At 37.4% G+C, this 72,089-nt stretch overlaps 1 long non-coding RNA gene across 1 annotated transcript; it reads right to left on the reverse strand.

Moving 5' to 3' along the window:
- Positions 1-1,785: 1,785 nt before the first annotated feature.
- LOC309630718 lies at positions 1,786-36,506 on the reverse strand. The gene is made up of 2 exons (XR_014245903.1): positions 27,242-36,506; positions 1,786-24,015 (listed from the first exon to the last, which is right to left on the reverse strand). It is a non-coding gene; the product is annotated as an uncharacterized lncRNA (long non-coding RNA).
- Between the last annotated feature and the right edge of the window lie 35,583 nt (positions 36,507-72,089).

The following is a 72,089-nucleotide window of genomic DNA, read 5'->3' on the forward strand; positions in this document are numbered from 1 at the left end:
GTCATCACCACTGCATACAGGACAAGATCGTGGCCACCACCCCGTCTGTGCCTCCAGCACCATGGCTTCTCCTGTAGTGCTGCCAGATACCTCCAGGCTGGACCATGAAAAGGCTCTATTAGAAAATCGTTCAATATATAAGAGCCAAAGAAATGGAGCTCCATTTAACAAAGTTAGCCATAGTCTTAGTGGAGCTTTCAAACCTTCACTGGTAGATGGAAGAATTAGGTAATTCTAAGTTTTAAATTTGGAGACATGGGCCATGTGAATGAGGAGAGCAAACCTCTCAAAGATTTGGACATAGTGACTATAAAAAAGGACTCAGCAAGTATTACTATTATGGGGGGAAAATCCTGTTCATGTAAAGGCCCCACACCTCAGACTTAGCTGAGATCTCTGGTCAGTAACTAACCCAAGTCAGCAGCAGGCTTAGTGCCTCTCTAGTGCATAAGTACATTTTAACCCTGGGAAGATCTAATCTTCTAAGGAAACATTTAGGGGAATCAAATGGATAGTATTAGCCCTTTCGTGTTAAGATGGATTCTGTGCAATTCAGCATGTTAAATATTTGTATCAAAGATAATATGCTGTGATAGAGTAATTCAAATTAAAACCTGTTTAATTAGGTAATTTATTTGGTTGAAATTTTCAGTGGAAATTTACTATGACATTGAAGCATGCATGTTCATTTAAGAATCACTATCTTGAGAAAGAGAATTGTTCCAATCCCGGGATGAGGCAGAACTTTGTGGTGTGATGTGATCAAGAGCCCCTTCTGGGAGATACTTATTAACCTACATGGTTAAATGCTTGAACAATTTTCTGATAGACATTAATTAGCTCAACAACCTCTTCTCACAACAGCTCAGCTGACTTCAGCCTGGTGAAATGCCTCAGGCCCTTAATCACTGTTTATCCAGTCTTGCTGTCTCCTTAACAAGAATCTTAAAAATCCAGTCTAAAATGATTCTCTAATCATTTCTTCCTGCTGCAAAATGCCTGTACTAAGTTGCAGTCTTTGAATTTCTTAGAAAGCCTTTCCCTTGCAGCAAAACTTAGACCCAGGCTCTGAATCAATTTGTCTGAGAAGTTACTTTAATATTTATGTTCAATTCATTAGATTGTAAAATTTACCATAGTATTTGATTTTTCTCTCAAAAAGTAGTGCCTAAAAAGAAAATCAGCAATGTTAAATTTATAAATTTAGTTAAAATTGTTTCAACGAACATGATGAATCAAATTTATAAATAAGACCAAAGAGTTACCACAGACTCCTTTAAAAACTGTTAGCCAAAAATTCGTTGATTAATAAATGAAATAATAAGATTCATAATTTGAAGTTAAAATTTAAAGATGGGTTAGTTTTGGGGATTTGGATTTTTAATAATTAAATATTAATTCTTTTTAAAAAGATTGTCTTCTGAATAATCTTTTCTGTACACAAAGGCCTCCTTCAAAGGCATTGAAAATACTCATATTGATTCCACCAAAACTTGCATAATGAGGGATTCCACAAGGAGCTTGGATCCTGAGAAGCCAAAGTAATAATTAATGACTGTGATGAGAGGTGTTTTCTGTTTTTTGTTTTTTTGGTTTTTTTTAAGGATGCTGTCATGGTTCTTTTAAATGCTACTGAAAGCTTACCATTAGCCTTTTTCAACTATTCCCCCAAATGGAATCATGAAGCAAATCCTTTCTTAAAATTGGTACTTAAATCTCTCCTTTTCTCGCGAGGTCCTCCAAGGAGAAATTCACATAATCAGCTTTATGTCTCAGTTCTATGACTTTTTGTTTTGTTTTGTTTGGGTTTGGTTTTATTTCTTATGTTCACTCTTTCCCACATGTATGGAGTAGAAGTACAAGTTTGAAAACAAATGCACACAATGTACTGTATCTTCAATTTGAATGTCTGATAGAATTAAACTGTACATCCCACAAAGACATTTTTGTTTTTCATCTCCTCACCATGATGTTCCTAGAATTTACAACATTGTAGTCACCCAATAAATATTATACTTGAGTGACTGAATGACATGGAGCAAATTATTAAAAGACGCCCTTAATCGCTTCCATCTTCCTTCTTGCTCTACCTTACTTTCACCCTCACCTGGTTCAGTACATCATTTCCCTCCCTGTAGTTCACCTTAGAGACAAGTGGTACCTAAATTTACTCCTGGGATAAGTATTGGCCTGTAGGGTTAGATGATTTCCTCCAGTTCTAAGGGCAAAGCTGACCTCAGATAGGTCTCAGGACAAAGCTGGAGAGCTTTGAAGCCAGGTTGAGTCGCTGAGTCAGAGGACGAGGTTTCGCATTTAGAGAGATGGGGATGTAGGAGAACGTAGAGTTATGGGTTGGGAGTAAGTATCTGCAGATTGAAGTCTGCAGATTCAAGAATTCTAAAGGATTTGGTTTGAGGTCACCTGAGGCCAGAAGAAATAGGCAGGGGAAAGGGATAAACCTTTTAATTTAATGGAATTCTTGGAATCTGGAACAAAGAAATTGCACATCCACACAAATGCATCACTGATGCACAATGGTTGATACTAGGTATGTGCTGTCTGCCTTCTGCGCTGGTATTAAAACAGCATCCCGCCTGCTGGGCACTTTCTGGAAAGCAGGTATGGATGGACTCTGGGAAGAAGACAGCCATCTGTAGTTTAATTCCCTCCTGGATCCCACCGCATTTCCTCTCCCAATAACAAGAACAAAGAAAATAAGATGTAGCATATTTTGATGAATATTGTAATGTGCTTTGAAATCACATACTGGGGGGTGTGGTGATGAAGGAATCAAACAAATGCACTATGGAGGTTAAAAAGACCAAATCAATACAATGAAAAAAGCCAAATTTCAGGTTTTTACTGAATAACGATGAATGGTTCTTTATGTGTAATTGAAGCTACATTCACAACTTTTATATGATTAATTTTCTGGAGGGCAATGAAGTAGAGACACCCATTATAATTCTGTTTGAAACATACATTATTAGTCAGAACTGACTACCCTGCTTGTGAGGTCCAGCGCAAAATAAAAAAGTAGGGGGCCCCTTGTTCCCAAACAGGAAAAAAGTGTCATTAGGGTACTGATGTATAAAGATTTCCCTTCTGTGATTTCTCTCTTGACTTGCCACAGTGCTTTGTTTGCTAGTTAAAGTCACTGAAAGTAAAGAAAAATTAAAAATTTAAATTATTAGTATGAATTTTTTAGTTCATCTTTATATTGTGCAAGGCCAGCTTTCTTTGCATATTTTTAGAGCATTTAACTGGTATGTGGAATCGTCAAAATGTCACAATCCCTATTCCATAGCGTGTACATGCATATGTATTGCATTCTTATCAGAATGGTGAGAATGCAGCTCAAAATTAACTCAGCTGTTTTTATAGCACTTCTTGACAAGCACACATTCTACCCAAATTCTCTACCTTTGGTTTACTGGTGAGTCAGGAAGGACCTAGAGGAAAAGGGACTGTGGGTTGCTCCATCTCTAGGTGGTTAGCTAATATAGGGAAGTAACACGAGGAAAAATGAACGTATTAGGATTCCGTGGCCACTTGTGTTTCTTAGAATGCATTGCCTTCTTTATGGATTCAAAACAAGTTCTGGTCTGAACCAAAAGCTCGGTGTCTCCCAGCTGTCAGTGTTTCTGCCTACTCAGTTGCAGACATACCACACTTACTTTGTACTTTCTTTGACTCACACTGAGCTCCCACACATTTTGGGTCCACTGGAATTCTGTGCTCTTGGCACCTTGCAAGTGCTATACTGGAATGGGGCATCCAGAATCCCTGGACACGTACACTGAGTGTTTATCCTCTACCAGATGTGAGCTCCAACGTCTTATCATACTTCACTTACGAAAGACGAGTTCAAAGATAAAATTGAGAATTTCAAGACCACAAAAGCAAAGCTTTAAACCAAACATGGGGCCCTTCTGAGCGCAGGGCCCTGCTCAGATTACACCTTCGTGAAGACAATTCTGTTGTTATATTTAAAAGATAAATTAAACTTTTACTTGAAAGGGAAGCAATAGTAAAGTGTCAAAGCTTGGACAGGTAAGATTCTCAGCACGTTTGCATATGTAATGCTTTTAATGCATGGAGAAATGTACCATAGTCATCAATGAGTAGAGGTGAGGAGGAAAGCAAAGTTTCTGCAGTGGATACAAGCATCTCTCTCTTTACTTTTTCCTTATAATTTTACAGGAAAACTAATAATGATTCTTCATGATATTATTTACAGTTTTATATCAGATTTCTAGAAAAGCAAAGTTTGGGCTGCAGAGTGGCACAGGTGCAGATACTTCTAAATATCTGATTTTGGAATATGGGATTGAAGACAAAAGAGACCCTGATGCAAGAAGAGACTGTGTTTTCAAACAGTTAATTTTTTAGGTGCTTCTCTGGCAGAGGAACTCATTTCTCCTTAGAAACGATGTGATAAATACTGACTGGGTCCTCAGATTAGTCTGAAACAACTATAAACCTGGTGTTGTGCATGGCGTGTAACGTTGACAGTGCAATTTAGTAAACAAAGCCTCGCGTGTGATATTTTTATGAGAAATGCATTTCCAAGACTAGGCACACATTTCCACTCAACTTACCCTGTGTGAGCAGGGGCTTCCCTGAGTCCTATCTTGGTTGGTGGAATTGAAGCCTAAGAGGTTCCTCTGATCCCAAAGAGTGTGTTGGTAGCCATGAGATGGTGAAAAACCTAGGTCGTCTGTGGTACTGGTAACTTGCTAAATTTCTCTGTTTATAGAAGAGAGGGGTTTGTGGAAGGAAGAGAATGATCATCTGCAGATACTTAGGAGAACATGTCTTGAGAACTGCCTTGCAGAATGCTGGATGGACATCCCTTCACTGGATATCCTAAGATGAGTTCCTTCTCCATATGTACCTCTCTCTGGGTAGAAAAAATTAAGGTTTTCATGTTGTTATAGCAATGTAATTTTAAAATCCGTTGCCCTGTGAGTGTTGGAGAAGCTGAAATGTGTTGGTCCTTCAGCATAGTATCTCTCTATAACTTGTTGATAAATCTAGAAATTTTTTAAAGCCTTAGGGGGATAAAAAGCTGACCCAACAACTATATTTCAACAAAACAAGACTATGAAAATTAGAAATGAGAAAGTGATGGGTAAAGGTAATGACCTATCAATGCTCAGAACAATAATGGTAATAATGATGGCTGACATTTATTTAGGGTTTACTCAACTCACATAGGCACCATGATTTATATACATTAATTCATTTAATCCTCATATCAATCCTCTGATATACATATTGTTGTATTCAACATTTAAAAGTGAATTTATAGAGTCACCAAGATGTGAAGTGACTAGACCAAGAAGCTTCTAAGTAGTGAAGGAAAATCCATACTCAGTGAAGGAAAATCCATGTCTGATTCTGGGGCAGTTTGTCTCAACATTATGCTTTATTTTTATGTTCTTATTTTTGACACAGTTACTACATGGTGTATACTCAGACTGTTGATGCTTTGCTGAATATTTAATATGGAATTAAATTTAATATTATTTTAATTCCCAATTTAAATACTACTCAGAAGTGTTAGGCAAGAATCTGTGTTCATTTAAAAATAAAATTTACTGGCATGTTATTAAAAACTATAAAATACTTCATAGCCACAAGATGGAATTAGAGATACTTGGCTACAGTAAAGATTTGGCTTGATCAGAAATGAGAGATTATGCCTTAAAATACTACTTATTTGGGGTTAAAACAATTTATCCCTCTTTTACCATTTTAAAGCTTTTTTATAGATGAAGAAAAAATATTAAATTAGAATTTTTAGTTCCTCTATATCTTATATCATCCAAAGGGTAATGTAAATGAATTTATCAAATGAATGTATTAAATACCATATGAAATTCTTTTTCCTATGTTTCTAAATAGCTTTCATTCTCCGTGCCTCTAAAAAAAAAAGTATATCCAACACCAAGCAAAGTGCTTGATATGTAGTATGTCTCAAAAATGATTTTTATGAGTTAAATAAATTAACCATTGGATACTAATTGTAACACGTAATAACTGCAAGAAAGGAAGGTAATGAAACCTAGATCAAATGCTTTTATCACTACTTGTAGCAAACTAGAAAGGACAAAATAAAAATATCAAATTGATTTCAGCAAGAATCTGAAATGAAGAAAGAGCGATCTGAGCTGCAAACCACATAAAAGTGACTATTTGAAAGGATTAAGATTTAAAAACACAGAGACACAAGATTATGTAATGGAGTGGAAATGAATTCTCTCCGGTTGTAATGGAGAGTGTGGGAAAATGTATGGAGGTTTAGAGTAGCTTAATTCAAAGTGAATATAGTTACGCAGTTGTTTTACTAAGGAAAAATGGGTTTCTCAAAATAAAAGACATCCTTTATAATTACGGTATTAAACACCATTGGGGAGTAAGGATGCTGCTCTTATGTTTCCAGAACACCACAGAGAATTTTTCTTGTCTATGCCAAGGACAGTTATTCTCTCTTCAAACTAAATCAAAAAGATTCACTGCCAGAAAAAGACCTGTTATATGAATATCATAGATTAGACATTGTCTTCTCTAGTGTTTCAAAATGGATTTAATGGGGGTATGTTTTTTTCTTGATATAAAATTTATTTTATTCTAGAGTAAAAATAATTTTCAAATTAGTTACAATTAAGTTATGTATCACTAAGGCTTTTATTTTTAAATTTTCACTAGATGTAAGGGATAGACATGCATATATATCAGTGTCATGTTTCAATATACAAAAATTCATTTTTATCGAAGTTTTCATGTGTTTTATGGATCTCAGGTGCCTTATATACATGCTATTTCTCCATTTTTGTGTTCTTTTATGGTTCATATTTATATTCACAAAAGTAACATTTTATTTATTGCCTTTTATGGAATTTCATTTTTGAATATGTTAGAAAAGACCTAGTTAAAAGACTAGACTAGACTAGAAAGACCTAGTTAAAAAACTACTGTAGGTCTTTTCTTTAACATTTTGGATCTTGCTCTTTTTTGCCACCATCTTTTTCACCTTTCTTCACTACAACAAAATGGCTTTTAGTTAAAAACCAATCTTCTCCCCACCTCTCTCACTTGTCTAGAAAAGCATTTCTTCTCCCGAACACCTAGAATGGTGAAAGTACATTCCTGCTTTTGAAAGATGTTAGCTTCTAAGTCTAGCAATTTCATTGCTATTTGGAAATTAGCTTGGGGTCTTACAGAATGGGGAAGATTATTTTAAAATCTTAATCAAAAGGGCCAGTGAAATAAATCTTTAAAAGAAATAACCCATTCAAAACCAGGAACGTGATTTGAGAATGAAAATTTACTGTAGTATCCTATGGAGTTACACGGAATTACAACCAATCCGGAAGGTTTTCAAAGTACATTAGGAAATGTATGCATTCAATTAAAATAAAACCTTGCAGGAGGTGCATTAGGATATGTTTGCAATTTCTAATAGTATAAGAAAAGAGTCATGCTGGGGTGAGATTCTCAAATTCTATAACCAATAGAGCAAGAATTTCACATCTCCAATCTGTGATTGTGATATTGTAATATAAAAGAAATATATATTTTAGTCTTTGTCCCTGGCTCCTGGCCAGAGTTCCTAAAGCTTTTGTAATTTCTTAAAAGATAGAGGTGTTAGGAGTATCTTTTATTCTACTCTTTGGTCTCTTAAACCCCTTGGAATTTTCTGTGTGATGGGAACATCTCTTGGCAAGCTCCTGGATAACTTCAGGATAGAGGTTGGTCCCAAGAAAGACCAAGCCATGATTAGAAGCTTGGAACTTTCAGCCGCACCCCTCCCCCACCCTCCAGGGAGGGGAAAAAGGCTGGAGATTGAGTTAATAATTGATCATGCCTACATGATGAAGCCTACACAAAAATCTCTTAACTACAGGGATTGGAGAACTTCTGGCTTAGTGAACAGATGCATGTGCCAGGAGGGTGGCAAACACCACCTTCATAGGGACAGAAGCTCCTGTGCTCAGGATACATCTAAACCTCACCTTATGTATCCCATCCTCTGTTATAATAAATCGGTATGTAATTATTTCCCTGAGTTCTGTGAGCCATTATAGCAAACATTCTATTCATTCTATTGAACCCAAGGAGGGTACATCCAGACAATGGAATATTATACAGTACTAATTTCAAGCCATGAAAACTTATGTAAGAAACTTAAGTTCATATTATTAAGTGAAACAAGCCAATTTGAAAAGGCTAAATACTGTATGATTCCCAACTGTATGACATTCTAGAAAAGGCAAAACTGTGGAGAGTGTAAAAAGATCAGTGGTTGCCAGAGGTTGTGGGAGAGGGTATGGATAAGTGGAGAACAGAGGATTTTTAGGGCAGTGAACTCTAACAGACTCTGCATGATAATATAATGGGGATACATGCCGTTATGTATTTTGTCTAAACCCATAGAATGTACAACATCAAGAGTAAACATCATTGAAAAATATGGACTTCAGATGATAACATGTGCCAATGTAGGTTCATCAACTGTAACAAATGTACCACTCTGGTGGGGGATGCTGATAAGCTAAAAGCAGACTCCTAAGATGTATATATATGTGTACATGGTAAGATTCCAAGAAAACCCCTGCAGAACGGAATTTGGAAGGCTAAAGTGCTGAGCAGAGATTTCAACAGCTTCCTGATGCTGAGGAATGAGAAATTGAGTCCATCTAACTTTATTCATTTCCTAGTCTTCTCAGGCTGCTATAGCAAAATACCACCAACTGGATGGCTTAAACAAGGAATTTGTGTTCTCACAGTTCTGGAGGATGGAAATCCATGGTCAGCGTGCTAGCACGATCAGCTTCATGGTGAGGCTTCTCCTTCAGGTCTGCAGACAGCTGCCTTCTCACTGTGTCCTCACATGGCAGAGGGAGAGGAAGTAAGCTCTCTGGTGTCGCTTCTTATAAGGGCCCCACCTTCATGACTTCATCTAAATCTAATTACCTCCCAAAGGCATTATCTCCAAATACCATCACACTGGGGTTAGGGCTTCAACATATAATTTTGGGAGGAAAGAGTTTAGTCCTTAGCAATGGGTATTAGTTTCCTATTGCTACTGTAATAATTGACCACAAACTTAAAACAAGACAAATTTATTATCTTACAGTTCCAGAAGTCAGAGGTCTAAAATGTGTCTCAGTGAGCTAAAACCAAATAGTCAGAAGGGCAGCATTTCTTCCCAGATGTTCCAGGGGAGGGTCCATCTTCTTGTCTTTTCCAGTTTCCAGAGGCTGTCTGTATTCCTTGGCCCATGACCCCCTTCCATCTTCAGAGCCATCAACGGCTGCTCAAATCTTCCTCCCACTTCCATCTCTTTCTTCTACCTCTCTCTTCCACTAATGAGAATTCTTGTCGTTTCATTGGGTTCACACAGATAATTCAGGATATTCTCTCCATACCAAGGTCTGTTGATTGTCAAACTTAATTCCATCTGCAAACTTACTTATCATTTCAATATAACCTAATGTATTCACAGTTTCTGGAAATTAGAGCATGGATATATTTGAGGGGGTATTATTCTACCCACCACAGTGGGTTTGGTAAACAACTCGTTTTATCTTGAGACCTCAGAAGGACTATGCTCTAGGAAAAAAAGGTCAATATTGAAATAGCCCATGCCTACCAAAACCCAAAACAAACTTCAACAAGACCAAGGTGATCCACTAGACCTCTACCTACCTTTCTCAGAAAACAAAGCATTTTTGAAGGAACCACTATAATTTTTACTCACTTGTCTAGCATCTAATCAAAAATATGAAATATACCAAAATACAGAATAACAAAATGGAAATAAAGGAGAATATAAGTAAATAGAAACAGATCCATAGATAATTCATATACTGGAATTTTTAGGCAGAATATTTAAAATAATTAGGGTTATGTCAAGAAGATAGAGAAAATTTGGGCAATTCCAGTAGAGACTCAGAATCCATCAAAATTGCCAAATGGAAATTTGAGAGCAGATAAATATAAGACTGAAACTAACAATTTATTAGATGGCTATAATGAAATTTCATAAACAGCAGGGCAAAGGGCGAGTGAACTGGAAGACATGTCTTCAGAAAGAATACACATTTATGCATGAAGGAAAAATAATATAAGAGGCATTTAGGACCCAACAAAAAAGTCTGACATGCATGTAATAAGAGTTCTACTCTGGAAGGATGAATAGAAGCAATATTTCAATTAAGAAAAGCATTAAGTTAAACCCATAGAAAGTAGAAGGAAGGCAATAAGAGCAAAGGATCTAAGATATAGAAAGCAGGCACACATAGAAAAAAAAATGTTTTTTAAGATCAATGAACTTGTTAAATCTCTAGCAAGACTGATCAAGAAAAAGATAAATTATCCATTTCACATACATTTGCAAAACTAATTACAGGACTTTATATTATTGGTTGACTACTGTAAAATAATTCATCCCAAATCTCAGTGTCTTAAAACTATAATACTTTCTTGTTTCTCATATGTCTGTGGGGTCTGCTGGATTTCAGCTGACTGGGCTGTGCTCAGCCAGGAGGCCATGACAAGTGAGGGCACAGGGGGAAGGTGGCGGGGTGGAGGGGTGGTGGGATGAACTGGGAGATTGGGATTGACATATATACACTAATATGTATAAAATAGATAACTAATAAGAACCTGCTGTATAAAAAATAAATAAAATAAAATTCAAAAATTCAAAAAAAAAAAAAACCAAAACACAAGTGAATGCACAGAGGCAGAAGAATAATTGGGGCCATAATTCAATTTACCACGATTATCTACAACTTTATATGAATAAACTTTATAATGTAGAAGAAATGGACAAATCACTTGAAAAACAAAGGAACTGAATGAGAATAAATAATAAATATGAATATTCCTATACTATTAAATACTTTGAATGGAAAATTAACAAATTTTTTTTCACAAACACAATTCCTGATATAAATAGCTTCACTGGTACATTTTTCAAAAATTTAAAGAAGAAATAACACAAATGTTATATAAACTCTACCAGAAAATAGAATTGGATATAAAACTGCCCAGTTCATTTTTGAGGTTTGCATGGCCTGGATAGTAAAACTGACAAGAACATTGCAAGAAAAATTGCAGGCTAAAATTTCTCTTGAACATAAGCAAAAATCTTAAACAAAATTGTAATAAATCAAATCCAATACTCTTTAAGAGGGATAATATATCATGATCAATATGGTTTCTGTCAGGAATCTTTGCAAGATGAGGCTAGTATTCAAAAATTGATAAATATAGGTCACTACATTAGCAGGATAAAGGAACACACCATATGAGTCTCAATAGACTCGTATTAAAAACCAGCAAACTAGGAATAAAAGGAAACTTCCTCATTCAAATGAAGCGTATCTACCAAAAACCTTCAGCTAACATCATGTTCAATGTGCAAATACTAAACTCTTTCTCCTGAAATTTGCAACCAAGTTGAAGATGCTCAAAAAAAAAAAAAAATGTGGGAACTGACAGGAGACTTCAAGGTAAGGGTGGGAGAAGAGAGAGAAACCTTAGTGGTGACTAGGTTAAACAGGTATTAATACATGTTTTCAAGGAATAATAATGAAAACAGTTCATAATTTGTAATATGGAAAGATGTCACAGATATATTAAATTTTTTAAAAGGTTGTTTGCTTTTTTAAAAAAATGTTCTCTTTTGTCAGTCTACTCACATGTGTTAACTGTTTTTTCTTCAATGATAAAAAATTACTTCTAGTGTTACTTTTGGGATGCAAGAATGGAAATGGATGGGGGTTTCTAATTTTTATTTTGCACTTTTCTGTTAAATGTTTGCATTTTTCTAACCCCATACATACTTTCCTTTTACTGTTACTAGTAATAAAGGTGCTTGTGAAGTGAAATTATTTTCTTTGCTTCTCTATACATATCTATAAAAAACTAACACATTTTATAATAAAAGGAAGGGGGTTGAAAGGAAGATCTGGAATGATCTTTAAGTTGTATCACTGCTTGGACAGTGCTAGAGCTGCAGTAGTAGGGTGCTAAAACTATATATATATATATATATATATATATGCACATAGATATCCATATATCTGTATATCTCACTAAGAAAAAGAAATCAATAGCTTTTTGTTTTGTTTTGATTTTTAGTTTTCATAAAAGGAATTTTATTCAAGGGGTCTTTTACCCCTGAGTCCTTTGAAATCTCTTTCAGAAACCCTGCATTTTGTTCAAATACTGTCAGCCAGAGCTGAGAGTTCTCTGCGTCCAATGTGAATGTTCCTTTTTGATGAGTGAGTAACTGGAAAACTTTGAGAATTTTTTACCAAAAATATTAATTACTTCATCACTGGAAGACTCCTGTATACTTTCATATTCCAGCAAATAGCTTGGTAACTTTACAGGAGCAGGAAATGAATTAAAATCATAAAACATAATAAACATTTCAAATGAGTTCACATCTCTGTGCTCAGCTTGTGGCCATGTGGAACCTTGACAGCTCATGCCAGGAGAAGTGACACCATTCCACCAGCCTCCTGGCTACAAGGCAGGAATGTGGCTGGAATGAAAGACTTCAAGGAGTTGAAAACAAGAGCCTTTGCAGATGGAGAACCAGAGAACCTGGGAAGCACGCAAAGAATGCAGTCCCTTAGCTAAATTACCTAACTGGAAATTACTCACCCAGGAGCTCCATCCTGCTGGGAACTCTTGGTCAATCTGTGAAGAAATTAGCAGTTAAAAAAATCTCCAGGCTGAACATCTTTTATTTTGAAAGCTTTATAGTCACGAAACTAGAGGAAAATGTGGAGTGATCCTTCTAGAATCATAATGAATTTGAGTTTGCTTCTTTGTTTTCCTTTTTAAAACGTCTTAACTACTGTTTTTAATGGCTTTTAGAAAATACTTTTTGAGTCAGAGAGAGTCTGATTCAATCCAAATTGTGCTGCCAGATTAGGTATAAACATTATTAGCTCTGTCTCTTATGACATTTTATGAAGTAAAAAAAAAAAAAAAAAGTATATGTACTTGTTTAAAAGGGAAGCAGAAATAATAGTAAAAACAGAACAGGTAGTCCTCGTATTTCAAAGGCAAGTTCTTCAAAATATATATATGAGTCACTGTTTGAAACTTGAAACAGTTTTTCTCACAGAAGGAATGTGAAATTGCGTGAAGAGAAGGTTCACAGAAGGAATAGTGCTGTGCTATAAACATTACATATTTTAGCATTTGGGAAAATGTATCCTGGGAATCTCAGTCAAGATGTGCAAGTAACAGAAACCAGCTAGTTGGCTGACGATGAGATGGGAACTCATTAAAAGGAAGCAAGGTTATCTCTTGGAACTCAGGAATGTCAACTGGTGGCATGGGAACTAGGACCAGGAACTATCTGTAAAACTGTCATTGCGACACCTCTGGGTCTTATCTCTGCCTCCTGGACTGAGCAGACAGACTTGTGTTGCCCCCTCTGTATACGGCAGGCGGTACATTGTCACCCAGTACTTTGTGAGGCTCATCTACTCCCTTTGAAGAGTCCATACAGGACTGACTGGGCTAGATCTCAGCTCTGATTCCAAATAGCCAGTGATTGGCCAGATTTGGGTCAGGTGTCCACCCCAAATCCAGTGGGGTATATGTTTATTACCCAGGTAGCTGGCAGCCTCTGTACCTGTGAGCGTGGCTAGTCATGTGATGTGCCATCTGAGGACTGAAGGATGACAGAGAGATTGTGAAAAGATGACCAAGATTCTTACAGATTATGCCTTTAGGAAAAAAATATGTTAAGACAGTGAGGACAAAGGGTGCTAAAGCAGAATGAAAATATTGGGAGATTGGGATTGACGTATATATACTAATATGTATAAAGTAGACAACTAATAAGAACCTGCTGTATAGGGGCTTCCCTGGTGGCGCAGTGGTTGAGAATCTGCCTGCCAATGCAGGGGACACGGGTTCGAGCCCTGGTCTGGGAAGATCCCACATGCCGCGGAGCAACTAGGCCCGTGAGCCACAATTACTGAGCCTGCGCGTCTGGAGCCTGTGCTCCGCAACAAGAGAGGCCGCAATAATGAGAGGCCCGCGCACCGCGATGAGGAGTGGCCCCCGCTTGCCGCAACTAGAGAAAGCCCTCGCACAGAAACGAAGACCCAACACAGCCATAAATAAATAAATAAATAAAATAAATAAACCCAAAGTTAAAAAAAAAAAAAAAGAACCTGCTGTATAGCACAGGGAACTCCACTTTGCTGTACAGTAGAAACTAACACAACATTGTAAAACAACTATACCCCAATAAAAGAAAAAGAAAATGGTAAAAAGAAAAAAAAGAAAAGAAAATATAAATATGGTCTAGTCATGTGACTGTAAAATCTCGTCTTCCAGGAGTTACAGTGTGTGAATGGAGAATCCATGGCAGGTTCCATTCCCTGCTGCCTGCCTCAATGACAGCACCTCTCACTGTCTGTTACTACTTTATTGTGGAAGGATTTATATCTATTGGTGGTTAACATAATAATAATAATACTCCATGCCTACCTGAACAATAGAATTGAAGCCCCCTGTGTAACTCTCCCTGATCCTCTATCTTGATAAAACTCCTCTCCTCAATTTGGTGGTCACCATTCTCACTCACTGCTTCTAATTTGCATATATTTATATACATATATATATATATATACAAACGCACATATTTCAAAGCAATATATAATATTGTTTGGGATGTTTGAAAATATATACAATGGATAAAATGGAATATTTAAGATGCAGAGTCTTACAATGTAATTCCCACAATATTCAGGATTCAATTGAAAATTACTCATCATTATAAGAACCAGGAAAAAGCTAACCTGAATGAGAAAAAATTACCCTCAATACCAAGACCGAGACAGCACAGTCACTTCAATGAGCAATTACACATACATTTGAAATAAATAAAAAATAGAAAGTCTCAGCAAATACATAGATTCTAATGATGAAATATTTTTATTTAGACAATTTTATATTATAATTTTTATAAATCCTTGGTATACAGACTGGAGAGAACATTACCTTCTTTTAAGTTCTTAATATGAAGTATCATTAAATTGCCACAATGACCTTGATGTAGGTATCCTTATTTCAAAAAAAATAAATTAAAATTAAAATTAAAAATATGTATACACAGTATTATAATGAATCTAATTTTTAGTATATGTGCTGCTGAAGTGGGCACTATAGTGAATCTATTCTTCTGTAAGTTTTTATCTTTCAAATTAAATCTGTGAGATCTGTGTGATATATATAGCTTCATTTGAGTCAATTTATCTCTATAATATTCCATTATATGAAGATACCACACTTGATTTATTTTTACATTGATGGGTGTTTAGGTTATCCCACCTTTTGTTATTGTAGACAATACTGTTGAGAACTTTCATGTAAATGTTTCCTTGGGGGTATTCTGCAAGAATGGCTCTAGGGTATATACCTAGAAGTCACATTGCATGAGTATCTTTATATTTGCTAGATCACAACAAATTGTTTTACAAAATCACTGTGTTGAGGCAGTCACTCCACCAGAAATGTATAATAATTTCCTTTAGTAAAGTTTTTTTCAAACATTTGATAATATTACAGGTTTTATTTATTACCAATTTGATGGTTATGAAATCTTGTGATTTTAATTTGAATTTTCCTGATTACAAGTGAGGCTGAGAATCTTTCCGTATAATTATTAACCATTTAGGTTCACCCTCTCCGAATTGCCTAATTATATTTTTTCCCATTTTCTATGGGATTGGTTATCATTTACTTATTGATTTGTAAGATTACCTTAAGTGGTCTTATCAACTTTTATACTGAAGTTACATATATATATATGTTTCTAACTTTAAATGAATAGAGTTTGAAAGATTTTGAAGACTATATAATATTTGATATTCACTCATAAAATCAAACACTTTCATCTTACACAAGCAGATACTGAATAGTTTTCCCAAGGACACCTGGACATTCAGTGGCAGCCAGGTATAGAACCTATATCTCCTGCCCCTTACTCAGGACTTTTCCGAGTCTACCCAGCAGTTATCAAGAACCTGCATAGGCCAAGCACAGTTCTAACCACCAACAGTGTCAACAGGAATTCCATAGCCAGCCCTCATCATGTGACATGTTCCCCCCACTGAACTTTCTAACAGGGCAGACAATGCCAGCTACTTGAGGTTCTGAGATATACAATGTCTTTCATCTCCTTGGGCTTCTACATATGTTCCATCTGTCAGACACAAACATCTTTCTCCATCTTTCTGCCACAATTATTTTTATTCTTTGTTCAAGATTCAACCTAATCACTTCCTCATCTGTAAAGATTTTTTAAATTAATTTTTATTGGATTATAGTTGATATACAATGTTGTTAGTTTCTACTGTACAGCAAAATGAATCAGTTTACATATACATATATCCACTCTTTTTTAGATTATTTTCCCATACAGATCATTACAGAGTACTGAGTAGAGTTCCCTGTGCTATACAGTAAGTTCTTATTAGTTATCTACTTTATATATAGTAGTGTGTGTATGTCAATCCCAATCTCCCAGTTTATCCCTCCCCCACCCCTTTTCCCTTAACTGTCTTAAACACTGTGTTAATCATTTCCTTCAGCAGACTGTCTTATAGTCTTTCTTTAACTCCAGGTCTGCCTTCCTCCAAATCCTCTGATACTAGAGGACAGGGGTCATACGGTTTGTATTCTCAAGGACCAGACACGTGACAAGTTTATAACAGCTGTTTGTTGAATGAATGAACAATTGACAGAATAAAAGAAAAGCTGGTGGAAGGGTGTCAGACCTTATTCAAACAACTATATATTCCAAACTAATAAATGTGATGAATGTGCTTCAGTTTGCAATGCATGCCACCCTGTGTGGTAATGTTACTTACTGATAGATGATTTATTCTAATTTCAGAGATTTTCAAACCTTTTTCCCTCCCTGGGCCTATCACCTTTTAATATGTTTGAGCCAGATTTCTAATGACTGTGATCTAAGACTATTTGACTGATTGCCACAAACGTAACTTGGGAAATGGTTAGCTCTGAAAGATAAGTAATTGCTTAAAACTTGCTTTAAATTTTAGGGATTAGCCTACTTTGATCAGAGGTCCTTTTGTGATGTATGCTCAGCAAAATGTTAAAGATGACCCTACTCCAGCTGAATCCATTTTCTACTAAAACTGCATCTGCCAGATGTCCGAAAAGGTAGGGGTAAATTGAAATTCATCAACTATTTCTTTTTACAACTGCACTAGGTGAGAAAGTGGGCAGAGAGTTAAGTTTATATGTGAAAATTTCCTTACATTTTCTTGAAGATCACTCCAAAGTAGAAAGAAATGGGGTGAAGAATAGGAAGGAAAGGGGTGCATTTAACACGATTTTCTAAAGAAAAGAAGTGCGGTAGTAGATGCTCAATAGTGGTTGAATGAATGAAGGATGAACCAGTTACCTTTTGTCCTTCAGTGGTCCATTCATACTATCCTTCTTCTCCATTAACCTTGGAAATACTAAACTGTACTCAAGCAGGGACTGCACTTTGGAATCAGAAAGGCCTGGGACCCAGCTCTGGCTCTGTTAGTTATGTGGGACTCCCAACAAGTTACTCAGTGTATGTTTCCCAGGTCTGATCACAAACTTGGTGACTTAAAACAACAAAATTTATTTCTAACTGTTCTGGAGGTCAGACGTCCAAAACCCAGGTCTCAGCAGGGGTACGCTCCCTTCCAGCAGCTCTAGAGGAGAATCTGTTTCCTGGTTCTTCCAGCTTCTGGTGGTTGACAACACTACTTGGCTTGTGGCTGTATCACTTCAAGGTCAGCATCTTCAAATCTCTCTCTGGTCTTTCTTCACATTACAATCTCCTCTGAGTGTGGTTAAATCTCACCCTGCCTCTCTCCTACAATAACACATAGGATTGCATTATAAGGCCCACCTGGATAACCCCTGATAAGCTCAAAACTCTGAGCTGGATATGCCAGTCGGACACTAGTGCTCACATTTCCTTTAAGCCAAGATTTGTTGATTTTTTTTGCTAAATTCACTACCAGGGAAATCTTAATCATGTTGACATCAACTTTAAAATCTTTCATCTGGGCACCAAAAGCAAAAGTAACTGGATCCAATATCTTTCAAATATGTCTGTTTCTTCATTAACTTTCTCTTTTCCATAGATCAGTTCTCCTGAGATGCTAGTTTCTGTCCTCACAGCAAAAGTGTCTGACAAGGCTTCTTCCACCTTGGGATAAATGCTGACACAGCCTGATAAGACATGAGTTGGAAAAACAATAGTGTGTCACCAGGAGACTGCATCAATGCTGCTTGTTTTGAATTTGTTCAAGACGATCGAAAACGTGTCCTTGTGAAAATCATGCAGGTCCGGAGATTCATGGGTCTGATAAGAGATGACTGATAAAATTACTAACAGGCCCACTGACACCAGCCTTTGAGCATCAAATCCACCATATTTCTCCTTGTACAAGCATTTTCCGTGCTGTGCTCCATGCTGCTAGGATAAGAGAATACAATAAACTCTGGATTATTTGATATTTTCCTAATGTACCTCTTTCCTCTTCCATTAACACTGCTACCCTGACCTTCACCTCACCATGAAACTTCTTGAAATAATGATTGAAACACCCTTCCTCAGATGCTTGCTTTCACTGTAGGATCTTGCAGTCTGAATTATTCTACTGATATTACCAAACCGAAGTCAATCCATGGAAATCACCCGATTTAATGCCTTTTCCTAACTCCTTCATCTTTAGCATTAATCTGTCATGTTTTGCCCAATTTCTAACACCTACTTTGTCCCCTCACATTCCTCCCTCCCCACTTTTGTCTTCCATGCCCCCAGCACTGTTCCAATTTTATTCTTTACTCTTTTACTTTTTTCTTTTTTAGTTTGCCTCCCTCCTTCTGGAACATTCCTCATGTTGTGACTTTGGTATTCTCTTCTTAAATCTCTTTTCACTCTACCCTTGACACCAGTTCTGTAGTTTCAACAATCATGGCCATTTTGGTTTTAGACTTATATCTCTCAGCCACTGAAGTTCTATGGTGAAAGGGGGGTTGATGAAAGGAGAGAGATACTTTCTCTAGTCCTGATCTTTTCCTTACACATCCCAAGGCTCCCTGCACAACTCGGCTGTGTATCCTGTTGATATCTCCAACTCAACATGACCTTCAAACCAGTCCTTTCCTTTCCCCCATATCATTCATGCCACAGTTTATTTACCTCTCAATTAATCTGGTTCAATGCCTTTCATTCATCTGTAATTTTTCCCTTCCACTTTCAATCAATCATAAAAATCTGTAAAATCTATCTCCACATGGCCAATTCACCAAATGTCCAAATCTACTTTTCCAGTCCTCTTTTCTACTGTTTACAGATAAAATTAACATTTATCTCAGCTTACAATGTCAGAGTTCATACATCATTTTTTTTTTAAAAGAGGATTGAGGGTGATGTTTCCATTATTCCTAATTATCAAGTGTGCTTTGCAAAGATTAAGTAACTTGCCCAATGTCACACCTCTAATAAGTGACATAGTTAGGAGGAGGGCCCAGCTCATCTCATGCCATATACCTTACCTTTTACAATATAAAATGATGTTTTCCAGAGGTATTCCAAGCTACAGTCTTGCTCAGTATGCCCTTACAAATATTCTGACAAATACACTCCCTAGTAAAAGCAAATGCTATCTTGAACCTATTTTGGAATCATTCCCACACTCAACCATTTCCATGCAAAATGTTCTCATCACCAAATCCCAAGTGAATTGACAACTGCTCCGTGAAGCCCTTTCTCACCAGAAAAACCACATCCTGTTGAATATCTATGGTTCTGTGTTTACATTGCTTTCCAGGCACATAAGACACAGGACACGTGTCAGAGTTATTTAAGTACTTAAGTCTATTCCTCTTTAGTGTTCAAGTTCTGATCTTGTATCTCTTCATTTCCCACAGAAAAGAAATGCCTATTGCAGAGACTTGACCACAGCAGGTGCATAATAAATCTTGACAGAGTGAATCATTTCTTGACAGAGTTTTGAGTTTCTTGTTTAAATAATATGAAAGTTTAAATCTTTTATAAAATATTTTAGCTGTGCAAGGGATATACAATGATCCAGTGCATACCCTTCAACACACTATCCAGCTTAAAAAGGAAACATTACTGATGGAAGTTTTTTGTGCATCTGCTACCCATCCACCAGCTCCTCTGTTCTGAATTTGATGTGCTTCCATCTGGTTCATTTGGTTTTTACTTTTCATTCTTAGTTATAATTCCTTAAATATGACAAATACACTCCCTACTAAAAATGAATTCACAAGGAGGCAGGAGAAATGGGTGAAACACTTCCCTAATGCTCACTAACTCTTAGATCTGCAGTTGGATTTCCATCAGGACAAGCTGGACTAATATTCAGTTGAAGCATAAGCCTAATGTTTATTTTTAGTCTAGAAAAACATATATGGTCAGCATCTGAGTTCCCTAGAGGAAAAACAGGAAAATTTTTGTGGCACCAGCTGTTTCACTGTGTCTGAGAAGTCTCCCTTAGTTAGGTCTCTTTGTTCTGCTCCTCACTAATATATTTGTGTCTAGAAATGAAGTATCTGTTATTATTTCCTCCTCTATGAGAAATTAAACATGCTACATAACAGAAATTTTTGAAACTTTTTCTTTCTCTTTGTATTTTCAGGATTTTTTTTAAAGTATGAGGACATTTTTAATGGAATTTAAGATGCTATTTACAAAATAAGTTATGGTAACATTAAGGGATTTTGTAATATATAGGATAAAATGTAATATGAGACAATTTGGAATTCAATGCTATATCCAATGTATTTAATTTTAAGTATTCTTCTTTTTCTTAAAATATATATCTTCTTTTTAAAGGAATATTTTTAAAGAATAATAATAAGATGAATATCCATGAAGTTAACACTCAGTTTAAGAACTAAATTGTTACTAATTTAATATATCACCTTGCATCCAATTGATTGTCTTTTTTTATAGTATTGCAAATCTATCCCTTCTTTGTATTCCTTTTGAAATTGTTCCAGTTCAACCCCTTCTGTCTTACTTACCACAATTATTGCCACATCTTAATATCTGGTTCCAATTTTGTGCTACTCAAAAATGGAGAGATATCAAGAGTCAAGAAGACAGAGATTAAAATATCAGTTGCTACAAGGAGTTTGTTTTTAATATGGCTAAGTTAAGTTCTTATCAGACTGATCCTACCACAGATAGCAACCACAAACTCTGGAGAAAGTATGAAAAAAAACTACCCAAAGCCACTAGAAGGAGTAGGAAAATTCCAGAGTCAACATTTGAAAGAAGGGAACAGCATGGGATACATTTCCCATTTTATAGCTTTACTGTTAGCATGGAGGCAGGCTACAATCAGTGATATGTGTAGTGAAAAGCTTTTCTAAATAAGCTTAAATATTTTTGACCTGAAAAAAACAGAAGATAGAGTTTGGGGCAACAATAGCTACTGGTAAGTGAGGTAGGGACATCACTACAAAGCAAGCCAGAAAGAGGGCATCTCAAAATTGGTTTATAAACTAGTAAAATTTGTGGGTGAACTCTTAATCATGAATACACAAAGACTCAAAGCAGCCCAGCTCAGGATAAAAGAACAGAACTCAGATTTAAACTGCTAGTTAACTAATGCCACATAATTTGCATTTGAATTCAACAAAGCAAATTTCTTGCTAAAACAAACAAAACAAACATCAACACTCTTGAGCCTCTTAACAGCACTAACTCAATGCCTAGATATGATCTAAAATTATTTGACATACAAAGAATCAGGAAAATGTGAGCCATTTTCAAGGGAAAAGACAATTAACAGACACAACTCGAAAATAATCAGATACTGAAGTGAGCATTCAAATGTTTTATAGCAGCTATCAAATTATGCTCAATGAGCTAAAAGAAAAATACAATTACAATGAATAATAAGAGAAAAAATCAGTAGAGAAGCAAAATTATAAAAAGAAGTAACTGGAAATTCCAGTCATAACAACCTCATAGGCTAGGCTTATTAGCAGAATGGAATCAAAAAAGGAAAGATAAAGCGAGCTAGGAGTTGAGTTAATAGAAGTGATCTGAAGATGACAGAGAAAAAAGATTGAAAAGAAATGCTGACAGAGCCTCACAGACCTGTGGGATAATATCAACATCTAACGTGTTTGTATAATTTGAGTTCCAGAAGGAGAGAAGAGAGAGAATGGTGCAAACATTATTTTAAAATGTAGAGGTCAAAATGTTCCTATATTTGGTGAAAGTAATAAATCTACAAATTTATAGAGTTCAGTAAACATCAAGCAAGATAAAGGTAAATAAAACTGTCTAGTCACATCAAGTCAAATTGCTAAAAACCAATTATAAAGAAAATATCTTGAAAGAAACCAGAGAAAAGTGACATATTACATACAGAGGAACAGCTTTTGAGATGAACTTTAAGATTGCATAGAAACTACAATACTGATATAATGTAGAACACATCTTTAATTGCTGAAAGAACATATCTGTCAACTCAAAATTCTATATTAAGCAAACATATATTTTATTAATGAAGTTGAAATAAAAACATTTTTAGATAAAATAGAACAAGGTGAAATTTTCTCCAGTAAATAAACACTACAAAATATGTCAAAGGAAATTTTATGGGCTGAAAGGAAATGATACCAAATGGATACTTGGATAGTCAAGAAAAAGTGAATACCAGTGAAAATGGTAAAATTATGGGTAAATACAGAAGACTACATTTTCCCTTTAATCTGTTTAAAGCACATAGCTCTTTAAAAGCAAAAATTATAATATTGTTATGTGGAAGTTATATTGTATGTATTTTAATACATATGACAAATTCGCACAAAGAATACGGGAATGCATGCATGGCCATATACTGTTGCAAGTTTTCTACATTTAACATGAAGTGGTGTATATTAAGTCTAACTAGACTCTGAAAAACCAAGGATTAAACATCAAAAACTAATGCAAAGGAGTATAATTGAAGAGAAAATACAAGCTTTAATGTAGAATTCTAAATATATTCAAATATTTTGGAAAGAAAAAATCAGTAAAAGAACAGTGTATCAAGAAATAGAGGGAGAAACAGAAAACAATAACATGGTAGACCTATATGCAACCATGTCAAAAATTACATTAATTGCAATGATCAAAGCACTACAGTTAAAAGGCAGGAATATTCATAACTATATGCTGCCTATAAAAATGCACTTTCAACACAGATAGTTGAAAAGTAAATGGATGGCAAAAGATGTAGCCTGCAAACAGCCTAAGAAGGCTGAAGTGGTCATATTAATATCAGATAAAATTGACTAAAAGAAAAAGAGTATTTCCAGAGATAAAGAGAGACACTTTGTAATGATAAAAATGTTTAATTCTTCAGAAGCATATAATAATCATAAAAATGTGTGAATCTAGTAATAGTACTCCAAAAGAATATGAAAAAAATTGACAGAATTCTATAGCAAAATAGGCAATTTTATAAGAGATTTTTAACTCCCTTATTTTGGCAGTTGAAAGAACAAATGCACAATATCAGAAGAAAAAATAGGTAATCTAAATGATGCTATCAATTGCTTTACTCTTGGTATTTATAAAACATTCACCAACAACTGCAGAATACACATTCTTTTTTAAATGTGGATAAGTTCATCACAATAGACCATATACTGAACCATAAAACATGCTTCATTAAGTTAGAATAACTGAAATCACGTAGTCTCTTAATAAGATGGAATTAAACTAGAAATACATAATAGTAAGATATTTAGGAAAGCAGAATGTTTGTAAGTTAAACAATATAAATGAGCCATAGAAAAAAATCACAAAGAAAAGTAGAAAATATTTCTAACTGAATAATAGTGCACATACATTTCAACATTTGTGAGATGCAGCTAGCTGGATAGAGAGACATGCATGGCTTTATATGCTCTCATCTGGGAAAAAAACAAAAGAAAAGACAAATTATTATGCAAATACTGAAACTTAGGAGGTCAAAAATGAGAACTACAAGTAAACCAAAAGTAAGAAAATTATTACAACAATGATAATAAAAGCAAACATCAATGAAATAGAAAAGAGACAAATAATTGAGAACATGATCAAAGTAAAGTAAAGCAGTAAGAGTTAGGTTTCATTTTTAAAAAATCCTTATCAAAGACACCATTAAGAAAATTAATAGGCAAGCCACAGAATTGGAGAGAATATTCACAAAACATATCAGACAAAGTACTGGGATCCAGGCTATAAAACATTTATAACTTAGTAACAAATATACAAGCAACCCCATAAATTTGGGGCAAAGTTCAAACAGACATTCCCAAAAGAAGACATACAAATGGCCCATAAGCCTGTAAAAAATTCAATACAATGAGTCATTAGATACATTCAAATTTAAACCTCAATGAAATACTACTACATAGTCAACAGAATTGCTAAAAATACAAAGATGAATAATACCAATTGTTGTTGAGGATGTGGAGGAACTGGAATTTTCATACATTTTTGGTGGGAAAGTGAAATGTAACAACTAGTTTAGATAAAGATCTGGCATTTTCTTATAAACATAAGTATACACCTACTCATCAATTCTAATCCTATGCAGTTACTCAAAAGACATGAATGTTCACCAAAAGATTTTTGCAAGATTGGTCATAGTATATTTATCTTAGTAGCCCTGAATTGGAAACAGCCTAGGTATTCATCAGCAGGAGAATGGATAAACTGTGACATATTCCTAAAATGGAATATCTTCAGCCATAATAAAAGAGTAATAGGCGAATCTCAAAAGCATTATGCTAGGTGAAAAAACCTTTACATAAAGGTCCATACCGTATGTGTGATTCCAGTTATATAAAGTTCCAGAACAAGCATTTAATCTATGGTGGGAAAAAATCAGAAGTTGCTCTTGAGGCGAGGGGGTAAGAATTTACTGGAAAGTGGTGTAAGATAACTTTCTGGGTTGATGGTAATGTCCTACAACTTGACAGAGGTTTTGGTTACCTTGGTGTGTGTATTTGTCAAAACTCAACATATGTGTATTTAAAATGTATGCATTTCATGGATTGTTTAGTTTATATTTAAATAAAAAGAAACTGTAACTGTGTGTACACTGAAAAGGACTTAGGGGAAAGTTTAGTGTCATGTTGAGGCATTACATTTATGTACCTCAAAAAATATGATGAATTAATTAGCGTCTAGAGAGATGGAGAAATGGATGGTTATGTGTTAAAACATGTTTAGTAAAATGTTGACGGTATATAGGTATTTACTGGAAAATATTTTTTAACTTTGCTGTGTTTGAAATTTTTCATAATAAAATGTTGAACGAGGAAATGAAATACAAATAAAATTAGATATGAGAAAGACATCTAAAATATAAAATTAAGAATTATAATTATGAGAGCAGTATGGAGGTTCCTTAAAAAACTAAAAATAGAGTTGCCATATGATCCAGCAATCCCACTCCTGGGCATATATCTGGAAAAGACAAAAGCTCTAATTCAAAAAGATACACCCCAGTGTTAATAGCAGCACTATTTACAATAACCAAGACATGGAAGCAACTTAAGTGTCCATCGACAGATGGACAGATGAATGGATAAAGAAGATGTGGCATATATATATATATATATATATATATATATATATATATATATATGTGTGTGTGTGTGTGTATATATATATATATATATAAAGGAATATTACTCAGCCATAAAAAAGAATGAAATCATGTTTTCTGCAGCAACATGGATGGACCTAGAGATTATCATACTAAACTAAGTAAGTCAGACAAAGACAAATATCATATACTATCACTTACATGTGGAATCTAAAAAAATGAACTTATTTACAAAACAGAAACAGACTCACAGACATAGAAAAGAAACTTATGGTTACCAGTGGGGGTGGGGATGGGGGAGGGATAAATTAAGAGTTTGGAAATAGCAGATACAAACTGCTGTATACAAAATAAACAACAAGGATATAGCGCAAGGAACTATATTCAATATCTTGTAATAACCTATAATGGAAAAGAATTTGAAAAAGAGTATATATATCTATAGATAGATAGATATGAATCACTTTGCTGTGCTCCTGAAACTAACACAACATTGTAAACCAACTATACTCCAATAAAAAAGGATTATAATCATTTCCCAATATATACAAATATTGAATCATTCTGTTGCACAGCTGAAACTAATATAATGTTATATGCCAATTATATCTCAATTAAAAAAAGAATAATAAATCAGCTGATGCAGATGTTGGACAACAGGACTGCAGTGTGTTCGCCAAGTGGGACCGTTAGTAGTAAATCTAGATTCAAACACTCTGTCAACCAATCTATGTTCTCAGGACCACCAGGGGCGTCTGCCTGGGCAGAGTTTACAGTGTGGCTGGGAAACAGCCAGCCATCTCCTAAATAAAAAGAGGAGGTTGGTCGAGCTGCATGTTCACTATTTTTTAACTTAAATTCAGATATTACTGTCCCACGGCGAGGGTGCAGTGAGGGGATGAAAAAAGGCCAAGAGATTGCTCAAAATTCTCTTCCTCCGTATCAGTGGAAACAGCAGGAGTGAGGGCCACGGTTCCACAAAAACCCTGAAGACTTCAGGGTACTGAAGGAAGCTTACCTTCTTAAGGAAACCAGAGCTTTAATTACTGACTTCACGCTGCATTTCTGAGTGACTTGTGTCTATCCCAAATTAATCACGAATTTTGAATAGATAGTAGGAAATCTTGAATAAAGTGAAATAGATATTTACACAAGATAGGATTTAAATTCATAGCATCAGTGAATGCTACACGGATTGGGAAACTATGAGAGTAAATTCCTGATAACAGAATAATTATCCTAAAATTAAACCCCAGAGGATGCTTGTCATTAGGTGGTAGAAGGTGTGAAAGGGTTCAAGAGAAAGGAGAACCAAACAGCAGAATATCAAACTAGAAAAGGTAGGAGAGATTTAGAATAGTATTAAGAGAGATTAATACAAAAAGAGCAGAAAAAAGCAGTGCTGGAACGTGTGAGTAAACAGTTCTTGTTTGCTTACAGCATATGCACTGGAGCAAGGGAGTTAAGAAAGGTGACTGGTAGAGTCTTAGTGATATATCCCAGACTGGGAAGCCTATAAACAACAGAAATTTAATTCTCACAGTTCTGGGGGCAGAAAGTCCAAGATCAAGATGCCAGCAGGGTCGGGTGACGGACCTCTTCCTGTGTCAGAGCCAGTGCCTTCTCGCTGTGCCCTCACATGGTGGAAGGGGCTAGGGATCGCTCTGGAGCCTATTTTTATCAGGCACTAATGCTATCCATGAGAGCTCTAACCTCAGGACTTAAGCACTTCCCAAAGGCCCCACCCACTAACACCATCACCTTTGGGGATTAGGATTTCAGCATATGAGTTTTGGGGGACATTCAGGCCACAGCAAATAGACATGACATAGGGGAGGCAGATGTTGATTACCTAGAAGTTTTGCCTCAAAAAGGACAAGGCGAGGCTAACCTCCCAGATCTCTCATTCTATCACCCAACAGCTTCCTAATGAATAGGGAGGGAACACAGCTTTTAAAAGGAAAATAACCCCCTGTCACCGTGAAGAAGTGTCTTATTTATAAAGGTTGCACCAAGGGTACCATATAGTATGCAGCCCACCCAAAGCAATCCTTTTGTGAATGGAAATCTCAGGGCTCACATGTGACTCATTAGACTGCACGTGTCCTGAAATAAGGGAAATGGGTCCCTCACCGTCTCAGCAAGTTGCGTTCAAAGGGAGAGCAGCCTACGCCTGATCTCTGTTTGCCGTAGCTGCCAAAACACTTTTCAACTTATAAGGGAGGCAGTCAGCTGCATTAGAAGTGAATCCTTTTCTTGGAAAATGACATCTCGGCACAGACTGCCAAAAGAGCGGCCAAGATACTCTGCCTTGCCAGGAAAGGGCAGCTGAGGAGCAGAGGGGCCGCCTTTTGCATCCTGTGAGAGGCAGGAGGGTTTCAGCAGTCACGCAGTTAACCTGAATTTACCTGGGGATTTTTAATCAGCACAATCACACTTATGCAATTAAAGTGCAGACCTCCAGGCTGAGGTATACATATATGTACGTATGATTTGGGGGGAGGGGAAAAGAGTATGTTAATAAAGAAAAAAACTGTAGCCGAAGATGAGTTCTTGGAAAACTGAATCCAACAAGCCTTTATTGGAAGGTCACCATATGCAATCCTTGTGTGTGGTAAGGAACATTCGGCCCGGCCTTCTAGTCACTAATTTAATCATGATGGTGGGGCCCCAACATGGGTCTCACCCTCTTCAGTTAAATACCTGCTTAATTAATTGTGCAGCTAATACCTGACACAGGAAGTGGACCCAGAGGCAGAGTTAGGGGGCCAAAAGACTTGTTGAGGAGAAACAGCTTGGAAAGAAAAGGAACAGGAACAGGACTGGGTAGAGGGTGTCATCCCACCTAGGTAAGGACTGACACAGACTCTGCAGCCCAATGGGATGCTCCAAGGCCAAGCTTGCCCATGAGACCTGGCCTGCCTTGGACAGAAATGATTGGGGTCTTGCTCAACCAGTGTCTGGAGGGAGCCCTGAGCATGAACTGGGATGGATCTTGAATAAAAAGCAGCACGAAGTCATCAGCTGATCACACGCTTCACCAGGAGGTGGTCCTAAAGGGGGTCTTAGAGGTGCACCTCTGTGTGTGCATAATCCCAGAACACAAATAAGGACCATCTGCATCGGCTCCTGCAGAGCCTGAAGAGAGAGAGAAGGCTACCATGGAGGTCCTTAGCTGTTCACCTGAGAGAAAAAAGGACACCCTGACCAGTCCCTGGAATCATAAGTGTACATGAGCTAGAAGACTCTGAAGATCATCACAGACAGAGCACTGCTTCACCACCACTGAGAAGGAGGACATACCCAAAGATGGTCACCGAGAATCCCCAGTTGGAAGAGGAAGGGACGGACTAACTCTTCACCCTGAGCGTAGCTGGGCTTTGTGGATTCAGGGATAGGAGTTCTTAGGGGCTGGGAGCTTATGGGTACAAAACTCACTCTCATCCATTTGTGAGTGATCTGCTCTGCTCGGTGCCTGTTCTCAGTAGGGGAGGCTGTAAACACAACACTTCCTCTGGAGTATGCAGAATTCTGGCAACTCTGGGAAGTCAAGGATGACAGCCCACAATACCAAAAGACTTCCCATATTTCTCCTCAGGGAAGATTCCCAAGAACTATCACCACTGGGAAAACTTACGGCCAGGATGGATGGAATCAGGGTTGTAAAGGTAAGGAAGCAACACTTCCCTTGGAAAATACATTATCTAGTTGTACAGAATGTCCACCGATTATTGGTGTTTTGATATCTCCTATGTTTATACAAATTCTTATTCCCAGGGTTACTAGTAAAGTGTGATGAGAAGAAGGCAAGGTCAAAAGAGTTCATCCACATTGATCTAAAATATTCAACAATATTTAAGAAGACTAATGAAACGTAATCTCTAAAGATGGGACTGATCACTTTGAAATGTAATCTCTAAAGATGGGACTGATGGAAAATCAAAAAAAGAGGTGTTTTCAGTTGAAATAGCTAAAATATTATATTTTATCATCACTTTTATTCCACAATGGGTAGGCAAATTCTTGCCCTTTATATTTATTTTTAGAATTATTAGGGAAGAGAAATAGGTCTTAAATATCATGTCTGTTCTGTTGACTTTGGGAATTGACTCAGAAAAATCATCTGGGTTCCAACAGCCATGGGGACTTTCTGAAAGGTAAACATTTTTTCTATTTCACACCCTTTAATAAAATTTAATACCCTGATGATGGAACCTTGTCCTCAGAAACAACCTCTACTTTGGGGCATGGCGAAATCTGCCCCCTTCTCCTACTCCTGTACCTTTCTTCAGCCTTTTCTTCCTGTTTCTCTTCTACTTCTTGTCTGTTTCCTTCTCTGTCACTGAGTGCCTTCTACATACACCACATGGAAGGGTTAATCCTCATGGGGAATTTGGAAAACAGTAATAATATCCTCATTCTAGTGATGAAGAGACCAAGGCTCAGACAGGCAAAAAGGTATGCCCATGTCTCTTTTCCCCCATCATCACCCTATGTTTTATTTGCCTTTCTTATTTATCTCTATTTATATAAGCAGAACGACTAAGTGTATTTTAAAATCTCACTCTGGTAATTTATTTACGTGTTTTCATGATTAGTTTTTTTTAACTGATGATGAACATTAGTGATGCGATAGTGAGAGTAAAAATATCACAATTGAAGGAGGAAGAATTAGAAGAACAGAGGATGAATTGGTCTGAAATGAAAGATATACTCAAGGTAATTAAAAGCTGATACACACATATTGCTAGAGGAAAGAGACACTCTGGAAAGGCTACACAGTGTATGATGCCAACTCTGTGACATTCTGGAAAATGAAAAGCTATAGAGACAGTAAAAATGATCAGTAGTTGCCAGGGGTTGGAGCGGGAGGAAGAACTGGTGGAACACAAGACTTTAGGGCAGTGAAACGATTCTGTATGATACTCTAATGGCGAATACCTGACATTATGCATTTGGCAAAACCCACGGAAGTGTACAACACAAAGAAGGAATCCTAATGCAAACTATGGACTTCAGTTAATAATAATGTGCTAATATTAGTTCATCACCTGTAACAAATATACCTCACTTATTATGCAAGGGGTTAATAATAGGGAGGACTGAAGGGAAACTCTGTATTTTCTGGCCAATTATTCTGTAAACCTAAAACTGCTCTAGAAAATAAGGTTTATAATTTTAAAAAAAAGGACTTCCTTAAAACAGTACCTGGTGCAGGAAGAAGATTGGCCACTGTCCAGATGTCAAAATATACCCCGATTCTGGGACACATCTTAAAATTGCTGGATAGGTTACCTGCTAAATGTCTGAGCCCCAGTGAATAATGCCAGGTGGTTTTACATCATGAACAAAGGACAAAGAGAAACGGTTCTAATATAAATTTCCATTTTTCTCTATTCACTGCAGACGGCGTGCTCCTGCCTTTAAGTCATAGACAGATGGCTCAGTGACAGGCGGCGGGTATTCACATGTGCAGGACTGAATCTCATTACACTCTAACAAGAAGATCATAATGCAGACAATCAAAACCAAGTCTGGCCGATCACATGTGAGAGGCACTGATTTTTTTTTTAAAATAAAGGCAGGGACATTTTCATGCAATCTGAGAAATCTGATAATGAATGTTACTTTCAGTATCTTTTATTTCCTTTCTCCCTTGAAAATCTAAGTAAACCAATGCAATTTAAAAGCTAATTTCCAATTACACTACAGTTATTTTTATGACTGTGTTTTCCCCCAATATCATGTAGGAGAGATTACCTCTTTGCTTATTATTAATATCTTGCTAGAAGTTCTTTAAGATGTCTGTTATAAACTACTTTCTACTCTTTAAGACATGTGCGATCAATAAAGAAAAAATAGTCCGCTAGTATCATCATCCACAAACTCACCAAATTTCAATATATAGCAAATGGCACAGGACTCTATTTTAGTTTATAATGTAAAGTACATGGTATGGGACCAGACTTACTTAAAAATACATTGAAAATAGTAGCAATCTCATATATTTCGTGGAACTCATTTAATTAAGACTAATCATCCATGCAAGACTGCTTTGGGAGGAGAGGTAGAGAAAGGCTTGCTTGTTGTTTTTTTTTTTTTGAAATTATTAACAACTTTAAAAATTTATCTCTATTTTAAAATCATCACTCCATGTTCTGTAAGCATCCTGGGACAGGTGGAATTTCAAGAAACTCTTTCATGCATAAAAGAGAACAAGCTTAGTAACCTGAAAATTCTAACACTCTAAGTGCTGTGAATATATGTGAAAGCAATTGAATTAATAAATCATAAGGGAGGTAAAGGGATGACGGATGTTTCTCGGTGTAACTGAGGGCTCCAGCAGATATCAGGGACTGATGGAATAAGTGAGGCTGGGTAGACATTGAAATCAGAAAATATTGTTGAGCATCTGTTATATATAATGAGGTGGGGTGGGGATAAGATGGGAGTTAGTTTATACAAGAAGGCAGGCTAATCTGAAAAGTCTTTTGAGGGACTTTCCTGCTGGCACAATGGTTAAGAATCCGCCTGCCAATGCAGAGGACACGGGTTCAGCCCCTGGTCCGGGAAGATCCCACCTGTCGCGGAGCAACTAAGCCCTCGTGCCACAACTACTGAATCCCGTGCACCTAGAGCCCCTGATCCGCAACAAGAGAAGCCACTCCAATGAGAAGCCCACGCACCGCAACGAAGAGTAGCCCCGGCTCGCCACAACTAGAGAAAGCCCACGTGCAACAACGAAGACCCAACGCAGCCCAAAAATAAAGTCTCTTGAGACACGTCTCACAGAAATGCTAGGTAAAGTGATGAAAGCATCATGTCCATTGCATAGCTGAGGTGCCAAGAAAGAAGGAAAATCCCTGTGTGGCAGAAATAAACCACAGAGAAAAAAATGTGAGCAGAGGTACAATTTTCCTGGGAGGGTGGTATGTGTCAGGGAGGGATGGTGACCAAAGAGGGGACTGGACTGTCATTTCTTTGTGCAACCAAGAATAGAGGCCTTCAGCCTGCATGAAACAGGTCATGATTAAGAAAACATCTGCATCCTTGAGGAAAATGATCCCCAAACAAATGTATGCACCCAAATGAGAAGGCAGTGACTAACCTTGTCTACCCTTTGGGGCCATCGGGTGGAAAATGCTCCTCTGAGAATTCTAAAACCCAGCCCTGTCCACAAGCATGGCTTGTAGTAGGAAAGTGCAAATATCTGTGATCCAAGGACACAGAATACCAGAAATTTTCCTAAAACTGTGTACAGGTTTCCTAGGACTGTGGAAATACTACTTTTCATTTGGCAGAAGAAAAGGCAAGACTGCTTTAGATCAAAGCCACCAGGATTCCCAGATAGAGGTCTGCCTAAGTTAGGTTCACAATCCAAAATTATAAAACATGCAAGAGAACAAGCCACCATAAGCAAGAAATAGCACATGCCAAAAAGTAGGAGTAGAATCCTGAGATTTTCTGATAAAATAAGTATCCAATAGAAGCTGTAAAATAGATCTTAAATGATTAGAGTTATAAAAGAAGATGTAAAGAATATAAAACAATGGCACCACAACAAAAAAGCAGATTAATTTTTAAAAAATGTGTGTCTTAGAAATTAAAAGAAAGTATAGTCATTTAAATTTAATTCTCAAAGAATAGGTTAAATTGTAGATCAGATACAGCTGAAGAAAGAATTAACCTAGACAGTAGCTCTCAGTCTGGCTGCATATTAGAATCTCCGGAAAGTTAAAAAAATTCCAGTCTCCAGGTTATACTCACAGCAGTTAGATCAAAATCTCTGGACAAAGGATCTAGGCATCAGCATTTTTTAAAGTTCCAAGGTTGATTACAACGTGAGGTTGTTCTAGTCAGAGCTGCCTCAGAGACAGCATACAAGATATTGGGTAATGCAAACAGCATGATCCAGAGGAAACAAACACACACGAACACACAAACTAGGTCTGTTCTAGTTCTGCACTGTTTTGAGTGCCTTTTCTGTGCCAGATACCAGATAAAAAGTGAGATATACAAGCGAAGAATTTCAAAGTGCATCTTTAAGTACAGTTACCACAAAATCCAAACCCACCAATGTGCTGCTTGTATAGGAAATTAGAAAGAAGCTGAAATTTAGCTTTACATAGAACAACACTGCAAGAAAGGCGTATTCAGAAATCTCAACTCATTGGGTTATGCGTGTGAAATGTTGTGTGTGTTTCCCATAATATCCCCCAGCTGTGCTGCACGGAGCCTCCTTGGGCTGCAACCCTCCACAATCTTTGCCCCCTCTGCAAAGGGGGTCCTAGCGGTAATTGAGTTTCTACCTCAACTGGGGCCAGCTCTCCCGAGACCTCATGAGTGAGTCTTTTGGGGCCTCCCCTTTCTTGTGGGAAATAGTCCCACGTTCCCATTGGAAGGGAGGAACAACCTCCCATGAACACTGAACTCGCCACTTTGCCTCAGTCCCCCGGTAACGTGTCTGGTGTTGGAGGAAAAAGGTGGGTGGTGGTTGTGTTCGGGCCTGAACTGGAGCCTTTCAGGAAATCCGTGGGAAGATGGATGAGCCCAACGATGATCATTCCATGATTCAAGAATGTGTCATTTTCTGCTTTAGGTCATCCCCTGAGCCTGGGATCACTGGACACATCTCACGTCCCACTATGTGTGATAACGAGGTGAACGATTCTTCACCAGCCCAACCTTAAAAAAAAATTAACAATAAAAAATTAAGCCTTTTTCTCCTGCCATATCCTTTTCCCACAATAATAATTCATAGCACCTATTTTTTTTTTAAAAAAAAAGCATTGTATTTGATTGTTATACATTTCCAATAATCTTGTGAAATTCTTGAAATGTTGAGAAATCCCCACCTCACATTTCAGAATTATTTCTTGGAATGAATTTCACCATAAAGTTTAAAATGCTGTCTTTAAAAACAGAGAGTTATAGTAATATCTCTCAATTCACTAGTTTGATGTAGCTTATATTGGTTAAGTAATTCACATTAAAGATGATGTGACAAAGCACACCTCATTAGGCGTACAGCTACAGAGCCCTGATGCCTATGATTTTCTGCATTATACTGCCACCCAGTGGTTCATTTTACTATGGTACACCAGCTAGAACAATCTATTTGCCATTGTATTGTTATTTTTTTTAAAAAGTCAGAGCAATGACCCTCCAGATATTAGCATGTACCAATGATTATTCAGCACTGTTCACCTATCCAACAAAAGAACCATAAAGTTATTTTTTAAAATCACAAGTAAAGAGAAAATGCCAATAATTTTATTGACCTTGTTACAGTATCTCTGTTTAATGAAATCAATATTATATTTTAAAGATATTCTGATAAAAATGTATAGAATCTGGGAGGTAGAGGGTTGCCTACAAATAATTTCTTTAAATTTGTCATTCTGCGTATGAGAAAACTTAAACCCAGAAAGGAAAACATACTATAAGCAATTGTTGAAGGGCTCATTGCTAGTTACTAAGTTCAGATGAAAACCCCAGGAACAGTAACTCACAGCCAGGGATTTTTCTGTAATTTGGCTTCATTCGTTAAGAAAACTATCTCACCAATTTATTGGAGAGTGAGTCAGGAAGTTATGGAAATAATTAGCAAGATGAAAGAAGCTCAATTATTTTATGGACTAAAATTAAAGGTCCCATGAAATAACATTACGTGTACAAAGTGAAGTTTGCCGCCTGGAGAGGAAAAGAAAATCTTGGAGACATAAACTCAGGGCAGTACTTCAGCCCAAAGTGAAGCTCATTACTGTCATATAACTAAGATTTTCATTAAAGCCAATGATATATGTCATAGTTGCTGTACTTTTTAGCTATGTGAAAGAAAAACACTCTATAAACCCTAGGAATTATATAGGAAAAACAGAGCTAGGTTGAATTATCTTTGGTCTTAACACCCGATCCCACATTGAAAGAAAAGGAAAGAAACTGCCAAAAACAGTTTTTACTTTTTTTCCCCAGAGCTTTGTATCCATTTCATCACAGTTTCTCAATATAAAAACCTATCTGTAGCAGTTTTCTGAGGTTTTTAGAAATCATGTTTCACTGCTAAATCATGTGTGAAATTGTCAATTCCAACTCACATTCAAAGAATGATCTGAATAGTCCTTTCATTAGAATAATTGAGAAAATATTGCTGAAGTTATTGCTTTTTAAAACCCATTCAGAAAATCCCAAATTAAAATAGATAATTAAATAAAATAATCAAGTACACAACTGGGTGGGAATGATATTATTAAAAAACAATCCAAATATGTGCTTTCAGAAAGATGAGGGTTCCCTGCTGCTTATATATGATAACTAAATATGGGGACTAATAGAAAGCGACGTACAGTGAGATCCTGCTTATAAAACCAAGTGTTAAAAATAAGATGCTCTTCAGTAGAAATAAACCTCCTAAGGATCGAGGGAGAAGAATACTTCTCTGGAGACTGACATCATCTGGGAATTGCTAAGAAAGGCAAATGGTCAGCCCCTGTAGTAAACCTCCTGTTTCAGAAACTCCCAGAAAGAAATGGGGCCCAGAAATCTTTATTTAAACATGCTCAATAGGTGATTCACGTGCACGCTAGAGCTTTAGAAGCAACCATCGAGTCCCACGCTAGACCTCGTTGCTTTCTGTCTTCAGATAGTTTATTCCTAAAGAGCAAAACCTCATGGTTGACACCCATTGTGGCAGTTAGTGTACTGCCTCTCAGCTCCAAATCAGCCTTCATCACCCTATTCCGCAGTAAGGAGATGGGCCCTGTACATGCTCTCCTACGTCGGCTCGCACCAAGTTGTCAGCGGAGCGTGGTGCTGCAGGGTGCTGTGGGATGGAGGGGTCTCTCTCTTCCTGGTTGTGGTGTGGCCCTCCGACACCCAGCACTGTCCAGTCAGCAGGACCCCTGACGCCACCTTGGGCATCGTCACAGCAGAGCGCGTGGGAACCCGACCCCCCCGTGAACCCTGCACTCCCTCCAGCAGCTCTGCGGTAAGTCTTCAGGTACAGCATCTTTCTGTGGACAGATTTTCCCAGCAACCCTGAAGTCCGATTTCTAGCACGTTGCACCTGTATAGAAACTCTGTGACTTCTCTGCGATCCAGTGAGCCGTGGCGTGCCCTCTCTAATAAAGACAGGGATTCTGCCCAGGGGAGTGTGGAGAGGCGGGGGAACCTCTTTCCTGGGTGCTCTATCTCAGACCTAGGGGGCATAGCTGCTCCTGATACCTGCTACTTCTATATTCTTCACAGTTCTCTTTACTTCTTCGAGTAAACCAGTCCCTCCTTATGCCAATCCTCTGTTATAGCTACTAGTTCTTTACAGTAACATTTTCTTGTTCAAATTACCGTGTGCTTTCTGTCTCTCAGACTGGACCCCAAATGATACACTTAGCTTTTCCATCAGATCCTTCTAGAATATAGGATCAGTTAATGGCTTGTATCAAGTTGCAACTCATGGAGACCCTAAACACATCTAGGTCACATCAATGTTTAGATATATAAGTAATTTAATTTTGTATTAGGGAAAAGGTCTCATAAACCTGTAAATATTGAGTAGCTTTTAACATCATTCAAACTGATCCATGCTGAATCCCTAGCTGCATCTAGCAGTAATAATAATGCCTAGTAGCTAGTTAGTGCTTATAGTTTTTAAAGCATTTTCCTATTTATTTTGTGATTTTGAATAAAATTCTTGAGGTAGAAATAACCTTAAGCAGTACCTGTAGTAATTGTAACAGCAATGTGAGGGGCCTCACCTCAAGTGCAGCCATACTGCACCATGCATGGTACCGATGATGAATCCAAATTCCTGGGAATTCCACTCTATCAGAGCTTCTCTTGAGTCTCTGACACAGCAGAGCAAACTTAATTAAACAGTCCTCAGTGACCCTGAGCCTTAGTAAACAGTTCTAGTTTTTATGATGTGCTTTTAGGAGAAAGCAGAGAAGGGATACATTTGTGGTTCCGGGCCCTGTTGACAGAATCCTTGACCTTTATGGGTTTTAATATCAAATAAAAATCTAAAAGACATGACCATCCAAGCTGGGAGAATGTTTAGGAGCTCTAACTTATCTCCTTATGTTTGCTTCACATCATTGGGATTTTAGGCTTTCAAATTTTCTAGACTAGATCAAAAATATAATTTTTGAAATATTTTCAGCTAAAGAGAAATGACTTCTCCTTTGGATACTTTCACCAATCTCTGCTAATTTCAGAACATCTTCCCTCTTTCTAGGTCATAATAATCTGCCCCTGGAAATAGGAGGGCCAAGGGCTGGGCATCAGGAGAGACCCGTGCGTGGCTGGTATTTAGACCCATAACATGACTCCTTTCCTTTCTCCAAATGAAGGGCTGTATTTTTCTCAACAGCACTTATTACCATGTGACCTACTATATGTCTTATTAAATTTTTCCTTATGTATCTCTTCACCCTCCAGATAAATTGCCAGATAAAATACAGGCTCCAATTAAATTTGAATTCCCAATCATTAATGAATAACTTTTTAGTATAAATATGTCTCATGCAATATTTGGGACACACACTCAAAAAAATTGTTTAGGGAATTCCCTGGCGGTCCAGTGGTTAGGGCTTGGTAACCACTTCCACTGCAGGGGGCACAGGTTCGATCCCTGGTGGGGGAACTAAGATCCCACATGCCCCAAGGCTTGGCCAAAAAAAAAATTAAAGTTTAGTGTGAGTGTGTTCCGTGCAATATTTGACACATTCTTGTACTAAACAGCAAAGATTTTTTGTATGACCCTAATATTGTGTGATACAAAATTATACTAAAAAATTATTTGTTGATTCTCTGAAATTCAAATTTGAGTGGCATTTACATTGCCCGCACTCCATTTCTGGTCCTCTACTCCCCCTGCAGCTGCAATGGAAGTTTCAGGAAGACCAGGATCCTTGCTTTGCTGTTGTTGTTGCTTTGTGTTTCTTCCTTTCCCCCTATATCCTAGAAACAGGTCTGGCACTTAGAAGGAACCTGATGGATATTTGGAATAGAGAGGCTCAGCTTATCCACCAAAATGGTCAATCTGATCCCTATTCAAAGTCCATTTTCCCACAGCAAAATCACACATGTGATAGTTCAGCGAGCACACCATGCCTCTTCTCTCCTCTGATCCTTTGATCACAGGGTCTCTACTGTCCAGCCCATCCTTCCTTCATTCCTAAGGGAATCCTGCTCTCCTGCTGCCCCCAGACAATGCCTGCTTGTTACCGTCTGCTGGGAGTGGAGTGTGGAGGTTAGGATGGCTACCGAGCTCGTCGGCTCCACACAACGAGCCTGCGTGAATTGGCGAAACGATTGGTTCTTTGTGCTTCACTTTCTCCATCTGACAAATGGGGATAACAAGACGTTCCACATTGTGGGGGCATTTATGAAGGTTCTGAATGATCATAAGTAGACAACACTTAGCACAGTGCCTGCTATATTCCAAGCAAAGTAGCAAAGAGTTCTTTTAAATGTGGTAAATATTATTTTAATGCTATGAGTATATGCAAACCACTTATTCAGAAAAGCTGGGCTTTGGGACAATGTTGTGATTGGACACGAATGTAGCCATAAAGCAGAAGCCACCCCTGTGAAGGTCAGTCATCTCTTAGTCCAGATGTGGGGTGGGTGTGGCCAGGAGGCCGGGATGGATGTGATAAATGGGCTCACGTCGCCCTCTAGTGGTAGCATGGAGGAAGTGCTGGGGGGAGGAGCCAATGTTCTTGCTCACCTGCCAACACCCACTCAGCTCCACCCCAGGCCAGTGTCTCTGGGGAGCCTCTAGAGTACAAGGAAATGATGCCAGAATACAATCATAGGACGCTCACTGTGCTGGGGAAAGCCTCCAGGCTTCCCCTCCCCAACTCCCCCAAGCCTGGTCCATATGTACTAACGCATTTAGGACCGAGGCAAGAGTCTCCCTCTCACCTCTGAACTTGCCTTCCCAAGCTGAGTTGTGTGCACCTCTTCTGTCCCCAAAGACACTGGGGATGCAGTGATTGAAGCTCGTGAACATTTACAGAGCCCTCCCCTCTTGTGAGATTTTGCCCACGGTCCGAGGGAGAAAGCATGTTCCTCTTAGACCCAGTCAAAGACGGAGCCAGATGCATTCAGATGTCAAGAGCCCAGAGTGCTCAGGCTGCAGCAGGTGAGCCCAGGGGGATGGTGAGCCCGGAGGAGGCTCCAGGACACCCGCCTGGGGGGGTGCAGTGGGTCAGGAGGGCCTTCTCTGAGGGGAGAGGGGGATTAGAGGAGAGGTCTGTAACATGAGGAGGAGCTGATTAGAAAAGGTGTTTGTAGCCTCTGGCCAGTCTCACCAAGAGGAAAAAAGAGAGAACCCAAATAAACAAGATAAGAAATGAAAATGGAGAAATCTCAACTGATACCACAGAAATACAAAAACCATAAGAGAATACTATGAACAATTATATGTCAACAAATTTGACAACCTAGAAGAAATGGACAAATTTCTAGAAACATACAGCCCACCAAAATTGAATCAAGAAGAAATAGATAATTTGAACAGACCAATCACCAGAAGTGAAATATAATTTGTAATAAAAAAAAAAAATTCCTACAAACAAAAGTCCAGGACCAGTTGGTTTTACAGGGGAATTCTACCAAACATACAAAGAAGATCTTATATCTATCCTTCTCAAACACTTCCAAAAAACTGAAGAGGAGGGAACACTCCCAAAGACATTCTATAAAGCTACCATCACCTTGATACCAAAACCAGGCAAAGACACCACCAAAAAAGAAAATTATAGGCCAATATCTTTGATGAATATAGATGCAAAAATTCTCAACAAAATATTAGCAAACCAAATCCAACAACACATAAAAAAGATCCCACCATGACCAAGTGGGATTCATCCCAGGTTCACAAGGATGGTTCAACATACGCAAATCAATCAATGAAATACACCACACTAACAAAAGAAAAGTCAAAAACTACATGATCCTCTCAATAGATGCAGAAAAAGCATTTGACAAAATTCAACATCCATTCATGATAAAACCTCTTACCAAAGTGGGAATAGAGGGACCATATCTCAACATAATAGAAGCCATTTATGACAAACCCACAGCCAATATAATACTCAATGGTGAAAAGCTGAGAGCCTTCCTGCTAAAATCTGGAACAAGACAAGGATGCCCTCTCTCACCACTTCTCTTCAACATAGTGTTGGAAATCCTATACAACATAGTATTGGAAGTCCTAGCCACAGTAATCAGACAAGAAAAAGAAATAAAAGGTATCCAAATTGGAAGGGAAGAGGTAAAATTTTCACTATATGCAGATGACATAATACTATATATAGAAAACCCTAAGGACTCCACACAAAAACTACTAGAACTAATAAATGAATTCAGTAAAGTAGCAGGATACAAGATTAATATTCAGAAATCTGTCGCATTCCTTTACACTAACAATGAAATATCAGAAAGGGAATGAAAAAAACAATTCTTTTTAAAATCACACCAGAAAAAAATAAAATACCTAGGAATAAACCTGATGAAGGAGGTGAAAGACTTATATGCTGAGAACTATAAAACATTAATAAAGGAAATAAAAGAGGATTCAAAGAAATGGAAAGATATCCCATGCTCTTGGATTGAAGAATTAATATTGTTAAAATGGCAATACTACCCACAGCAATCTACATATTTAATGCAATCCCTATCAAATTACCCATGACATTTTTCACAGAACTAGAACAAATAATTCAAGAATTTATATGGAACTATAAAAGACCCAGAATTGCCAGAGCAATCCTGAGGAAAAAACAAACAAAGCAGGAGGCAAAACTCTCCCAGACTTCAGACAATACTACAAAGCTACAGTAATCAAAACAGTGGGGTACTGGCACAAAAACAGACATATGAATCAATGGAACAGAATAGAGAGCCCAGAAATAAACCCACACACCTATGGTCAATTAATCTTCAACAAAGGAGGCAAGAATATAAAACGCAAAAAAGACAGTCTCTTCAGCAGGTGGTGCTAGGAAAGTTGGACAGCTGCATGTAAATCAGTGAAGTTAGAACACACCTTCATGCCATGCACAAAAACAAACTCAAAATGGCTTAAAGACTTAAACATAAGACATGACACCGTAAAACTCCTAGAAGAGAGCATAGGCAAAAGATTCTCTGACATAAATCATACTGATATTTTCTTAGGTTGGTTTCCCAAGGCAATAGAAATGAAAACAAAAATAAACAAATGGACCCTAATCAAACTTACAAGCTTTTGCACAGCAAAGGAAACCAGGAAAAAAAATGAAAAGACAACTTACAGAATGGGAGAAAATATTTGCAAATGATGCGACAGACAAAGGCTTAATCTCCAAAATATACAAATAGCTCATACAACTCAACAAAATAAAACCAAACAACCCAAGCAAAAAATGGACAGAAGACCTTAATAAACATTTTTCCAGAGAAGATACAGATGGCCAATAGGCACATGAAAAGCTGCTCAACATCACTAATTATTAGAGAAATGCAAATCAAAACTACAATGAGGTACCACCTCACACTGGTCAGAATGGCCATCATTAAAAGGTCTACAAGTAACAAATGCTAGAGAGGGTGTGGAGAAAAGGGAACCCTCTTACACAGTTGGTGGGAATGTAAGTTGGTAACACCACTATGGAAAACAGTATGGAGGTTCCTCAGAAAACTTAAAATAGAAATACCATATGATCCAGCAATCCCACTCCTGGGAATACACCTGGACAAAACTATAATTCAAAAAGATACATGCACCCTAATGTTCATAGCAACACTATTCATAATAGCCAAAACATGGAAACAACCTAAATGTCCATCAATAGATGAATGGATAAAGAAGATGTGATACATATATACAATGGAAAACTACTCAGCTATAAAAAAGAACAAAACAATACGATTTGCAAGAACATGGATGGACCTAGAGATTATCATACTAAGTAAAGTAAGTCAGAAAGAGAAAGACAAATATCATATGACATCACTTATATGTGGAATCTAAAATATGGCACAAATGAACTTATCTACAAAACAGAAACAGACTCACAGAGAGAACAGACTTGTGGTTGCCAAGGGAGAGCTGGGGAGGGAGAGGAATGGACTGGGAGTTTGGGGTTGGTAGACGCAAACTGTTGCATTTAGAATGGATGCACAACAAGGTCCTGCTGTATAGCACAGGGAACTATATTTGATATCCTGTGATAAACTATAATGGAAAAGAATATGAAAAAGAATGTCTATATGTCACTTTGCTGTGCAGCAGAGATTGGCACAGCATTGTAAATCAACTCTACTGCAATAAAAAAAGAAAAGAAAAGGCATTTATAGGCTAAGTGAACACAGAGATAAAAGCGTGACCCAAGAGACCCAAGAGGAAATGTGTGGATTTGCTCGAGATTGTGAGACATTTGAGACGACGCTGATGAAGTCAGTTTGTTTAACAAATGCCCGGAGCCCAGAACGATGCACTGAGTGTCTGCAGTCTCAGCCCGTGATCTTTCTATCGCAACAGGCTTCACACAGAATGAACTGTGACAGCCAGTGTTTGGGGAAACCCCTGCCTCTCTTCCGTCCTTATTTCCTTCCTTCCTTCCTTTCTTCTTTCCTTTGAGAGCTACCCATGTGGATATTTGGGGAAAGAATATTCCAGAAGGAGGGGAAAATAAGGACAAATCTCCAAAGGTGGGCGTTGCTTGGTGTGCTTGAAGAACAGCCCGGACACCAGAGTGGCTGGTACAGGGTTTTTCTATCAGATACAGGAAAGCCTTTCTGGGGTCTCCTACCTCTCACACCATTGTTATTTCCATGATACCCATCAAATCTGTGTGAGAATGCAAGACAAATTGCTCAGAAGATCAAGCCATGAGCAAAGACTAATTCCCGTGGTTACTGTTAGGTCCTAACAATAACAAGAGAGCATTTGTGAGGGGAGGATATTTATTTGTTTTGATTGCTTGTTTTTAATAAGGTCACTTATTTCCCTGGATCTCTGTGACTTTGGGCACTAGGTCATTGTCTAAGCATGTTCTGGTCCTGAACGCAATGCCTGTGGGAACTGGGGGTGTGGGTGGCTTCAGGGGCAGGAAGCAGAGGAGAACCACTGTCTCTGTGTTGCACGCTTTATAGAGGAAACAGCTGAATGCCACAGAAACATTTTCAGGTGTCAGGTTCTCAGGACAGAGTCTCTGCTCCCTTCACCTCTGAATACCTAGTGCCCAGGGTCTTGTCTGGCACAGAGGAAGACTCAGTAAACTGAAACTGAACTTAGTTGAAGCAAAAAGAAGCATCTTGTTAATCCAAGACAAGGAAGAGAATCCAGCTGTGGGTTCCTGGTTAGCATTTATAGGTCAGAATGTTCCAGGAGATGTTGATCCTGCCTCTCCCTGCATCTTTACGGAAGCTCTCAAGTACAGCTGCAAGCTAAGCCATTTTCAAGCAGCACAGCTGGATGTTGGGGCCTGGAATTCTCACCCTACCCACACCTCACCCCCAGTCTCACAGACCCAACCAGTTCAACCCCCAGACTGGTCCAATCCCCACTGCTAACCACCAGCAGATGCCTTGAGAAGACAGGGCTGGTTTGGTTTGGTGGTAAACTAAACTGGTTTCTGAACTTTCCATCTCTCCCTCCCCCTTCCCCTCCTATGGGAAACCTGATCATCCAGCTATGTACTGGAGAAAACAAGTGCCTGCAAACCGCTTGGAGGTCTACAGTCTCTGGTCTGAGCTGTCACAGAAAAACTTGCAGCAGTCAAATGAGTTACAGACACACAGGAAGTGGGACGCTTTGCGAGAGTGGTGATGGAAATGCCAGGTGTAGTTCATGCACTCACCTCTGGGATGACTGGTAAATGTCACTGCACAGAAGGTTTTAGGTTTTCTCATTACAGTCATTACGTTTCATATAATTTTTCCCCTTCCTGTTGTTCATCTTGGATATTGACCTTCAGTTGGTACTCCTGCCAACACGGATTAAGAGAAAGAGAGGGGGCCTCACCACACCTGTCCGGTTCTGCCTCTGCTGTTCACTGCTCACCAATCACGATCAGGTCAGTGAACCTCTTACAACTCACCTTTCTCATCTGGAAAATGGGCTCAATGAGCCTTCCCCCAATGAGGTATTAAGGACCTATGTGGACATAGGAACATTTAAAAATATGAATTAAAAAATTTTTAATTTCTGAGATGGTATACAATTGTCAAGCATTTCTCTGGCCTTGCTGCCTTGTTTCTTTTAAATTTTTCTTGATTTTAGACTTTTGGTCATATTTTCTTCATTACTTAGAGCCCAAATGATTAACTAAACAAAGAAACCAATGAAAATAAAACAAAGATCCCCAAATACTTTGTATATCTATATGTGGATCTATAGCTGTATCTATAATTCTAATAAATTTGAAAGATTTAACTTTTACAGTCAAGGTTAAATCACTACAGAAGAGGTTCAACCACTACAGTCAAGGTTAAACCACTACAGACAAGGTTAAACCACTACAGTCAAGGTTAAACTACTACAGACAAGGTTAAACCACTACAGTCAAGGTTAAACGACTACAGTCAAGGTTAAATCACTTGCCTCATCATCCGGGCCACAGTTTCCCCAACTGTAAAAAGAGAGGTTTTGATCACGAGACCTCTGAAGCCTCTTCCAGAGCTCAAATCATCTGGTTCTCTGAAGAAGCAGATATTTGGCTCTGCCTGTCACAATTAAATATGGGGCATGCCACCCAGGAAATGATGCCCAGTGATTCCCAGATGTAACCACAGAATTTGCCTGTTTTCGAAATACAGATTCCCAGGCCCAGCCCCAGACCTGCTGAGTCCAATTCTCCTGGGAGGGGGCATGAGAATCTGTATTCTTAAGCAGTATTCCAGATATTCTTACTATCGGGCAGGTTTCAGAAACAGTGATTTTATGGAGAGCCTCAAAGCGATCACCTTTCAATAGATATTCCAGGGCCTGCCTTGAAATATCATGGGAAGTTCAAACTAGTTTTGATTTTTTTCTGCCTTTACTTCCTTTCTGCCTATGTATATATATATATATACACATCTCCTTGTTAAAAATTATATGACCAAGTGAGAGTGTCTGGGAATTCAGGAATTTGCTCTGATTGTAAAGGAAGTTTAAATGAGTGTTTTTGGGGACCTACCCTCTTTGGAGTCTTACCCCCTTATTTCACAAGCTGGAGAAAACACTTCTCATATATAAATGACTGGCATTAAAATCCACACTTGAAATAAGTCTCTTAATTTGTATGTTAAAAAATTCCAGCAGGCAACTGTGTCTGATTCTGTGTTTCTTGAGAAGTTTTGAAATCTCTGTGCAGAGTTAACTGACCAACAGACAGCCCGATGCTGTATCCTGTGTGACTCTGAGAAATTTACTTAAACCCCATAGGCTCCTGTTTGTTTGTTTTTTTTAAAATTAATAGCTACTTTATTTATTTATTTATTTATTTATTTTATTTTTGGCTGTGTTGGGTCTTCGTTTCTGTGCGAGGACTTTCTCTAGTTACGGTGAGTGGGGGCCACTCTTCATCGCGGTGCGCGGGCCTCTCACTGTCGCGGCCCCTCCCGTTGCGGGACACAGGCTCCAGACGCGCAGGCTCAGTAGTTGTGGCTCACGGGCCCAGTTGCTCCGCGGCATGTGGGATCTTCCCAGACCAGGGCTCGAACCCGTGTCCCCTGCATTGGCAGGCAGACTCTCAACCACTGCGTCACCAGGGAAGCCCTAGGCTCCTGTTTTATTACATGTAGCATGTAGATGAGAATCATTCCCTCATGCCCCAGGGATTATGTGAGATAAGGATGCTTATCAGGTGTTAAGTGTTTCATGATACTAAAAGAATTCATTTCACTGGGATTTTTTCCATTAAAAATGTGTTAATTTTAAGTTGTGTTCATAAACCACAGTATAAGTTATGACATTAAGAATAAAAGTACATTTCCTGGGCTTCCCTGGTGGCGCAGTGGTTGGGAATCTGCCTGCCAATGCAGGGGACACGGGTTCGAGCTCTGGTCTGGGAAGATCCCACATGCCGCGGAGCAACTGGGCCCCGTGAGCCACAACTACTGAGCCTGCGCGTCTGGAGCCTGTGCTCCGCAACAAGAGAGTCCGCGACAGTAAGAGACCCGCGCACCGCGATGAAGAGTGGCCCCCACTTGCCGCAACTAGAGAAAGCCCTCGCACAGAGACGAAGACCCAACACACCCAAAAATAAATTAATTAATAATAAAATAAAAGTATATTTTCTCTTGACTATTTCCTTTCTTACTTCTGGTCCTCTGCCTGGATTTAGATAAAATAGAATCCAGTTTTGAAATTCAGGCATCCAGTTCAGGGAAAGTGAACTTGTCAGAGTTTTCCCCCCATGTTTTCTCTAGACGAGAACCTGTGGGCATACTAGGCTTGGAAAATGGGTGGAATGGTCTTCCTGCCACAGTAGCAGGTGCCAGACACCACTGCTCTGCTCTGGGGTCAGGACACCCTCCCAGGAGCCCTCTCCACTAAGAGGACCTGGGCAGGTCTTTCACAGGGGCTCCCAAGGTCACTGGACTGGTTTCTAGCCCTCACCCACACAGACTTGACCTCCCCTGGTCCTGCCACCTTAAGGGGCAGAGCTGGTCCAAGTCTGGGGTCTCCGTTTCTGCAGAAACTCTCAACTGGCCTCCTCAGGCTGTTTCTGCAGAGGCACTGCTCTCTTCAACCCCCCAAAAACACACAGCTCCCAAACCCCCCTTCTTCTCCCTGCATCACACTCACCCCATTGCATGGCCCTAAAGTCCTGAACAAAGGCCAGAGCAGGTTTCTAAAGAACAAAAATGTTGTTTTTAGTAAGCGACTCCTGCCAAAGAGGCTAGAAGGAGAAGAGAACAAGGGTCAAGATGGTACTTTTGTCCTGTCTGCAGGGAGGGGTGACAGATCAGTCTGCTTCACAAAATTCATACAAAACCAACAGAATACAGGTTAATATCTATAGTGAATTGCTCATTCTTGCCTTTGCCCAAAATGAACGCATGGTGAGAGGAGAGGCTCCTGGTAATAGAGGCTGCCAGACAAGGCATGACTATTATTTTTGCTGTTATGTGGAACCTTCCGGGGCTGAGCTTGTGGCTAAACTGTAAGCCGGTCTCCCTAGCGCGGACTGCCTCTCCTCCCTGCATCCGACCGTATTACCTGCTGGTGGGGCCCGCTCGCCTCCACGTTTCCTTTGCTGTCCTGCCCTCTAGTGTTTGAAATCAGGTACTACACACGCAGTCCTTCCAGCGTTAAAGACAGCTGGGAATCCCCAAACTAAAAAAGCTAAATGTGACTTTTGGGGTCATTTGGTTACATTTCTTCATTTTAAAATGTCAAAAAAGTCAAGTGAGTTGTTTGGGAGGCAGAAGTATTAGAACAGAAAATTAGTGTCTTATTAAAAATAAAGTCCACATCTTGTGTCTAATTTTGTCAATGTTATTTTCCCTTTCATTTCCTTTTTTTTTTCTTTTTAACTTTTTATTTTATATTGGAGTGTAGTTGATTAACAATGTTGTGATAATTTCAGGTGTTCAGCAAAGTGATTCAGTTATACATATACATGTATTTATTCTTTTTCAAATTCTTTTCCCATTTAGGATGTTATAGAATATTGAGCAGAGTTCCCTGTGCTATACAGTAGGTCCTTGTTGGTTATCCATTTTAAATATAGCAGTGTGTACATGTCAATCCCACACTCCCTAACTATCCCTTCCCCCCACCCTTCCTCCCTGGCAACCATAAGTTCATTCTCTAAGTCTGTGAGTCTGTTTCTGTTTTGTAAATAAGTTCACTTATATCACCTTTTCATTTCAATTTGATTTAAGGCTTGAGGTTATTTTTCCTCCCATATTATTTCTTCATGTTACTACACTACTTCTTTTATATTTATTAAATCATCATTTAAACTTATATCAATTTTTTTAGAGTTTTAGATTATTTTCACATTTTGAAGGATGAATACTTGATTCACTTTTGTAAAGAGAAGAAAGCGTAAATAAATGATTTAACTCTGAATTCAGCTTTGGCCATGGCCTTCAAATCTGTGAGCCATAAAATGTGAGAGTCAGCCAACTAGATATTTAGAGTATTTTAAAAACTACAATTCATAGAATTTTCTTATTCATATAGATTTACCTTAATAACATTTCCGTTTCAATTACACTGTGGTGACAGTATGTGGTGTAAATATTTGACAGTTTGGAACTTTTTCAGTGTTATTTATGGTCTAATGTCTTCTTATGAACCACTCAAAATTTTAAAAAAATAGTGTGTGATGGGAGGTTTTTATTCTATCTACAGAACCCAAAGGTGGATTCCTATTGAATGTACTTTATAATTTACATTGTACATATATAGCATGTCCTTGTTTATCTTTGATCAAGTTGAATTTATAAGGCCTAGTACTTGGGAACTATTTTCTTTCCATTATTTCATTTTTACCCATTTAATTTCATATATTACAAAAGTAATGTTTATTTTGGAAAACTTGAAAGCTATAGAAGAACACAAAGAATACATAAATTACATGTAATACAAAAAAAAAAGGCATTCTGAAATTTTTGAATTCCCCCTTTTCATCATCTAATAGCTATGTGATTACACATATTTGTGTCAATATATGAGAGACAGCATGATTGTTTAATAATATTTATTCTTTTTGTTTGTTTTTGTTTTCATTTTTTTGAATTTTTGAATTTAATTTTATTTATTTTTTATACAGCAGGTTCTTATTAGTCATCAATTTTATACACATCAGTGTATACATGTCAACCTCAATCGCCCAATTCATCACACCACCACCACCACCCCCCATCACTTTCCCCCCTTGGCATCCATACGTTTGTTGTCTACATCTGTGTCTCTATTTCTGCCCTGCAAACTGGTTCATCTGTACCATTTTTCTAGCCACATATATGTGTTAATATACAATATTTGTTTTTCTCTTTCTGACTTATTTCACTATGTATGACAGTCTCTACATCCATCCACGTCTCTACAAACGACCCAATTTTGTTCCTTTTTATGGCTGAGTAATATTCCATTGGATATATGTACCACATCTTCTTTATCCATTCATCTCTCGATGGGCATTTAGGTTGCTTCCATGACCTGGCTATTGTAAATAGTGCTGCAATGAACATTGGGGTGCATGTGTCTTTTTGAGTTATGGTTTTCTCTGGGTATATGCCCAGTAGTGGGATTGCTGGATCATATGGTAATTCTATTTTTAGTTTTTTAAGGAACCTCCATACTGTTCTCCATAGTGGCTGTATCAATTTACATTCCCACCAACAGTGCAAGAGGGTTCCCTTTTCTCCACACCCTCTCCAGCATTTGTTGTTTGCAGATTTTCTGATGATGTCCATTCTAACTGGTGTGAGGTGATACCTCATTGTAGTTTTGATTTGCATTTCTCTAATAATTAGTGATGTTGAGCAGCTTTTCATGTGCTTCTTGGCCATCTCTATGTCTTCTTTGGAGAAATGTCTATTTAGGTCTTCTGCCCATTTTTTGATTGGGTTGTTTTTTAATACTGAGCTGCTTGAGCTGTTTATATATTTTGGAGATTAATCCTTTGTCCACTGATTTGTTTGCAAATACTTTCTCCCTTTCTGAGGGTTGTCTTTTCATCTTGTTTATGGTTTCCTTTGCTGTGCAAAAACTTTTAAGTTTCATTAGGTCCCATTTGTTTATTTTTGTTTTTATTTCCATTACTCTAGAAGATGGATCAAAAAAGATCTTGCCATGATTTATGTCATAGAGTGTTCTGCCTATGTTTTCCTCGAAGAGTTTTATAGTGTCTGGTCTTACATTTAGGTCTCTAATCCATTTTGAGCTTATTTTTGTGTATAGTGTTAGGGAGTGTTCTAATTTCATTCTTTTACATGTAGCTGTCCAGTTTTCCCAGCACCACTTACTGAAGAGGCTGTCTTTTCTTCATTGTATATCCTTTCTTCCTTTGTCATAGATCAGTTGACTATAGGTGCGTGGGTTTACCTCTGGGCTTTCTATCCTGTTCCATTGATCTATATTTCTGTTTTTGTGCCAGTACCATCGTGTCTTGATTACTGTAGCTTTGTAGTATAGTCTGAAGTCAGGGAGTCTGATTCCTCCAGCTGCATTTTTTTTTCCCTCAAGACAATCTTTATTTATTCTTAACAATAGTACATTTCAAAAAGTTTTTCAATATTCTTTATTTGAAGGGTCAAATAATATATTTGTCAGCTTTTTAAATATATTCCCAAATTCCCTTCCAACAAGGTTGCATTGATTGTACATGCTATGTATTACGTGTCCATTTCCCCATATCTTTGATTCAATAGAATATTACAATTTTTAAAACCTTACCAACTAAATTGATGAAAATTGTTCTCCTTTTCATGGACTTGTGTTTCATTAACAGTGAGGTTTATCATTTTTCATCTATTTACTGCATGCTTTTATTTCTTCATATTTGTAGAAACAATTTACTTTCCTTGTCAATTTTTCTATTTGTATATTCTTGTTTTCTTGTTGATTTAAAGGTACCCTTCATATGTGAAAGATAGTATGGCAAATAACAGCAATGAAACCTATAAAACCAAAGCAGTTAGAAATACAAACAAAAGGGACCAAAATCTCAACCACAGCGTAAGTGTTAAATGTGCCCCACTCGGTGTTTAATTATGACATGGCCAGAAATAACAGGACATAGTGGATTTTACTAATATGCCTAACAAGGTTTTTTCTTATTCCTTCTTTAGTAATATCAGTTATCTGCATGTTAGATCTCTGTTGTCTGATCACAATACCTTTTTTTTTTTTTTCTTTTTTTAGTTTTCACTTCTTTTGTTTTTCTTCTCCATCTCCAGTTTGAAACAGACTTTCAGCCTTGCTTTTGCCTCATTGGATTTTTGCAGTTGGTCCCTGCTTTTGAAGCATCTAATACTGTTTATAATGATGTTATGCTACTATTTGTATCTTCAGGTTGTAAGGGAAATGGCTAACTCTGCAGTGGCTAGCTATTTCCCTTACAGTGAATCCAGATATTGGTCCAATCCTACGGGCTACTGCAATGTCAGTCATCTCCCTGTATCTCCATCCTCAACACAGGTCCTCATCCCACACTATACACACTGGTTTTCTTCCAGCTCTTTTCTGAGAGCCTTTGCACATGGCATTTTAATGGACTTGAACACCAAGGACTGTCAGAAGGGAAAACATTCCCCTCACTTTTCACTCAGCTAGCTCCATCTCATTCTTAAGATCTCTGAAACATAACCCCGTTAGAGAGGAGTCCTCTGATCACCCTAAATCAGGCCTTCCACCTTGTTATTTACCACCTTGCCCTGCTTTTCTCCTACATGAAATCTACCACAATTTGCAAGCACAGGTATCTATGGTACCTGATCTCTTGCTATTCTAACTCTTGTTATGAAAACTCAGGACCCGAACAAACTTGAATAAATTTTTAAATATATCCCTTGCATCCAAACTTTCCCTTCTCACTCTTCAAAATGCAGAAACGAATTATATTCAGGCAAAATAATATCTCTCACTAAAAACACTCACGAATAGATATGATATTAAAAGACACTTGTATTAATTGTTTTTATTTACTTTTTTGTTTTATCCCTCTACTGTGAGGACGGGATCTCTTTCGTTGACTGCCGTGTACCAAGTGCTTTGCAAAATAAATACTTGAATGTATGAATGAATGAATGATACATGCCAAGCACACTCTCCTTCCACCACTATAATTTTTCTCAGAACTTTTCCTTATGGAACCAGCAAGCCTTGGTTGGAATACACCTATTTGTATTCTCCTTAATTTTTTAGTAATTATATTTATCGATTTTAGTCATTTCAAGTCTCTGAATAAATGGATTAAGGTAGAAACTGGTAGGGACATGGGTGGAGGTAAGTGCATGGCTTCAGAAAAAATTTAATGTAAATTAATAAGAGGGCTACCCATTTTTATGATCAAGGCATACCTCAGATAGTACAGGCAAGGGGAGGAGAGTGCTGAAGCAAATTATTTTTACCTTCCTTTCTGGGACAGTTTTTTGTTTGTTTCAGAGTTTGATGCATGTGACATGCTGTTCAAGAACATCCTTCTCATCCCATTTCATCAATATTTCAATTAGCAGAAATTCCCTCTGGAAATTAGCATATGGTCTTCTCTTATCCTTATAATATTGCCAGGATTTAGTTTCTTGTTGGTCAGAATAAGCTGAAAAAGAAGCTCAGAAAACACACATCTGGCATACCTAGTCCGTTATCATGTCATTCCCAAATCTCAGACTTAGGTCTGCACTGAACTTGGTTGAGATGCATTTGTAATTGCAACTTTAGAAGTTATTTGGCCTTTCTTATTATCCAGTTGAACTTAAATGGTTTCCTACATCAAATGTGAGAGATAAGATGACATGATTCACTCCCAAGGGACACTGGCTGACTACACAGATCAGAAGTGGCTTTTTGTGGTGTGAAGGTCGAAATGCAAATGGAGCTTACACACAGCTGCAGAAGAGGGAATGTAGGCCAGCTGGCTCATCCAGGGGACCCAGAAAGAGGCCAATTGTCTTCCCCCATTAAAGTTTCTAAAAGCAGAGGTCAATTTGGGGTTTCCTTAGAAAATAGTGTTGGTAGAAAAAGAAATGCAAACTGTTAGGTCTTAATGAAAGGTAAACAGAGTCACACTGAAGGAAAGGCTGGGCCCTGGGAACAGGCGTCCTGGCGATCTTCGGAGTCATGAAATGGTATTCTGGAGTTATGTTCAGGCCCCAGAGTGAAAGAGCCATTCAAGCAGAAAGGCCAGCTGCAAAGGCAAAAGGTTTTCATTTGGGTAAACCCACATTTTACAGAAGTGTTGAGTGGAACTCACTAGATGCTTTTCCAAAGAACAGTGGTAGTGGAATGAGGCGGATCTGCAAATCTCCTTATGTGACTTGATGTGCGCTGTGTTACAAAGGTTGGAAAGTTGGGGAGCCACCTAAGCTTTCAAAGAAATATTACAACACAGCTAGAAGCTGAGTAATAAGATAGTCTCAGGAGAGAGAAGGGGAAGGCAAAAGAGTCCCCAGATTGGTATCTACTTCATCAGGAACAACTTTGAGAATTATATGGTTCCCAGAAACAATCTGAAGCAATTAAGTCTGCATTCAGAATGTGCAAGTTTGGGTGTGTAAAATCACCTGAGGAGATTATTTAAAAATATAGATTTCTGGGTCCCATCCAGACCAACTGTATCAGAGCTGTCTGGGGTGTGGCCTTGTTATCTGTAATTTATTTTCAAGTTCTCCAATGATTCTGTTTTATAGTCAGGTATGGTGATCACTGGTATAGGACATAGAAATACACAAGAAAGTCTTTAAAATTGGGGAACATATTTTTCTGATACATTTTTAAAAAAGAATCTTGAAAAGTTCACATTAAATTGTGCATTCCTTGAGGCCAGGGATTGACTTGTACTTTGTTCCTTGTCCACCAATTTCAAACCCATTTTCTTAAGCTTTTGCTTTCACAAAATGACTCCTTTTCTTAAAATTTTGTCATGATGATTTAATTTCAGACCATAATGTAATAAAATGGACCAGACTTATGTTCTTCTGTAAAGAACTAGAATACAAGACAAAATATATAAAATAACTGTTTCTAGATACTGGATTGCAGGCATCATAGAACTACACCTTCTAGAAAAAAACATATGAAGTGAGTCTCATCATAATCATGGCTTTCTGCCTATACATACACACCCTGGACCATGGTACACAGAAGTGACTCCAAGCCGAGTCCAAGCATATAAAATTTGGAGTGCCCAACGTGTAATAAAAAATTACAGGACATACCAAGAAACAGGAAACTGTGAACCGTACCAGAAGAAAAATAAGTCAATAAAAGTGGACCAAAAATGACAGAGATGATAGCATTAGCAGTCAAAGACTTTAAAACAGTTATTATAAATGTACTAAATATAAACAAAGTTTTCAAGGAAAACATAAATATAATGATGAGAGAAATGGAAGATACAAAAAGGAATTAAATAGGACTTCCAGAGATAAAACATATAATATATGAAATGAAAATTTCACTGGATATTTAACAGCAAATTAAGTGCTGCAGGATAAAAGATCAATGGACTTTAACATATAGCAAGAGCAACTGCTCAAACTGAAAATCAGAGTATAAAAAAACTGAAAAAATAAAAAAGAATAGACTTCTGAAATGGTGGTGTGAGGAGTTCCATGGATCCTTATCTCGGTGAAACAATCATAACTGGTGAAAATTGTATTATGAAAATAAGTCAATTATTTAATGTCACTAGAAATTTTCCCAAGGGTCTACAGCAAATGAAAAAGCATTCATTCAAGAACATCTACTAAATATTAATAGGAACAGCAAGAGTCTTTGGCATTTGTGCTATGACCGTCCTCACCCCCATTCCCAACACACACACAGACTCGAATCAAGTGTAACAGAAATTCTCTTCTGGGTACTTGTGGCCAATAACATATTACCCCCAACTCCCAGTCTAAGACTCACCTTGTATTTTGTAGATATATATGCAGATCCTTAAGCAAACATCACGATCAGCATTTCTAGGCATGGCTAGGAAAAAAGCCTACATCTCTCTTCATGGTTCCATGTTAGTTTTGTAAATGGAGAAACAATAAATTATTGCAATAACACTTTTCTCTGACTTATATTTTCTTCTGATACGTAGGCATGCAAAGTTTTTTTTCTTAACCTGGAAAATGTTATTTAGCAAGAAATGGTGTGGAGAATTTGTCCAGTAATTGAAAAAGATAGTCTGTGATCAGTACAAAACTTTCTTTTCAAAAAAATCCTGAATAATTGCAATAAGCACTTTCTTATTCGGAAAATCACCTTTTAAACTACTTTAAAATATGTCCTGATACTTGAAGAGCCTTGTGATTTCTGAAGAATCAAAACATCATGTTTTGATAGTTGGCATAAGTGAGTCATCTTTGGTCCAGCTGCTGGTGGAATGCAAGGAGACAGGAAAAGGAAGGCGTGCATCTAGCTAGTGTCTGGATGCACTCCTGTGGAAAAACTCACCAGGTGTCTGGAGGCTGCTGCAAGTTCCAAATACTTTGGGCAAGACTGGCTGCCAGATTAGAAATGGAACTGAACTCCTTCAAGGAAGCAGAGACAGTTAGGATTTATTCAGGTCTCTAGTTTGCCAATACATAACTGTGTCCTGGACAAAAATCCCCATCCATTAGCTGTGTAAACATGTGTCCTGGACAAAAATCCCCATCCATTAGCTGTGTAAACATGAATCTTAGTATTTCATCCCTGTAGTGCTGGGACTCTTAACATGATGACTATTGATGACATATTAAACGCTTTAAAATGAAGCTTGTAAGGTATAAGTTCCTGATCTCAAAAGTTGGAACTTTCCAAAAACATGGTATGTGGAAATCTATGCACATGCAACATAATTCGTTAAAAAGATAATAGATTTTGGAGATATCTAGATAATATTAGTGTTTTTATCTCTGCCTGCCAAGTCACAATCTGCCTACCTTTCAATTTTCTCACCTCTAAAATGGAAATAACATTTGCTGAATTGATTTGTAAACTGCTTTGCAATGTCATGCAAATGTTAGCTAAGGGAAACCAATAGTTTTCAAAATTATATAATTCCCAAGCAGTGTATGTTTTTAGTTAGGTAGTAATGACGATTCAAAACCAAAATCTCTGAAAGGACTCCCTTTTGCTGTGCTAATTTTTCAATAAATTAATCTCATACAAGAGAGCTCTCTTCTTTGTCCTGCTTCATCTTTTCTCAGTCTATGGCCCCCCCCGCTTCAAATCCTTTCCATCATACAGAAGTTGTCATCACAGTATTTGTGCCTTGACTGGGGATTCTGGGACAGTCAGTCATGGATGTTCCATTGACCAGACACAAGATCAAAGATAAGACAAACTCTCAGCTCCTTTACCTTCACCAAAATTCCACCCTCCTTCTTCTGGAACACCACATTTGTGATTTGGTTTTGTCTTCACATTCAATTCAAACAGCACTTGTCACATCATAAATTTAGCTTACAGGCCAGTGAGGTCAAAACAGAGGTGGTATCACCTGCCTCATATTTTTCATCCAGCTAACAGAATATCCTCAAACTGCTTTCTTAACTGAGGCAGCTGCCCTAATTAGCAGCCCTGATTTTATGATCTTTCCTGGTCAAACATTTTTTATATTACTTTCAGTGGCAAGATTTGATTCTTTTTTAAAAAATTGCAGAATGTAGAAGAAATACTATAAAAGATCAAGATATTCTGAGAGATCTTGATGTGCTATTGATGTCCAGATGACATTTTTTTCCAAAACATCCCGTAATTTTGGACTTTAACAAATTATATTTTTATAAAATGATGAAAAGGTCAGATTCCAGTGTATTTTTCTATCAAAAATCAATTACCCATCTAGAAGTTCAGATTCCGATCTTAAGGCTACAAGATATTTTCTTTTAAATGCCCCTGGAATAATGTATTTTAGCCTTGAAGCCACCTCCTCTGGCCAGAGGATTGGGTGAACACACCACTCTGTACTGCCATGGAGGAAATTGATTCTGTTCTAAGTCAAATTGTGATGAAGAACCTTTAGTGGACACCTGCATATCCTGGCTTATAGCCTTGCTACTTACAGTGTGGTCCAAGGTTTGGTAGCATAAGCATCAGCTGGGATCTTGCCAGAAACACAGATGATAAGGACCCACCTCTGACCTACTGAACCAGAGCCTGCATTTTAACAAGGCCCCCAGGAGTTTTATGTACATTCAAGTCTGACTCCTGTTGGTTTGGAGGGCTCTCTGCATATGAGATACCATAGGAAATTCTCAGAAATTTGAAGTTAGAAAGAATACTTCATAAGAATTAAAAGTCCTAAGATAATTGGTGATATAAAAAATCATTAAATATATGTTATGTCAGCGGATGTAACTCAATTTTAAACTCAAGTGCTCAGACTCTATATCTCTGGCTGGGAGAATAACTATCATGGATTATGCCATTAAGATATCACCTAACTCAAATCTTGGGTAATTCACTTCCATTTTTAAAATAAGGAAGTTGTGATAAAACTGAAAGAATAGTATTACATAAATGGAATTTATTCATTTACAAACAAAACTTTATTGAACTCTTGTTATGTGCCATATACAGGGTTAGTCACTGAAAATGAAAAGATCAATAAAATATGAATTCTGTGCATATTAAACTCTTAGTTTAGTTAGGAAGTCAGAAAAGTAAACAGATTATTAAAATATAATATCATAAATTCCCGTCTAGAAGGAATCACAGGATATGTAAATCACAGGATACTTAAATCACAGGATACTTAGTAGGGGGCCATACAGGAAGAGCTCTCATAGTACCATGCTGAGATGGGGTGTTTGTTTGGCGGGTCCACATGAATAGGAGAAATTTTTAACATTCACAATGAAGGCCACAGCTAGAAAGGTCTTTAGAAATATGAAGGCTGTTTTTTAAAACAAAAAATTCAGGACATGTAATTTATCAAGTACTATTTTATGTCTGAATACAAAGGAACAGTGTATTTTCAAAAAAGTTGCCCTAGAAAATCTAAATATAGTTAATATTGAATCTGGCTCAGTTACAGAATTGTTTTATAGGTCTTTGTCTAGAAAATTGGAAAGAGTGGTGGTGATTTTCTATGCAGAGGGACCACCTTAGTTGAATTCATGGGGTTTGAGAGAATACTGTTTCATTCATTTATTCATTCATTCAATGCAACACATTGATTGAGCCCCTACTACACATTAGACACTGACAATAGTCAGCAAAATAGTGCCTCTGCTTTCATGAGGCCTATAATATAGTAGGAGAGATATACAATAAATTAGTAAATATATGACATGAAAGCTGGTGGTATGTGGTATAAAATGTTTAAAGGCCAAAGGAATAAAGTTATGGGGGAAGCAGTACTATTCTAGGCATGGGTGTCAGAGAAGGTCTCTAGAGAGGAAGTGACATTGACCTGAGAAGAAGCGAGGGAGGGGGATATAGAGAAATCCGGAAGAAGGACATAGCAGGGAGGAGTGTCCCTTGTGTATTTGATGTGTTGCTAGGAGGTCTGGGGTAGCGTGATCAAGGTAGAGAGAGAATAGATGAGAGCAGAGATGTAGCTGGGGTGGGAGTTGAGGATGGATCACAAAGGGCCTGGGCGGTCATTGTAAAGACTTCAAAATTTACTCTGAGTTAAGACAGGCAGCCAATGGATGGTTTGACCAAAGGAATGAAATATGTTATATACTACAAGGATAACTCTGATTGCTAATGTGGAGAACAGACTGTAGCCTAAACAATGCAAGTAAATACAGAAGATTTTTCAGTATGGAAAAAAATTGCAAGCATGAGCTTTTTACAAGAAAATCACATTTATTGTAAATGCAAAAATACAGACATGTTAAAATCAATAAGTTAAAAGAGCTATCTTGGAAACACTAAGCAAAAGAAAGCTGCTGTGGCTATATTAGTATTTAGAGGATATTTAAATTAGATATTTAAAGGAAGTATTACTAGAGAAAAGACAAGACTGATACCTCATAGTGACAGAAATGCCAATTCCACAATAAGGCATAATTATAATAACAATAGAATATACTATAGATAAAAACATATGGATGAATATGCAAATCCACAAATGCAGTTGAAGATTTTACTACTCTTTTTTATCAATACTGAATAGAAAAACCTGATAAATTCGTAGAGATACAAAATATTTGAACAACACTATCAAACGACTTCATCTAATTGACACGTATGTACCTCTGTACCCACCATTGCAGAGTTCTTTCACGTGCACCTGAAACACTTACCAATATATTCTATAAGCTGGACCATATAACTCCTCATTAAATTTCAAGGGATCAAAATCAAATAGAGTATGTTCTTGGACCACAGTGCAGATAAATTAGCGATGTAACAGAAATATATGTGAAAATTCCCAAATAATTGAAAATTAAATGACACATTTCTAAATAACCCAACGATCAAAGAAAAAAAGAAATTGATATATTTAACTATATTTAAGATAGAAGTTTAAAAATATGATGTATCAAAACTTGTGTGGGATGCACTGGAAATGTGATTAGAGGGAAAGTTACAGCCATAAACCTGATTAGAAACAAAGTGCTTAAAATCAATGATATAAACTTTACCCTTGAGTAACTAAAAAAGGAAGAGCAAATTAAATCCAATGTAAGGGGGAGAATGAAAATAATACAAACAACAGAAAGATTTAATGAAACATAAGACAGAAAACAACAGAAAAAAATCAACAGACTAAAACAGTTGGTTTATATAACAAACTAATAAAACGAATCAATGCCTAACTAGTTTAATTAAGAAATAGAAAACAGAAATTATAGTATTGATATTAAAATGGGAAACATTATTATATAATTAAAAGGACACAAAAATTTATTTAAAACCTTAAGCCAATAAACTTGACAACTTTGCTGAAGTTCCTTTTCAAGGAACACAAATGACCAAAACTGATAGAAGAGGAAACAGGAAATCTGAATAGTCCAATATTTATTAAAGAAGTTAAATCCACAATTAAAAACTTTCCCCAAAGAAGGCCAGATGGCTTTCACCGGTGAATTCTATCAAACATTCAGGCAACAAATAGTAACAATCTTACCTCAACCATGAAAGAAAAATTATATAGATATATATATTTGACTTCAGCAAAATTAAAAGGTTCACTCATCAAAGGACCCAAATTAAATGAATAGCAAAGCCACAGGCTGCAGAATATTCTTAGTCATACATATACCTGACAAAAGGCTGGTATCCTGAATGTGCAAGGAACTCCTACCAAATGACTGATAGAATTCATCTAGGCTTGGAGTCCTCCCTATGCTAAGTTTTTCAGCAGTTTCTTATAAAGTTAAACATGCTCTTATCATGTGACTTGGAAATTCCATCTCTATGTATTTACCTGAGCAAAAAGAAAATACAGAGCCACATATACAAAAATTTTTTTTTGCACAAGAGTGTTCATAGCAGCCTTTTTAAAAAATAAAAAATGACAAATGACCATACAGATACTAGATAAACAAAAGATGGCCTATTCATAGAATGGGATACTACTCAGCAACAAAAAGGAATGAATTACTGACACGTGGAATAACCAGGATTAATCACAAAACATGTCACTGAGCCTAAGAAGTCAGACACATGTGAGTAGATAGTGCATGAGCCCATTTACTTGAACTCCAAAAACAGCCAAAACTAGTCTCTGATGCTAGAAAACAGTACAGTGATGGTCTATGGCAAGGCAGGGGTTAAATGGGGAGGCGGCAGACGGGAACTTTCTGGGTTATGGAAATGTCCATTATCTCGTTTTGGCTGGTTGTTATATACAGTTGTCAAAACTCATCTCACTGAACACTCAAGAGCACTTCATTTCCTTTAACGTAAATTAAACCTCAATAAAGAAAAACAATTTCCTTTTGTCTCATATGGAATCTATTCCTCCTTCTTCAAAAACTTGCTCCCCCAGATTCTCTAATACAATTACATAATAAGCAAATAACAACAACAACAAATTCTATTGGTCGACTATGATATAATCAACTTCAGAGTACAGAGATGTCATACTTCTATATTTGTACACATTCTGAGGGTTTAGTAATTTTCGTCTCTCCACACCGTGAGACACACAGTGTTAATCGTCTCAAATTCATAGCCACTTTCAAAGGCTACCTTTGAGCTCACTCTGAGCTAATGCCCAGTGGGATTTTATGTCCCTCGCTGAAATGCCACGTCAAAAAGCTGAACCAGAACGTAAGCTGGAGCATCAGTGGACCGGTTCTGTCTACTAACACAGACACTATTTAAAACCTATGTTTGAAGTGGCCAATTTAAGCTCTGGAAGGTTGACACAGGTGGGGCTTTGTTTGAGGACCGCAGAAGAAAGGGGAAAGTATTGTGTGTAAACACGAGGAAATTAGTGTGTTTCTTCTCATTTGACTCTACTGTTTCTTTTTAGTTTTTCCCCACTTAAAATATTATCACCAAACCTCAAGGAGGAGCCATCATCACATAGTTTCTCACTGGCTCTTCCCTCATTGCACGCAAAACTAACAATGCAGTTTTCCTGTCTGTTGCTTCTTTGGTTTGCTCCCCAAATTACACCTATGATTTCATTGACCTTGGAGGGCAGTGGTCAGTGAATCCCACAAAACCCATTTTCTACTATGAGCTGGGACTCATTTTCTCTCTCCTCACACAGAAACTACTCTGCTATAAGTGAGGAACTTTGATATTATCTATACTATTTAATTCCTTTTTAAAAAATTGCTAGCATGGGAATTCCCTGGTGGTCCAGGGGTTAGGACTCATTGCTTTCACTGCGGGAGCCCGGGTTCTATCTCTGATCAGGGAACTAAGATCCTGCAAGCCTGGCAGTGTGGCAAAAAAAAAAAAAAAAAAAAAAAATGCTGGCATGAAACATGAAATAGTGTTCTGAGTCCATTAATGCATTTCAACCTATAGCTTGAAAAATATGCTCTAAGGTTTTACTCTCCAACGTGGTACCCAGTAGTCTAATATGGCTACTTAAATTTAAATTAATTAAATTAAATGAAATTAAAATTTCAGTCCTGTAGTTGCACTGTGGGCATTCAAGAACTCAGTGGTCACATGTGGCTGGTAGTTTCCGTATTTGATAGCACAGATATAATATATTTCCCTCATTACAGAAATTCCTATCGAAGAGTGCTCCTCTAAAGCAACTACAATTATGCTCACTTTTGAAGGATAAGACAGAACATGTTTATCATCATGGTATTCCAGGCAGAAAACAAAGTCTCTGATTAGAGACTCATTCTTTACTTTGTTGCACTTACTTAAAATACTGTGAAACACTAAACATTTTTGCTGACTTTTATGATTATCTCTGTGTTGAAAGTCTCATTATTTTTTACATTGATGTACACATACAAATATAACTACAGGAGCATTCTGAGAATCAGAAGCCAGATTCCATGGTCAATTAGAACGTCCGCTGTGATTCTATGGTACAGAATTCATGGGTTCAGTAAACACTGTTAATATTAAAGCAAAATTGGTTTAAATGCTCAAATGCAGTGATTCTTGAAGGATGAATTAAGCTCCAAAACTTACATTTATTAAAAAACAAAAACAAAAACAGTGGACCCAGGGAGTAATTATTAAAAATGTAGTGGTGTCTGGCATCTGTGTTGTTTTACAAACTCTGGATGATTCTGATTTCACCACCACTGATAGGATATATTTGCATATCAGAGTATATTAATGCGATTTTAAAGATAAAATGTTTCTTGTTGCTACTAATATTAGAGGAGAGTTCTTCTCCTCCATTCTTCATGTTTCTTTAAAGAGGAGGAAACTTCTCTTGCCTCAGAGGGAGGGTAATGAATGGGAAGAACACTTCTGTTCTATTTCATTTTACTACCATTCTCATTTCTCCCTGTGAGGGGAAGAATGACTTTTCTGACTGGTGACATTGGGAGAAAAAAAAAAATCAGCTTACGTGTCTCAGCCCTTTCAAGATTTTCTATCACTTTGTGAAAGGCTGGTCTCTAAGGACACAGATCTTCTCTGCTGATCAGTCCCATAATCTTATCAGAGCATGTCAGGGAGCCCCTCTGTGATCAATGCTCAAGCCACATTAGCAATTCAACCTTATTCACAGTAGGGATGGTATTTGCTCCTCATCCAATTGGTTCCAAACTCAGGAACTTGGCTCTCTCCAGCCCTAACTAACACGATGGCCGGGAATCAAACCCAGATCAACTGCTTGGACGGCAGCCTGCTCAACTCTATAGCTTGTTTCTTTGACATCTACCTGCCCTGGTGCACACACACACATCACCACCACTTTGACACATAATTGCTTCCTATGCAAAGAAATGTCTCTCCCTTCCTTCCTCCTTGAACTGAAGAAGAGTGCCTGAGGGGTGGGAGCTTCTTCCTCATGGTAAAGGCAGAAGCCATGCTTTCGTGTGTGGAAATTATGGGGAAGTAGTCTTTAGCTCAGTATCAGGAGAGATTTTTCTGAAAGTTAGTCTAGAATCCTTGGAACAGCATTCAGCATTGGTGAACATCTTTACAAGTTCATATTCTGCTTCACTTTTTATGTTTTCCCTACGGAACGCTCACAACAAGAGCTCATATGCATGGAACAGTATGATTTTATAGCTTCTCACAACACCATACAATTAAGTACTAAATACTCACTGAAATGGATCAAACGGAAATCTGACATCAAATATTCTTATTATTTTATGATGAAGGCAAGATTCTAGTGCCAAGCTTATAGACTTCTAGTACATAGCTGAAAAATGCAGAGTTTTTTAGAATGTCAAAGCCTCTTTTCTTCAACTCCTCTTCCTGGAGTAATATTCCTAGTGTCTGAGACCTCAAACAGACTTTCAGTTAAAAACCCAAATTCAGGACCTTTAATAAGAGGTTAACATTGAATAATTGTTAAAACCACGTTTTTTAAAGTTATTCCTGAGAATGAAAATGTATCTTCAAATGTTAATTAATTCAACTTCACAGGAATCCTGACAGGAAATATAGCCAATACAGAAAGAACTGTCTCTCCCGACCCCTTAACCCCCGTTCCAAGGGTTTTCCTATGGGAAATACCAAATTCATTTTATAATGGCTCATCATTCATTGTCAGTTCTTCTGACAGGGCTGTTTTGGTGTGATATTCACTTTGTGTACATCTTTAACAGCAGCCCAAAGTGAGAGAATCCAGATGCTTTACATGACAGCACTAATAAGACTATGCCCAGAAGGTAAACAAGAGCGCTTCACATTTCTGTGCCCTCTGCAAATGGGTATCAGATGAGAGCCAAAGTCCTTGCATCAGCCCTTGTGTTCTTTTCCCTTTCAGCTGGAAAAGTCATAGTCTAGAGCAGCAGAAAGTTTTACAAAGCTTATCTGATTTCTTGTTCAGAGACTCATTAAAAAAAAAAAGAGGACATCAATCAATCTATTTTGAATAAGGTCAATACAGAAGCTGACAAGGAGAAGCTGGGTGCAGAGATTAGACTTGAAAAGCAAATCAGAAGCCTCTGTTAGGGACTCATAACATGTACACATGTACATTTAGAATATGTACACAGTTTAAGCATAGTTGTCCCATATTTGCATGTCATATTTACATGGTACATATACGTGTTACAACTATATTCTGCATGTCCGTTGTATTCAGAGGTATAATATATGCAGCAATTGGGAACCCAATTTTTTAAAAATGTCAGAAGTGAGCTTGAAATTTCAATTTTTTTTCATTTTTCAAGACCAATGTATTCAACAACACCCTTTCCATCACCTCCTCTCCATAACAACGTCATAAGTAATATCCAATCTGAAGCAATTTTCTAAGGATTATATTGAGGCAAAGATGTAAAACACACAGTGAAGTTTGATTAGCACCGAACACATAGTAGCCATGCATTAATTGTACATTTTTTTAAAACATGAAGAGGTGGCCAAAAAGAAATCTATATTAGATCACTTGGATACAGAGGAATATTTTCCATTAAAAATATCTTTGTACTTGGACTTCAGAAAAGTAATCTCTTAAAATTTTTGTACTCTATAAACCCAAAGTTTTCTGTAGTTTTATGATTTATAATAATAATTTTCTCTGTTACTATATAACACCTTACTGTACTAATGACCTCATAATCCAACAATATTATATCAATTACTTTTTAAAATCTCCAATTGAAAAATTATGAACTTGAACTTTAGGAATGGTTCAAATTTGATAAATATTGGTGGGAACAGTTTTTACTCATCTCTAATATAGATCTGAGACATTTTGTTCTAAAACCTATTTGAATTCCATATTAAAAGTAATTTCTTTTCTTTTCCCCTAACATTACAGATTTTAAAAATTTACAAGGGAACTGAAAATTGCCTCTTACACTTTAAAAATCAATAAAATTCATGAATATCAAATAAAGTCATAGCCCAAAGGATATCTAATGAATACAGGTTAGGGCATGCTGTTTTGGGACCTGAAAATTAGACTCCAACCACTGAAATAAATCAATAGTAATCAAACTATGATTTGGCAATGATTCCAAACAGTGCAGCTCTAAGGGAAACCATGGAGAATACAAAGATTCTATTTCATATCTTAATGATCTGTGCTCTGCTCCAATTCAGAGGACCTAGTTCAAGTTCCTCATGTGTTTATACTTTACCCTTTAGCTACCAAATCTCCTCTTGGTAAAGGATCTATAATAAATTCCTATTTATTAAGTAAGATGCACATTTCAGTTTAGAAACATATCTGGTAGTGGTTAATTGCCCTGGATTTGAAAAGATTTCAAAACCCAGAGCTTCCACTTATTAGCTGTGTCTGTGTCACATAACGTCTTCAGATTATTGAAAGGACTCACAAAACTTCTCAAACGTATACTCAGTGCAAGGCTGTAATAACATCAAAGGATGTGACCAAAAAAACAACAGTGCTCCACTTTATTTTTTTTTAATTAATTTATTTATTTATTTATTTATTTTTGGCTGCGTTGGGTCGTTGTTGCCGCACGCCGGCTTTCTCTAGTTGTGGCTACCAGGGGCGACTCTTCCTTGCGGTGCGCCGGATTTTCACTGCAGTGGCTTCTCTTTGTTGCGGAGCGTGGGCTCTAGGCACGCGGGCTTCAGTAGTTGTAGCACGGGACCCCCGGGCCGCGGACCAGCACCGGTCCTCAGCCTGTTAGGAACAGGACCACACAGCAGCAGGTGAGCGGTGGGCGAGCAAGCAAAGCTTTATCTGTATTTACAGCTGCTCCCCATCGCTCGCATTACCGCCTGAGCTCCACCTCCCGTCAGCATTATGGTGAGTTGTATAATTATTTCATTATATATTACAATGTAAGAATAATAGAAATAAAGTGCACAATAAATGTAATGCACTCGAATCATCCCAAAACCATTCCCCCTACCCCCCATCTGCGGAAAAATTGTCTTCCATGAAACCTGTCCCTGGTGCCAAAAAGTTGGGGACTGCTGCCCTATACTGTCTGATTCTAAAGGGGTTATGGATTCATTTTGCATATTTCCTTCAGATTCTCTCAATTCATTGAGGTTAGGGTAAGTTGAATTGTTGTGCAGTCCCCTTAAGGACTGAAGAGTTCACCTAGTCTTCAATAGTGGTCTAGCAACACCTTAGTAGGCACCTCTCTATATCTTCCTTATCATGACATCTTTCTTAACTATCAAAAGTCTGCCCTTCAATTTACCATGCCTAACATATTATTTCTTGTCTAAAAATTTGTTGTTCCCTCTGTTTTGAATAACTTGTCATTGGCACATTGGTCAACCCCATTTTAGCAACTGAACTAATAAGACTATGACAGTTTCCTTCCTGTAATCTTTCCCTCTAATAGCAAGACCACATCTGGAGCCCACACCACACCAGAGGAGTTCCTTTTATTGCAACATCATTATAAATTGAGTCAAGGCATAAAATTATGTGAAGTTTTATTATCATATAGTCAATCCGATATGTGGCTTATATTCTTAACATAATAGAATCCTCATTGGGGTATTCTATTTTGTAATCAAAGTGAAGGAGGAGAAGGGAAATTTACTTTCCTACTAAAGGTTGCTTGAATTTTTTACTTAATTCCGATTAAACAAATTAGAGATAGGAGCAGTGGAATTTGCATCCACTTCCATAATGGTAAATGTAGACACCAACAGAGAGTCTTATAAAATCCATTTTTATATTTCCTTCCGGTTTCTTGAATTTATCAAAGCTAGGGTAATTTGGAACCAAAGATTCCCCTCCTAGCCATCATGCTCAGAGATAATAAAATAGTAAACATACATAAAAACTTACGCTACCAAGGTTTTTGGAGGTGCTGGCAATATCTGTTCATAAAATTAGTCAATTTTTTTGTTTTAATTTTTATTGGAGTATAGTTGATTTACAATGTTGTGTTAGTTTCCGGTGTACAGCAAAGTGATTCATATATATATATCTCTGATATATATATATATATATATATCAGAGATATATATATATAAACTTTATCATACTCTTTTCCATTATGGTTTATTACAAGATATTGAATATAGTTCCCTGTGCTATATAATAGGACCTTGTTGCTTATTTTATATATAGTAGTTTGTATTTGCTAATCTCAAACTTCTAATTTATCTCTCACCCACCCCCTTTCCCCTTTGGTAACGATAAGTTTGTTTTCTATGTCTGTGGGTCTGTTTCTGTTTTTTAAATAAGTTCATTTGTGTCATATTTTATATTCCACATATAAGTGATACCATATGGTATTTGTCTTTCTCTGTCTGATTTACTTCACTTAGTATGATAATCTCTAGTTCCATCCAGAAAACTCATCAATTTCTCGATAGAATATCTTGCAGTTTCAGTAGTTTCCTGCTTAGGATTTTCCAAATTTATAGCTGTTTAGAAATAAGGGGTTAATTAAGAGTCACAACTATGGCCCACTCACATTTTTCAGTCTTTCATTGGGACCATTTCCCCATTCCTAACCCAAGCAACAAACATCTACTGCTTGATTATGCACTTCCAATGTCCCTGGAACTGATTGTGTATTTTTAAATCAGTTCTGATTAGTCCTCAGTTTATATCTTGTTCCTTATCCATTTAGCTAGCCCCCTCCAATCATATTTCTTCTAAATTCCATTGAGAAGCCTTTCTAATTAATTATCTCAATCCCTGAATGACCTCAAAGTAGGACTGGCTCGGCAGTCAGCTTTGTACCAAAGGTTCTCTATTCTTCTTTCCTTATCATCCTTCCTCCAGAAAAAAGCTTTAGTTATTTCACTTGAATCTGGGGCCATTTCAATAATCCTGCTGACTATGTCAACCATACCAATTATGCTTTTTTGGATTATTGTGAAGACTCACAAAACTCCACAAAGTATAAGCACATACGGCTTTAGTAGAGGTAAAGGATCTGATAAATAGGAGAGAGAAATCACAGTCAATCCTCTGGGAAGTCCAAGGCACCTAGGCGCAGCTTGCAAATTTCTTTCCTAGTCACACGAGGTATGCTTTGTCTCTGGATGGTGAACTGCCAAGACACACACAAAATGCCTTGATTTCAGGAAAGTTATAGTTTCATCCAAGAAGGTTGTTGTTTGTATCCCTCTGGCCATGTAGCCAATAGCAGGCTACATGATCAGGTTTAATAATAGAAATTATGACAGCATAACAGAAACTAGACACAAACAATTAATTTGTACATTTTCTATAAAGAAGGCTGACCAGCTGGTACATGATGCCTCCTTTTATGTTTCAGAATCTTAGCATGGAAATGGATTAATCACATTACATTTTATTCTGGTATGGCCAAGGATTAACACTGTGGTTCCAGGTGTTCCCCAGAGATAAGTGCATGTAGAAATAGACTAGCTGAGATTGTGTAATTACACACTAGCTTTATAACCTATGGAAAATTGCCCAGGTTTATTGTGACTCAATTTCTTCATATTCAAAATAATAACTAAAGTAATATGATTGTGTCATGCTTAAATGCAATAAAGCATGTAAATTGCTATGCTCAGTGTCAGGCAAGTAGTAAAAAAAAAAGAAAATTTAAATTAAGTGGCACTCCTATATATTGTGTATTTGCCACGATCAAAGCAATTTCTTAGGCTGGTGATGTCCCGCTGACAACTTAATTTGGCCCTGTGACTCATCCCAGCTCCTACTGCAAATTAATCTGTGGGTGAAGTCAGGGAAGAAATACACAAGAAGTCCAGAATCGTGACATTTACCTACATTTTATCTCCAGCTCAATTCTTTCCCTTCCCTTGTTTCTCCAAATTTTGATTTTATTCCTTTGCTGAATGTAAGTCCATATGTACACAGAACTCTGCTTGCCATACATCTGGAACTCTGTGGAGAGAAGAGGTATCTGTGGATGTATGGGTAGTTCTGTTGTAAACAAGAGATTCAAATAAAAATAATACAGACTTTCTTTTATTAGGAAATAAGGGACACTATCCAAGGCCTGTAATCAAAAGTAATCAAATTTGATTTTTTTACAAGGTACATGGGCGATGATAATTTCTAGTACTCACTGCATTCATTTGTTCATTAATCAAAATTCAAGTTGAGTTATATACATAGCCAAATAGGATTTGACATAAAACGATACGTTCTTCTACTTCTCCCATCTCTCACATGGGGCTGTAGTCCTCCTTTACCCATGTGTACTTATATTTAGATGTCTTGTGAATGGAGTGCCTTGCTTGACCTTGTGGGATAATGGTCTCTGGATGAAATAGGAGCAAACTGGACTGAGGTTCTTTCCATGCCAAGCCTGATGTGTGCCAAACGTGGCAAACCAAACGCACATAAGCAATATGATAAAGTAAAAATTGTGCTGGATTTAAACATTTAGAGGAATTATTTTCAAAAAGTTATTGCTGTGAACCCGTTTTCTCAAATGAAACTTTACATGGAATTGCAACACGTAAACCACGTACAGATGAAATGCTTGTGGTGGTGCAAGAATTTGAGGCCTTGAGTACAGACTGCTCAAAGGCCCACTCAGGGATTTAGTTCAGAAAACCTTAAAACTGGAGCTACCCTATAAGGTCAAACTCTCATAGAAAACTAATAATAATAATAATAATAATAATAATAATAATGCAGTGTTATCTTATGTCCTGCTCTAAATCACAGAGCTAGAAGGAAACTTAGCAGCCATTGTCTGGAGGTCACAAGCTCACACACCTTTAGCATCATGTATATAACATGAACATGTCCCACGTTGAAGGGGCAGGATGTGGTCCTCACTGGTGAGCACATCACTTGACTGAAACCATCCCAAATCTTTTCTGTTAACATACAAACGAAACATCTGTGACTCTATTGTAGTGGCCAGTTTAAACCCTTAATTGAGTTCAATCTCTTCCCTGAGTAGACAAGGAACTATAAATCTAGAGTTATTTAAGTGATATGTTTAAAATCTCTCACATCCAAAACCACTTCTGGGACTTCCCTGGCAGTCCAGTGGTTAAGACTCTGCGCTCCCAATGCAGGGGGCATAGGTTTGATCCCTGGTCGGGGAACTAAGATCCTGCATGCCACGTGGCACGGCCAAAAAAACCCACAAACAAACAAACTTCTAACTCCTTCATCTCCTGACTAGAGAAGGGAATCTCAAACTATTTGTGGAGAAAAGCCACCTGAAAAACTTTTTTTCTATTTTAAATCTGTCGACAACTCAGAATTTGCAGCATGAAAAATGAAAGAATCCCTTGAAAAATGAAATAATAAAAGTCACCTACAATGTGGAAGCCCCAATTTAAAAAAAAAATATTAGAACCAATGCACATAAAATTACTCTTCAAATCGCTTTTGAAGAGTAATAAAATTACTCTTAATCGCTGTACTTATCTCCTGAGTGTCCTAGAAGGAGTGTATGGGGACTGGGATTGGCCCATGGGCCATACTTTCAAGTGACACTGAAATAGAGGACCCGGGTTTGAACCATAGGTTAATTTAGAATTCCTATGCAGGCATTTGCTTATGCTCATCGACGACAGCACACAATCAACCATGTCCTTTAAACAGTGATCACTGATTTTCATTTTTATCTAGAAGTGTCTATGGTGATGCCACAGATGCCTTAGGAAGGGATTTTGTAAGAACGTCAGCCACAGGCTTCTGTTTTTAAAATTGTTATAAATTGGCAACAGATATAAGGTAGGCTGTGATATATCCTGCCCCTTAGAAGTAATTACAGAAATCAGAGTGCAGAAATATGTAACTGGGGCTTTGTCTCCGTGTTCTCTTTTCTTCTTCTAGAAACAACTTCAGTTGGGCCAAAGGTTCTTGATTAATTATAGAGACAGAACAGAATAACTCAGAGAGATTTTCAAAAACACAAGGTAACATAATAGCAGTTATTCTTATAATTGCAAAATGTATTAGTCTTTGTCCTTACATTCAGAGTTAATTTGGGAAACTTCTTTATGGTTAACCAGCAATGAAATTATTAAAGTGAAGCAAAACATAACCCCCCCATAATCCTTAAAAAGTTTCTCTTGACTTAAAATTAGTCATTTAAAATTTCAGTTTTTGTATCTTACTGAAATGATGACTCTTGTAGAGGCTTGGATATTTTTTAAAGTAATGAAATATTGGAAAAGAAAAAAATGGGATTTAAATATTTGGCAGTTGCTTTGTTTCTTCTGCTTGAACAAGAACATATTAACTTGGCTTCTTCTGAAGGGATACTGTGGGAAAATGAAGTTTCTGATGCTTCGAGGAGTATTAAACTTCTTGTCTTTCA

Source organism: Balaenoptera borealis (assembly GCF_965194805.1).
Source record: "Balaenoptera borealis genome assembly, chromosome: 6".
NCBI classification, from domain to species: Eukaryota; Metazoa; Chordata; class Mammalia; order Artiodactyla; family Balaenopteridae; genus Balaenoptera; species Balaenoptera borealis.